At 36.0% G+C, this 72,089-nt stretch overlaps 3 protein-coding genes and 1 pseudogene across 3 annotated transcripts; 2 read left to right on the forward strand and 2 right to left on the reverse strand.

The window, feature by feature from the left end:
* LOC129792343 (NADH dehydrogenase [ubiquinone] flavoprotein 1, mitochondrial-like) overlaps nt 1-3,889 on the reverse strand; it is a 10,513-nt pseudogene extending 6,624 nt beyond the window's left edge.
* A 7,351-nt stretch (nt 3,890-11,240) lies between these two features.
* LOC129793617 (homeobox protein araucan) lies at nt 11,241-60,537 on the reverse strand. Its single transcript, XM_055833767.1, has 7 exons — nt 59,339-60,537; nt 48,439-48,852; nt 38,936-39,054; nt 21,382-21,701; nt 15,599-16,667; nt 15,465-15,533; nt 11,241-11,905 (listed from the first exon to the last, which is right to left on the reverse strand). Exons 1-6 carry the CDS (start codon nt 59,384-59,386, stop codon nt 15,494-15,496), a joined length of 2,010 nt encoding a protein of 669 aa, XP_055689742.1. The 5' UTR covers nt 59,387-60,537; the 3' UTR covers nt 11,241-11,905; nt 15,465-15,493.
* A 7,791-nt stretch (nt 60,538-68,328) lies between these two features.
* LOC129793634 (uncharacterized) lies at nt 68,329-68,942 on the forward strand. Its single transcript, XM_055833796.1, has 3 exons — nt 68,329-68,380; nt 68,453-68,575; nt 68,655-68,942. The coding sequence occupies exons 1-3, from the start codon at nt 68,339-68,341 to the stop codon at nt 68,835-68,837; spliced, it is 348 nt and encodes a 115-aa protein (XP_055689771.1). The 5' UTR covers nt 68,329-68,338; the 3' UTR covers nt 68,838-68,942.
* Nucleotides 68,943-69,695: 753 nt separating this feature from the next.
* On the forward strand, nt 69,696-70,309 carry LOC129793635 (uncharacterized). The gene is made up of 3 exons (XM_055833797.1): nt 69,696-69,766; nt 69,860-69,973; nt 70,064-70,309. Exons 1-3 carry the CDS (start codon nt 69,722-69,724, stop codon nt 70,232-70,234), a joined length of 330 nt encoding a protein of 109 aa, XP_055689772.1. The 5' UTR covers nt 69,696-69,721; the 3' UTR covers nt 70,235-70,309.
* The last annotated feature ends 1,780 nt before the right edge of the window (nt 70,310-72,089 follow it).

A 72,089-nucleotide genomic window follows, 5' to 3' on the forward strand; every position in this document is an offset into this window, starting at 1 on the left:
CATGCTATTAACATTGGGCTATATAGCAATAAGTATTTAATAAATGACAAGAGAGAATACTCGGCGGTCCCATTCATATGCCCATAAATCGCACATCTTCTATTCATGCCTCGCGCTTTGTCGATTTGTGCGCAACTTTTACCTTCTTTTGAAGACTCTTTATCTTGTTTTCTATTAATTTGTTTATTTTATTTATTTCAAAGTTTTTAAATCAATAAGACTGGAAAAATTCTTTATAAATTGATAGAGAAAATAATTTTTCTTACCCAGAAAACAATTTTTCTACAAGATGACGCGTTTTTTACAAACCAGCGACGCTCTGGAAAAATTTAAATTACCTAAAATCTCTAAAATTTCTTTTCAAAATCCATCAATGACCCAAATATACCAAAAAAACATTAGGCTACAGCCGAGAAAAGGTCAGTTTTTTTCCACAAAATCTAACCACAAAATAGAATCATTAATAAAGTTAATTTGAAAAAGGAATAACCAGAAGCTAAAACATCTATTTGAGTGCTAAATGATTAAGAGGGCGATATTTGTGTGTAATCCCATAATTTTCAACCTTTCTGAGAGACCACAAAATGAAAAGCCCATCATTCGGTAAGAGGGAGGAGAAACAAGCAAACAGAATGTTGATAAATCACTCCGATTTTTTTTCTTTGACCATCAAAAAAGAAAAAATTTTATGAATGAACTCCCGGACCGAGCTAATATGTGATTGAAATAATATTTTTTTTCTCTGAGTTTGGAACGAGATATCGTCTTTAAGTAATTGGCAGAGTTTCTTTTGCGGGGCATGGGGAAAAATGGAACAGGGAGAGGTAGAAATTTTTGTCGAATGTATGACGCCTCACACTCCTAAATTATCTCATTTTTGTATCTTCATCTTGTCTAGACAAAAGGAGAGAAGGCACAGGATCTATTTTTATTCTCACAGGAGGAAAGATTGAGACGAAGAAATAAATAATATTGCAACAAAATGCAAAAGGGGAAATAAATTAGATGAAGAGGCGTCCACTGTGGCGACCATGGCTAAGAACTTGCAGGTATAAGGAGATTCTTCAGTCCATAAAGTCAAACTCATGGCGCCCCAGTATTATGAACGATTTTTTCACCTTCTTGGTGAAGAGCTGGAAAAAAATGAAGGAGAAAAGACAAGAAGAAAATGAGCCAAAAGAGACACGATTTATCCATTAAATTGTCCTCAAGATCTCCAAAGATATGGACCGCGCCATCTTCCGCTTGGGTGGATCCTCGAAGACGTGATCGAATAAATGAGGGATGAATTTGATGACGCTATCGAATAATTGACGATCATTAATGGGGGCTCATTGTGTGTGCTGTATTATGTTGAATATCCTCATCCCTGTGGCAATTTGTTGTCACTCCAGCAGGTTGTCCGTTGTGTCCACCTTCACATCCCCTAACTGACACAACTGTGAGACCCACGATTAGGGATCTCTCATTCAACCATTTTTATCCTCTTTGTATCCAACGAACAACATATAAAATATTTTACCGAAAAAGACATGAGAATAGTCCTTTATCTCGACTTTCAGTGTCTCATATTTTAGCTACATACAAGGATCACTTTCATATCTATTGTGCTGAATTTATTTCAAGAGATATCTTCACGAAAAATGTTATTTTTCTGACACTTTGTCAACTGTCAGGATTGTTTCACGAATTGAGGGAATGTTAAAATGTTTTTTTTATTACACATTGATTGATTTTGGAGCCAAAAGGAGTTGGGAAAAAATTGTCCAAGTCTGGATTTGAACTCATTGTTCTTCCCTTGCGTGTACTACGTCTCTACCACTGCACTACTTATTTGCTTATTATATTATGCGTTCTTCGAAAATAAAAATATCACATTTTGAGCAATAATTTAGGATTATTCTTCGCGTTATTTTTCTAACAACATTGAGGGAATATTCTGATCCTTCCAGCACCTCCTGGGACTCCATTCATGCGAGCTATTCTGGGTACATTCCCTATGTTAGATAATTTTAATATTCATCCCTACAGGATGTGTGTGTGTGCAGAATTTCCAGACTCATCCATCAAAGGATGGAATGAATCTCTATTTAACGCCGAATGCGCATTTGCATCAATCATTGTATAATTCCAGAGGAGATTCACTTTCATACACAATGTCGAGAAGTACTCGCAGGAAGACATTGGAGGGAAAAAAACAACCTCAAGGAATGCGCGCAAATGGAACGAAATAAGGATAAAAAGCACCCAAAGGGGAAGATTTTTTTTGCACATTTACCTACCCTTTGCAGTTCTTTCCCTTCAAATTAACACGGGCCAAAAGATGCGACAGAAATTTCCATCAGTCAGAGAAGGAAATTTCATGCATATCCTGGCAAAGCGGGCATAGCTGATCAATGTAGAATTAGCACAGTCCGCGCTGTTTAATGACTTTTTGATTGTCCTTGTGGGGTGCAGTGTCACATCCACACAGTCGAGAGAATCCTTTCGCTTCGCTATCTCCTGGCAAGTGGATGATAATTTGTCAGGCACACAAGTCACTTTCATTCTGTACCCCCTTGCCTCCGTGTGAGGCAATGTCAATGGCATTTTTGCGTCTGACGCACCCCTGGTTGCCCCTTTTTTTATCAAAAAGCCACCCCAAGGAGGCTCGATATGATTAATTTCGCATTCTTACCCTCCCTATATTTGCATACAAGTCAATAAGGATTTCGGGGACATTGTTGGGTGTCATCAATCAATTTCCTTTTGCAACTCTTTAAGGGAAAACTAATATTCTGTTTATTAATATTTTTTGTACAGAAATAAATTCTTTCTTTAAAATGATTTTTTTTCTAGTTTTATTTTTAAGAATAAAATAGGGAAGCATGGGTTACAAATCAAGAATTTGTTTTTAATTCTAAATCTACCATTTTTCAACAATTAAAACGCTAAAATGGATAAAAAAATCTTTCTGGAAGTTTATTTCCCAACCTTCCCAGCAGAACTTCCAATATTAGTATCTCGGATCTAACGCAACAAATTCAATATGAAGGAAAAACCAATATGTAACATACCTACAATATATTATTATGTACCTACATAATGTGTTTATGTGCCCTTCCCATTGCTCTCGCATAAACAATCTTCACGCGATTATCGCGAAACGCCAAATGACACGCCGATCATTTTTTTCCGGTGAAAAAGAAGTCGAAGGAGATCATAAATTTGTACCACCATTATTTACTTTATTGCTCCACAACGTAGAACATTTCCTTTTTCTCTCTGTCTTTTTTTTTATTTTTATTGCTGTTGCCCCCAACCCCGCAAAAGGTCTCCTTTCTCGCACATTGTTGGTGTATTTGCACCTCCCGCGTCCACCGCGCGATTTGTTTAGCACGCGCATTCACCTCGCGATCGATATGTTGGTAACATTTTGAATTACATTATTTATAAATTTTCATGTTGATATAATAATAATATTATATGACACCAATAAATTTATCCCATCGCATCTAAACATTGGCGCGAAGTATGTTGGAACATTGGTGAGAATAATGCGCGGCATATAGTCCGTGTTTGGGGGCAAAAGAGGCCACTGTGGCGTTGTTTTTTGTCACGCATGCAAAACATTTTCTCTTCTCTTTAGTTTTTACGCCAGTGGAGCCATCCCATCTGGGGCCTCAGGTGCTGCTCAGTCAGAGGAATAAATATTGCACCGGGCAGTCTCCTTGGCGTGCTGCAGCCACATAAATCCCCAACATCGATTGAGAGCTCCAGGTGGCTCCTACCATGGCCTTTCCCCCCGTAGGGAGGGTTTGTCACCCCCCATTGCAAAAAACAAGAGAGAGAAAAAAATTATCCCGGGTCGTGCGAATTGAATCACAACAAAATTACCTTTGCCATTCATCATTGATGGGGTGCCCATTAAAAATTAACGAAACACAATATTTGAATTGCAAAAATTGCCAACATGCAGAGAACAAATCAATGGGGTGGTGGATAATGGATGTCCCTCTGGGGAGCTTCACACGCCCTGCATCCTCTTCCCACATCTTCATTGCTGTCCCAAACACAGAGCTCCCTCCCCCCCAATAGAGCCCTAAAATGCAATAATAAAGTTCATCAGTTACATTTTGGAGCATTTTTTGGTGGAATTATTTAAACTTAAAAGATGTAGGAGAAGAAAAGGAGATTATTCACTTTTGTTCATTGCTCTAAATATCCCTTAAAATTTGCAAAAAGCCAAAAAATAAATCATAAAGCCAAGATTCTTGAGGAAAAATCCCTGAGATGATTCTTGGTCTCCCACAGGGCCATCCGCACCCTTATTTGATGATGAAATCCACCCTCTTTGTCAATGCGCGCGAACTCCATCATTTATTACAGATACACACAATAAATACACACTCACATGCATTCTAATCCACAGAAATATGACATAATTCGCCAAGATATATGACTCTGCGTATGAGGTCAATGGTCTTAACTGAGAGAGTCTTTTCGGGTTTTTCAGTGCGAAAAATATTAATTTCCCACCCCCCGGCAATGTGTTGTACACAAGAAGAGGAATCAATTGGAACACATATTCAAGGGCCAACGCGCAGCTAATCCCATTGTCAAACAGACGAAGAATTCTTTTTTTTCTTCTTTTGTGCACACGAGGGTGGAAAAGTGCGAGAAAGTAAGATCATCCGATTAGAGTGGAAATTAATTGACGCAGACCCGAGCATATGCTGCATCACTCACAATTTTTCTTCCTCCTTCCTCAATGGCTTGCTCTAGCTAGAGACGATCTAATGGGGTTTTCATGAAATTCACTTGAGTTGTTCTCTGACATACTCTCTGGTAATTGTTTGTTGTGTCTGTGGGGGTGGAAAAATGAGCAGTGAGTACTTCTTGAGAATTTCTTTATCATTTAAGTTTTAATTGAGATTTTTTTAAATGAAATTTTAACTTATTTTCTAACTTAAAAAAATGTTTTATTTATAATTAGGAAAATAATGAGTTAGCATATGAAAAATTTTTCTCACCTTCTTTCTGTCTTCTCTTACTCTCAACGTCTTTATCATCCCAAAAATTAAAATAAATAATAAATTTTCCTGCTCCAAAATTCCCTCGAGCCCCTCAATAGAAGTTTTTCCTCCCATCTGCGGCCTTTCTTGGACCATTTTCTCTCAAAATATTCTTTTTGTTTTAATAAATTCCGTGACCTTCGCTTGAGGTTCTTCTGCGGCGTGGACAATGTGAATTTCGGGGTCTCTCCTATATAAATTTCTTTCACCGCTTGGGGTCTCACGGACCTGCTCACGGAGCAACAGATGGGATAAGAAGAATTCCCCGTGGCATGCAGAGACACTCTCTCTTCCTCTTCTAAAACAATTCTTTAGCCATTTGGTCACTATGGCGCGAGCAAAAGTGAATTTTGCAAAATTGGCGCGCAAAATTCTCTTTTTTTTACCCTTCGAGGCCGCGCGCGCACGTTTTGCATCCTGTGTGTGAGAAATCCCCGCTCATAGGGCCCAATCTACTTTGCACACAATGGTCCTCCTTTAGAATTTTCTATGTGGTTCCCATGCAGCGAACTTTACCCACATAGTTCTGCTTCTGAGAGAATTCCCTTTGCCCTGGTATCACCCACTAAATAAGAAATTCCCATTAAAATTGTCTCACGATGAATTTATTTGCCCCCTAAGAGACGAAGCGAGAAGAGAAGAAGAGGATCCCTCTCTAGGATGACCACAAATTAGATGGTGGACGTCCCAAGAGAAAACAATCCATCTTCTGGGGCTATATCTTGGGCCAAAGAAAGTGGACCCCAAAGAAATTCAAATGAAGATGATACAAGCAGCACAGAAGAAAATCTATTAATAAATCATCAAAAACTAATTCATAATCCACCTGTACAATAAATTTTCGTCCCCACGGGAGAGATTTATCGATGAAATATTGTAATTTGCTCTTCATATTGAAATGAAGTGCGCGCCCCGCATGAAGATTCTTTTGCCTTCATTCCGCTGTTTTTTCTTCATTTCTTTTATTTTTCAGCACACAGAAATGCCAGACACGCGGGAGATTTCCTCCTTCCCACTGTCAGTCTGTCAAATGAAATAATTTATTTTCAATGGCTTTTCAAATACTTAATATTTGGGGATAAACAACATAATTACAGAAAAATGCCAAACGAGTCAAATTTGTAAATTCAAAAAGAGAATTTTATATGTATTTAACTCCTTTAGTTCGAAGGAGAAAGAATTTTTTAACATTTCTTGTGTCTCGCACGCTTCTGATTCTATCATGAGGATAGAAAAGAAATTTCTCATTGAATAATTGGAAAATTTCGAAATATTTCAAGGAAAATTTCATAAAAGAATTTTGTTTGAATATTTTTTGCAAGAATTTTTATGAAAAACCAAAAATACGTTAAAAGCTATTAAAATACACGGAAAGTAGAGAAAAAGTTTACCCAGCAGGACACTGATAATTCTCTTAAATCAGAAAGAAAATCTCAATTAACTATGAAAAGTTAGCCGAAGACTCTTGAAGAAAAATTGAGTTTTCTTTTATGGATTTCGGGATGAAAGATGAAAATTTGCTACTTACGAAGTCCGGAGAATGAAAGAGTTAACAAACCACGACAAAAAATATTTAATTTAACTTTTCTAAAAGTTTCTAGATGTTTTTTTTTTATGTTTCGTGAGGCCGAAGTTTTTTTCTCTATACCTAATAGATTATTTTTGTGTTTTCTAAGTCGGTTTTGGTTTTTTTTACGTTCTACAAATTTTTTTCTAGTTTCCTTAAAAAAAAACATAAATTTTTCGAATTCTGCCATTTGTTTTTTCTGGTTTTCTTTTTTTTTATAGATTCCATATAATTAATTTCGAATTATTTATGGACCATTCATTTCTTAATTGTATGATTATAAAAACTAATATTCTTAAGAAAAAAAGTAATTCAAAACACTTTGAAAAAATTTAATTTAATACCGGCACATTAATGCAATTTTTTTGAACTATTCATTGTTCTCATAATTTTCTTATCTTTAAACTCTTTTGCTAATTTTATTCTTTTTGTTTAATATAATTTAAAAAAACATGTGCCAAGAAATTGCCCGTCTGGGCTAAATAAATAAAATGATCCATTGTCTTTTACTTATAAAAAAGTCCAAGTCTTATCTTCTAGACTTAAAAGATTTTTTTTTAAACTACTGTAGGTATGACACATTTTTTTTTAGTATAAAAAGAGGTATATTCCTACAGTGAGAAATCATAAGAAAGTTTCCATTCTACCACAGAAGAACTTAAGAAAAAAAATCTTTTGGAACCATGAAGTTTTCTCTGACATTCCTGACTTTGGCCTGCATCGCCTTTGGAGGACTTCATGCCGAAGAATTGGATCTAACATCTTGTCTAACTGCCCTAGCCAACACCTCAACCTGTTTCATGGTGGTGACGGTGGCAGATCTCTTTAGCTGTGCAACTGATCCGAATCCTCCTTGCTGCGGATTAGTATCCTTTGAGTGCTGCATGAAGGGTAAAAATACACAACATTGTTTTGACAATGAATATGCAAATATGTGTTGAAAATCTCTCTTCAGAATTCTTCTGCAAGAGCAGCTTTGTAATCAATCATGCAAGACATTAAATGTTTATTGTAAAAATCTTGTAACAAAAAAATTGAAGTAAATAAAAATTATTTTTTGAAAATTTTTCTTTGTTTTTTGCATTGATTTTGTTAACACGTTAATAAATTACGTGGAAAGTAAAAAAAAAATAATATAGGAATGAAATACTGGGAAAGTGAATTATACGCGAAGTGTAAAAAAATTATTTTATTCTCTGAATTTGAATTTTCTTTACGATGCTCCGGTTCACATAACGAACCAATAAATTTCTAGAGTTTACGTACTGTAGAATATATTATGAATGGTATGTGTTTTGACTTATTATGTATCGTAATTCGATGTGTCTCAACTTCACGATTTTTCCCTAAAATCTCAACATTTTCTCAAAATCAAATTAATTGCTTTAGCAAAATTCATATCGAGGTCGGATTAAAGCCATCTTTCCCTACATTTCCTTCATTAAAAAATTCATCTAATATATTTTTCAAATTTTCTTAAATTCAATGTGAATTTGTTCCCTAATTTTTTTTTAACCCTGCTCATTTCTCCCACCTCTCCTCCTCCGCTGTTCCTTTGCCTGAAGCAAAAATCCATGACGATGAAATAAAATAAAATAAAAAAGTGAGTCGTGCGACTAGAAAAATGCTGTCAAAGGTGAATTTATGAGTCCATTTCCGACGACACTCGCGCAACGGTTCAAATTGTCCTCTGCCAGGCATCACATAATTCATGTTTCGGGGGTTGTCTTCACGTCCCCTTAAAAAAATACAAAAAAATAAATTCGTTGAATCAATTAGGTGTGTATAGGAGATGATTTTGTGGATAGAGGAGGTCATGCAAAAAAATCATTCAAAAAAAAATGTTTCGCGGAGATTCACGCGGAGGAATCAATAAAATAAAATAAAAATTCTCTTCTATCCGATTTTTTTTGTAAATTTTAAAGGCCAAAAGACAAAAACCTTAATGGCAACGAATAAATTTCAATCCCCACGTGGGGGCAAACGGCGCGCGAGGGCCGCGGGATGATAAATGTGGTCATATTTGTGATGAATTGCAGCCGGGTGAGGCACAGTTTGGGGGCACAGAGCGCCTCTCGCGTGGAGGGAACCCACGGGGCGAATGTCGTCCCCTTCAGTGCGAGTTCTATAATGTCTCAATGAGCTCCGCAGGGGAGGGAAATTCTTCCAAATCCAATTAATTTATTCATGAGGAATGTCTCTCTCTCTCTCTGGATGCCCCAAGACGACGATTCTTAATCCTTTTCTTTCCGTCCGAAAATTCGAGCAAAAACAAATCTCCCAAATTCGAACAAAAAAAAATAATTCTTCGTGTTTTTTTTTAAATCTAATAATCCGTCTATTTTCATGATTGTGAATTTTATACATAGATTTGATTTCTCTTTATATACCTTTTACGAATTATTTTTTTTATTAAGTATAATGCAAATTGTTTTCTCTCAACTAACCACCCTCACTCGGAACCCTTTAAAACTCAATGCATTGCACGTTATTTTCAACCCTTTTAGTTGAATTTCTATTCTCCCTCAAAATAAATTTTTAAAAAATTAATACAAAATGAAACAATAAAATTTTAGATAAAAAAAACAATTCAATTAGAATTTTATTTCTGCAAATTCTCAAGGGCAGAGCGGGGGTGGTGGAGTGAGAAATTTTAAGTAAATATTTTTTTTTCTTTAAGTAAAATTGATACGAGTGTTGTTCACACTTACGTCAAAAAACATTCATTGCTATTTACAAAGTTTTACATTCAATTTGTGTTCAAAGTTGATGTTCTTTTCTTTAGCAAAAGAACTTTCTCTCTTCATAAATTTCATATGATTTCTCTCAATTGAATTTTCTTTAACTGATTAGTTGGTTTTCTTGTACACTGTGCAACATATTTTTGTTTATTTCTTTCAAGTTTTTTTTTTTTCATTTTATTAATTTGCCTTGATTTTTTTATTTTGGCAAATCGTCTTGATGATGATTGAACCACAATCAAGAAAGCAAGATCTTGAATTTTAACACCAGAATACGGATCAAAAATTAGGATTCTTTCAATTACCAACTAAAACCTTCTGAGAATCATTTTGACGTCAAATAATTTGTAGAAAAGAAAGATATTATTAAAATATCTTTTAAGTTTTATTTTTAAAAAAATCTGTAAATGGTTCGAAGTCTTTTAATTTGGAAGGCATGAAAGGATTAAAAATTTTGAATTTTATTAAACGGCTCTGAGTGGACGGAGGTTAATTTTGGTTGACGTCTTCGCGAGGAGCATTTTTTGACAATTGGGGGAGGATTTTTCACGCCAACATAACCTCAAAGTAAATTTTTCTGTGTAAAAAAGTGAAAATTATGTGAAAAAATGCATTGCAATGCCCCCAGGGGCTTCTTTTATACTTCTAAATGCATTTTCCAGTCGAAAATCCGCACAATTCTGTTTTTTTTGTCACAAATGTATGTTAAGGTTATGTTAGGTGAAGGATTTACTTTACATTTCTCCCTTTTTTTCTACATAAAAAAATTACTTTGAGGTTATACTGGCGCGAAAAATCCTCCCCCAATTGTCAAAAAATGCTCCTCGCGAAGACGTCAACCAAAATTCACCTATGTCTGTTCAGATGCTATTAAGTTAAAGGCTTGAAAATTTTATTCGTTTGTTCCCTCAAATTGTGTATGATCATTGAATAATGACATTTTAAAAAAATCATTTTATTGAAAATCCAATGTTTTTTTTTTTTGAAATTTATTGTTATTTTTTTCAGAAATATAAGATTTTCTTCAAAGTTTGAGAAATCTTGGAAAACAAAATTTAACTCATTTTGCTCTATAAGCTTTGAGCTTTTCCTTTTAAATCGTAGCGGGCCAGCAAATTTGAGCTTTTTTTTCCTTAAAGGATTCTAATTGAAAAATTATCAGGAAAAAATTGTTGGGTAACCAAAATGCCCAATTTTCGTAAAAGGGTTAACGATTTCTTTTAGCGGCTTCTTCAAACAATTTAAAATTATTAGAACACGAAAGGAAGACCGATAAAAACAGTTTCAAACTTATCAAAAGACAAATAGTCTTTTTCACGTAGAGTTTTTCAAGAAATTCAGAAATAAAAATTAATTTTTATTTTATTTATCTTCTTCTGAATAAAAATATATCAATTTTTTTTCAATATTTATCTTTATTTTCTTATTTTAAAATTGACTTTCAGTTTTTTTGTGGGTTATAAATTAAGATCTTGAAATCTCGATCTCGAAATCTTAATTCCAGAATACAATACATTTATTTTTTTATTTCTTTAAAACATCTTTTTTTAAAACTGAAGGGGGAAACTTACAAAACTTGTCGCACAGTGTATTTAATTTCTCTGTGATTTTATCTACTGAAAAAAAAGCTCCTCCCGGCGGGGCCTGGAGCTTTTAAAAATTTGCTCTTGATCGCTCCTTGAAATCTATCTCGCGTATTTTTTTCATTTAAATTACTCTCATTTATTTTAAAATATTTTAATTAGTATTTATCATTTAGTAGTAGTCATTTTATCACAGATTACAAATGCTTAAACATACAATTTGTGAAGTTCTTCATTTTTTTTATTTTTTTATTTTTTTATATATACTTTTTTCATTTACATTCATTCTCCTCTCTTTTCTCTTTCTCTCGAATACTTATGTGTGTGTGTTTTGTGCTTCTACGGATTCTCACATTGAAAAGAAAATTCTCTTTTAGTTAATTTCAAGGAAAATTTTGAAAATACTATTTTTAGTGCTGAACATTTTTTAATTAAATTAATTAATTTACTAAAAAATAAATCATTTTCCACGGAGAATCGCATGAAAAGTCTTGGGAAAAAGGACAAGACATTTGAAATTCATATAGAAAAGAGATAATTAATTCTTATATAATTTATTCATCCACTATTGATTAGCTATCGTAAAGAATTTTTCTTCTGTGTGAGTTTTCTTTTTTATCTATTTGATGATGTGTTGAGCTATTTTGAGATTTTTCTTCTTTCCCTTCTTCTCCACGTATATTTTTTTTTGTTAATCATTGATGAGTAAAATGAACAAAAAAATTGTTTTAATACAAGATCCCTTCTATTGTGAGATTTATGCGCTTGCACTTTGCCCTTTTATCCTGTTCATCCTCCACATGGCGGCTGTTCCACAAATGTGTGCAGGGAGCCACCAAATCCCCGCGAAAAACGCGAAAATAAGAACCAAAAAGAAGTCGCCAATTTCGTATACATTTTGAGTGTTGATTTCATTCAGTACTTCGCTCCATTGTGGGGTCACCAATGTCCACCGGAAATCTGCAGAGAAAAAGAGAACAAGTCGTGTGAGAGATAGAGCGCGAACGGTGTGAGGATTTAGCGTAAGAAAAAAATTAATTTAATTCGCGCCCACGCTGCTTTTGGGTCCGGAATGCGAACGGCAAACCCTCTGCTTTCATTTCTTTATTCTTCACTTTTTTTCCACTTCTTGCCAGAAATTTATTCTAGAGCGAAACAGTACAGGAAGGTTTCAACTTATGAATGTTTTGATTTTGAAGGTTTTTTCTTGGTGCTTAGGGTGTTTGTAACATTTAAATTTTTTATTTGAATTTATCAAAAAATTCTGAGAAAAATTGGGGGAAAGTTTGTTGATCAGAAAATTAGTCATTTTGGTCAGAAAAATCTTTCATTAGGCCAATAAAATCTTTGTTGATCAAATAAAACGTTCTCTAGGCCAAAAAGAACGTTTTTCATTTATTTTTCTTTTACAAAATTGATATTTTATATTCTTTCACAAAATATTTAATTTACTTTTAATTTATTCTATTTCAAATTAACAAAGTTAATAAAGTTCTTTAATTGAAATTCAATAAGATTAATAAATGGGGCTTTTAACTGAAGCCCCAGTGTGGTAAAAACGTGAGTATTTGGCGGATTATGTTGATCATTTGCCAACAAAGTTTCTCAAATGGAGTTAGTGAATGAAATACTTGAGGGAGAAAAGGCCGGTTTGTGCGTATCAATCAGTCTCAGCGTGAATGATATTTTGCTACATGTTTAGCATTCATAAAAATTCAACACGATACGAATTCGTTGAGCAGACGAAAGAGATTTTTTTTTCTATTAAACTCCGTAAAATTTATTTTAAAATTAATTCTTTAGTTAAAATGAAAATGAAGAAAAATTGACTAAAACTTGGGGAATATTTACAATAAAATAATAGTTTAGAAAGAAAAATTTCAATAGAATAACATTTACAATCTTGCAGAAGGAATAAGAAAAAAACTGCTCACAGAATAAAAAAGTTTTAAAATTGAGAAATTGAATTTGCTAACAGAATGGATCATTTCTCTTCATAAAAAATATTTATTGATTCTCGTTTATAGAATGCTGACAGAATGCAACAATTTTGCTGTTAGAATAGGTAATTTTGCTTACAGAATATATGAATTTGCTGACAGAATACAACAATCCGCTGAAAGGAATAAAATTATTCTCTTCTAAAATAAGAATTTTTAAACAGAATAAGATATTATGTGAACAGAATAAAATGAAATTTCTTACAGAACAAATCATTTTGATTAATTCAAATTATTCTATTCAATTTATCATCAATTCTAAAGGTCTCTCTAATGAATTCTTCTATCCCGAATTTTTAACTTTTGTAATTAAATTCATCCCTTGAAGACTCTTTAAATTCTCTCCCCTCTTTTTAATACAAAACCACCTTCATTCACCCTTAAACGGGAGTGTGGAAAAATGTGCTGTGAGTGAAATTATCTAGCCCAGAGGATGAGCACACATGGGGGATCTATTTTGAAGGGTTGAAAAGAAGAGGGAGAGTAAAAAAATGGCAAAAGGGATGATTTTCCACTCAATTTCCACCAAAAAGGAGTGGGTGGTGCTCGGAATTCATCAATTTGATTGACCAAGAGGGTATTTCGGAGGCATCCCGGAATATTTGGGGGCCCATTTAGGTTCTTTTGTCTCTCCTCCTGTTTGGAGATAAATAATTAAAATCTCGTGCTGTTGATGTTATCAATTGGGCGGAAAATGGGATTCACGAATTGTTGATATTTTGGGTGTTTTATGAAAAATTTCACGCTTCTTTATAACGTCTTGAACGACAAGTTGTTGAGAGAGTAGAAGAAGAGGAAAAGAAGAGAAGAAGAAGAAAGACAGAGAAGAAATGCGGGCAGATGAAAAGCGTCAAGAATTGATTTTATGGGGATATATAATAATTATTGATTTAATTGATGAGATGACAGTGTTGAGTGCTATTAAATATCATGCAGCTCACATGAGAAAGAAATAAATACAGCATATAAATGAGAATTGGTAAATTGAATAAGAAAAAAAAAGATTGAAAGAGAATAAAATCAGAGGAGGAGTTAATAAATGACGACTGAAGAAATAAAATTAATAAAAAAAAACAACGAAGAATTGAGAAAGAATGGGCATGAAGAATAAGACAAAAATACAAAAATTAGGAGCGTCGTACCTTTTATTGGAAGGAGTTGGGGTTTTAAAAAAATCGTTTTTAAAAAGCTTTTGAAGTTCACGCGCGCGGGTATTTTTTGTCTTCCAACGAACCCCTTTGCGTGGTTTTTTGGTGGACTGGACACCTCCACCTGTGTTTGTTCTTCTCGATGTCACACCAAATGAAAAATTGAGTGAAATTAAGGAGGGAGATTTGTTGCTGCGTCTCTTTGGCCCCGAAAAGAGCAGAGACAGGTTTCTTCTGCCACGACATTTCTTTCCTCCTTTTGCTCTTCATTGAGAAGAGTGGAGGAAGGTCAAAAAGGAGGCAACAACAACAACAAAAAAGCAGAAGTTTGTGGTCTCCTCTTGCGTGGATTTATTGAGCCGCACCTCATGGTTTATTCTCCAAAAAAAAAAAAAACAGAACTCTCCCAACGAGGTCGTTTCTTCAGGTTTATTTCCCGGGTCCATGAATGGTGATGCTGCTGCACACACACACACAGTCCGCGCCCCATCGAGAGAACCACCCGCGTTTTCATTGAGAGAAGGCCCCCAAAAGATAGAAATCTCCACTCGTCCATCAATGTCTCACTTTGCCCCAGCCAAGAGCGGCCGCATCGGAGGTGCCGATAGCGAAATTGTGTTTAACACCATCCAAATTGTAACCAAACGTCTGCATGGCCATTCAATAAAAACCTCATCGCACGGGGACTTGAGTCTCTTAGTCAGCTACGCAGCCAGACATTCCCAAACCATCAATCCTCAAGAGCAGCTGTATATTTCTAGGAAACTATACCTACATTTATACAAGAGAATATTCCCAAAAGAACTTTCAAAGAATCAATGGACAAGGAGGGAGAAAGTCTGCAAGAATTAAATGGGAAAAATTAATAATTCCTTTTGTAAGAATAATTTAAGGGAATTTAAAAAATATTTCAGTAGGAAAGAAATTGTTCTGTCATTCCATTAAATGAAATCTTTAAAGATTTTGAAGGTAAATGGAATTTTTGGTAGCAATTTTTTTATTCAGTTGGTCAATAATTTCGATTCTGTAAGCAGAATGTATTATTCGGTAAAATTCTCTTTATTCTGTAAGCAAATTCTTCTAATATGGAATGGTAGGTTATTGTATTCTGTTAGCATAATTATTTATTCTGTCAGCAAATTGATTTATTCTGTCAGAAAAATTATCGTATCGTCAGCATTATATTTTTCGTTCATAAATAAATATTCTCTGAAAGAAAAATGTTTTATTCTTCACAATCTCCGATTATTCTGTAAGGAAATTCTTCTTTTCTGCCAAAACTTTCATAGTCAAGAAATCAAACTAATTCTAACGTAATATTTTCTAACGTTATTCTCTCTAAATATTTTTAAAGAATTAATCTCTACTCACTGCGGGTAGTTGCCATTCCAGGCTTCATCTCAGACAGGCGACACGAACCCATTACCAACTTGGTGTGGACTAAAACAGGAAGAAAGGAATCTTCAATAAAGAAAAACCCAAAGAAGTGTTGAATTAAAACAAACCTCTTGTAGAAGGGCTTAAAGGCCGCCATGTCGGCACTAATCATCTGCTGGGCGAAATCCTTGTGATGATGGAGGGTGTTATTGTTGATTGGGCTGCCCTGCATGCGTGCAAAATTCCCCAGGAAGGCATTCTGCTGCATCTCACCGGGTGATGCACCGCCGTAGGGTGCATTGGATGGCGCCGATGCACCAGTGGGGCCATTACTGTAGCAGGTACCGGTCGTAGGGGTTGCCGAATGGGTGAGGAGGTTCCCTGCCACGCTGGGTAGCTTCATACTCGGCGGCGTCTGGGGTGGTGTATCGGTCTGGACCTCGGGAAACCCCATCGCCGGCGGGGTATTCGTGTTGCTGCTGCTGCTGCTGCTGGACATCTGGGGGCCCAGCGTAGTGGTGGTGTCCCCCGCTAGGTGGCTGCTCGGGGTTGTGCACGGGTTGGGGTATTGGTGGGCCGATGCCGGTGGGGCCGGTGGCCCACTGAGAAACCCCCCGTACCGGCCATAGTTGCCTGTGTAGGAAGTCGGCGTCATGGGGCCGGTGCCATGCATCTGCTGCACTTGGTGGTGGTGGTGGGAAGGGGGCGGCGGCTGCCCGGTCGGGTGCATGGTGCCATGCGGCGGTGGTCCGCCGGAGCCCATCATCATGCCGCCGCCACTCGTCTGCTGGTAGCCGTGTGTCATCCACGGGCCCGAGTGGGGTGGCAGTGGGGGAGGCGTCTTGCACGCGGCTGTGTCGGCCAGACTCCAGATTTTGGGCTTGGTGGCCGGAATCGGCACGCCACAGTCGCTGCTTGTTTGGTTTTTTGACGCCGTCAATTGTCCTGCCTCCTCCTGCTTCACACCCCCATACCCGCCGCCCAGCATCGCATGTGGGTGGTGCGGATGATACGGATGATGCGGGTGATGGTGATGATGATGATGGAGGTGATGGTGATGCGCCAAACTACCCCCAGCTCCAGCACCCCCCGTAGCCGCTAGCATGGCGGCTGCCTCCGTTTTGCGGTCATCGTCGGTCAGATCGTCATCCTCCTCGTCCTTCACGTGCTGCTCCGACTTCACATGATGGATGGATTCTACGAAAAACGAATGAGGAAATTTCATTTCAGCTCACACCTTCGTATCTCTGATGCTGTTGCCGAAATCATTTAAAAGCATAAATACAGAATTTATGTAATAGACGAGCATTATGTTTTGTACATAAAAGTCTGATGGAAATATTGAATTTTATTATGGTGAAAAAATCATAAAAATTATTGAAAAATTTTGATATTTTTTAGAATATTTATTTAGAAGATTTGATATTTAATTTTGTTTTAACAAAAATGATTCGTCTAGTTCTAATAAAATATTTTGTGAAATTTAATAAATATTAGATAAATTCATAGCTTTCGGCTACTTGAATGACGTTTAAATTTGACAATTTAAAGTTTGACATGAAAATGACAGGCACACATTTACTGTCATTGAAAAAGATTAAAAAGAAAAATTAAATATTCAAATTCCGTATGCGATGTTAAATTTCTGTCAACGTTTGAAAAACAAATTTCCTGTCTAACTGACATTTATCCACTTTATCTGTCAAATTTAAATCTAACTGAACTAGCGGAAAGTAAGAAATGTTGGGCAACCTTTGGCAAAATTTCAATCATTTTCCTTTTATTTAAAATAATGTCTGATGTATAATGTTCCGTATTTCAGAGCAACTTCCGGGATTCACGGCATGAAGCACACACCCCGCAAAAACACATGGTGGCCCCAGACAGTGAAAAAGCATCCCCCCGATGAGCATCTCACAACCCCACACAAGTGAAAAGCGGAAAACGTGAACTACAACCGAGCATTGCACCGAAAATGTGTTTCAAACTTCACCGGAGTGAAATGTGCGGAAGAGGGAAGAGCACCACCACCCTCCAGGTTTTGCGCACCCACATAGTTGAATTTTGGGGGTTGTATTTGCGTGGTACGGAGGGGGTGGTACGGCTGAATTTCCGCCGGAATAAACATGAATCCAATGAATGGGCTTCACTTTAAATTATAATGTTTGAAATTTAACCGAATGAGGGTTGAAATTTTCTCAAGCGCAGTGTTGGAAATCACCCCCGAGACGAGGGGGGGCGTGGCGGGATGGATTGGCTACCCGCAGGAGGGAAACCAACCAAAAGGGGTGTACGAAGAGATTTTCATCTTTTGAGCTGAGTAGTGGGGTTTTAATGGCTTCGCAAAGGGGGACAACGTGAGGGTTGGCAACGGGCTCATTCATATTCAACCACCCCCCCAAAATGCTGTTTGTGTGTGTGTTTGTGCTCACATTTGATGTATTTATGATGGTGGAAAATCGATCTGAAGGGTGTCACAGCATGTGTTTGTTTTTCCTCCAACCACCCCCACAGAGCCAACCACCCGGTGCTAGTACAAACAGTATTGCCAATGAGATCTTTAAAATTGCAACACAACTTCAATGAGGAGCGTCAAGTGGTGGAGGATTAAGTTATTTTGGCTTCTTCGTGGATTGGAGTGAGGATTTAATTGATTTTGTTGCTGAAGAAGAATTTGCGGAGAATGTGGAGCAAATTGTGAACTTTCTTTGAGCTTTTTTAGGTCAAGGGAAGATGTCAAAGCCGGGAAATTTATCTCGGCGCCAAGAGAAAGGATTCTGGAAATTTTTATTGGGAATTTTTTTTGGGAGTGAAGAATTTTTATTTTTAAACAGGAATTATTTAAATCCCTTTAAGGGTAATTCAGATTATTTCTTAATTCTTATAAAATATAATAGTTTTTCTTTCCTACATTTTTTCCTCTAAGAAATATTTATTTTATTCTTTAGATTTGTCTTCAAGACAATATTTAAATCCTCCGAATAAAATTTATTAACTTAGGTTCCTCAGAAAATTTATTTTTCATAAAATTGTTTCTAAAATGCCAAAAAAAATCTTTTAAATCAATTTATTTAATGAAATTGTTGAAAAAATCTTTAATTTTTCATTTTATTTTTTTCCTCTTTATCTATTTTCTTTTTCATTTTCATCACTTCTAGACTTGCAAAAAAAATTCCACAACTCTGCTCCCCCTGAAGTGGATGTTCTTCAAATTTAAAATAATTTCCTCTAATCCTCTCGCTCTCTTATGTGGCGCACAGAGTGGCTTTCCACCCCCACATAGAGTTGACAGAGAATAAGGAAAATGTTGAATTTGCCCTTCATGCAAATTAACCAACACATTTCGTATGAAAATCTCTCTTGGAAAAACTTCTCCGAGATTTGAAAAGTTTTTTTTTCACATTCCCTAAAACCACTGAAAAAGTTTTTTTTATTCAACGGAATGTGGGGAAGAAGCTCGCGGAGAAAGTTTGTGCAGGAAGTTAATGAGGGAGGAAAAAAAAAGAAGAGAGAAATTGGGGAGGTGTGGGTGGTTCACGAGGCAAATAATTGCCACTTTGCCATCACATAAATTGTCTAAATCTGCGTTTGATTAAATAAGCCACTGACTCGATTGATTTATTTCCTGCCATCCCTCTTCTGTGTGGCGAAGGAGGGTTGTGCAGTAACTAGTGGGTGGTGACGCGGAAACCAAAATACGGATCGTTTGGCGTCTTGTTTGTTCCCTCAGAGGGTTCCATCTCACAGTCATTATTCCCTCATCTCATGGGGTTGTGAGCGCCAAGCCAAGGAGGAGAGGCAGGGGGGGGGGTGGAAAAAAAGTAAAAGAGAAAGTTGGATAGACAGAGGAAATGTGCCAAAAGCAAGGAAGAGGAAAAAAGGGGCAAAAGCCACCCCCTTTTTCCGAGAGATCCTCGTGGAGAAAGGCAAATAAAATTAAGCAGAGAGTGCGAAAGAAAAACCACCAACAATGAGGGTTTGATTCCATTATATCCTCCGCTTTCATGAAACAGTCTCACCCACCCTCTAGAACTCATGGCTCGCCACTCTAATGAATAACAGGACGCTCCGTCGATGGGAGTAGATGGACTATTAATGGAAGTGTTTTATCCCTTTTTCCACCACCCCTCCTTGCCTATATATAGCATACTTATATATGTACATATGTATGTTTGAAATAAACGACATATATACAATTAATTTTATCCCTCTTTCCCAGCCAGAGCACACACAAAGTACGTAGAATCCGCTGCTGCTGAGAAAAGGGGGATGCGAGCGAACGCCACCCCATCCCTTTGGTGCGTCTTTTTCCTTTTTGCGTGTAACAAGTGGCAGTTTCACTTTGCCTAATCGGATAATGGAAAGATATTATCACGGAGGCGCTTTTAGCTACTTTTCCCAATATCACTGACCCCATTTCCCATCAAATAACTCAGACATTATTAGACGAAGGGTGCTCGTTGTCGTGAGAAGTAACCCCGCGCCAAACTCACGCCTTCATCTCGCAAACTCTGTGGAAGAGGGTTGGTGCTGAAAGTCACCCCCTCACGTTTAAATGCACTTTTTATTTTACTTTTAATTCTAAAACATCCCTCCGTGCAGAAATAATGGGAATATTTTATTTATGATAATTATCGGGGGTTGTTTAGAAAAGTATCATATCTCGTAAAAAGATACATAAATGCGCTTAGTGCTGGACCAATGTTTTTTTTGTAAGAAGGAACTAATGGTTGCATTATAAATTATAAAAATAAATAAAAAATGAATTTTTATTTAGCAAAATAGCAGGAGAAGATGAAAGGATTTAAGGAGATATTTTACAGCCTTCAACTTATTAAAAATTACTGAATTTCGTTTTGAATTGAAAAAATTCATTAAAAATAATTAAAAGAAACTGAAAAGTCAATTTTAAAAATTTATCTTCTCAGATTTTAAATAAATCATTCGATTAAAAATTATTTAATTAAAATAACTATATATAATTCTTTTAATATGTTTTTCTCTGACTTACAAAAGTTTATGAAAAAGCATTTAATTGGTAAAATACTGCTCATAAAATTAATAAAGAGCTCCATATAGTTGCTGTGTAATTGAAGTTTTTCCGCGCAAGTGTTTTATTAAAACTTTTATTAGTTTTTCTTACAACTCTAATTAAGTTATTAAAACTTTCAAAGAATGTTTTAAAAATAATGGTAAATTATTTTATTTCACAACTTTAAGATAAATTTCAAAAATAGAAATTCTATTGGGTCAAAAATGACTCAAAATTGAAATAAATTTTTTTTATTCATTTCATTATTAATTCTTTAATATGTTCAGAACAAAGTAAGAATATTTTAAATGTTTCCATGCTTCTCATGGGTCGTAAAAGGACCAAAAAAATCTCCAAAAAACCCTATTAAATTAACCAAAATCTCCAGAAATTCATAAAATTTCCGGAAAATGTCTTTAAATTGTAAAAGGAGGACACGAAACTCTTCTAAATTCCCTTCAGTTCTTCTCATTGAAATTGCTGGGATGTCTTCTTCTCCCCTCCTAAATCTTTGCCCATAAGTTTTCCTGGGGGTGAAAATTTGCCATCACTCCTCGAAGGAGATTTTCCTCGAAAAAGAGGGGTGTGTGTGGAAAAGTTTTGTATACGGAGGGTTGCAAAATGAACATCTCACGAAGTGATGAAGTTGATATTATTATTAAGTGAGAGAGACTTTTCGGGGGCCCTTTTGTCGCAACCATTCTTCACCATACAAAAGGGGGTGGTTTTGGGTTGGAGGGTTCACTACGAGGGTGGATTTGGTTTGTGCAAACAGCTCTTCATCAATTTTCCACAAGGAGGTGTGGGGGTGGAAAATAAACTGCAAAAGGGGGTAGGTATGATGAACAGCTGTTATCACCTGGCTGTATATTATTTTACCTTTGTGATCACGACTCTTGTCCCCATCCAGGTCGTCCTTGTCCTTCTCATCATCCGACACCATGGCATCGTCATCGTCATCGGTCTTATTCTTCGGCTCCCACGTCATTTTGTTCTCCTTCTTCAGCCGCCGGCGTGCATTGGCAAACCACGTCGACACCTGCGTCAGCGTCATCTTCGTTATAATTGCCAGCATGATTTTCTCCCCTTTCGTGGGGTACGGGTTCTTTTTGTGCTCATTCAGCCACGCTTTGAGGGTGGCCGTTGATTCGCGTGTTGCATTTTTCCTTCTAGCCGCGAGATCATACCCAGCGCCGTAGCTGCAATGAATTCCCCAAAAAATAAGAAAAAAATTCGTTAGAAGAAAAATTAGTTTAAAAATATTCTTTTAAGGAATTTGATAAACTTTCTATTTTGCACAGGTTCCCACAGGTGATTGAGTCTTATACTGCCCATTTTTTTACACCTTCTTTTGCAAAACATCTCACGAAAAGTCGAGGAAGAATTTCCACAATCTCTCCGCCACAATATTTGCTTGGAAAGAGTGTAAATTAGAATATATATTGGCAATAGGATGGAAGGCGCGCATTGAAATGATAAATACGATTCGATAATTGCAAATCCACTTGAAATGCAGCATGGTGTGCAAATCTTCCCCCCCATTCCCACCACATTGGTGCACAAGAATGGGTTTTCTCGGAGGCAGAAGCATGTTGTCTTGTGGGGTCAGGTCGTGACTAATAAATTCATCATCGTCATTTTCTCCATTCGAGCGATTTATAATCCCAAATAACCATCTCTCCCCGCACATTTTATATACATAAACCTGCCAACCATTTTGAGCTCTCATTTTTCTCACTCTTTTTCCCTCCTCCTCTCTTCTCTCTTTGAGAAAAATTAAAAGAAAAAAATCCCACATGGTTCAGACATTCAGGTGGATTTTCTATATGATTTGAGATTAAAGAATATCACATTGAATCTCTCTTAAATATTTTATTCCCCACACAGCCATTTTGAGAAATTGAATACTCCGCTCCAAAAATCACCCTTTCCGCCGTTTTTTTATGCTGGAATTGATTTTCACAGCAAAAAGGCTTCAATTATCGATAGAAGGCAGTAAAAAACCGACCCCATCCCCTTCGTGGGTAAAAAAGCAAGAGTACACTGTCAGAAATCATCTGAGACATTTTATCCGTTAATGCTGTACTTAATCTTCCCGCACGACTCAACGAGGCAGTCAGTTTATTTTATTGAGCTACAAAATTACTCAATGTCTCTCTTCCAGCTCAACAAAAAGGGTGGCAAAAGGATGGGGGGAGGGCTTTTTATGAGGGAAAATATCCAAGGTCAAGGACCATTTAGTTTTTACACAGAGAAGCTTTGAAAATTCACTGGAAATTAATTACCCTAAATGGAACCAAGAAAAATAACTCTTGGGCAATTTTTTGGGAAAATTATTCAATTTATTTAGAAAAAAAAGTTTTTAAATTTTAATTAAAGAAGAATTAAGAATAAATTAAAGAAATCGAGTTAGTAGTCAAAGTTCATGTAAAATGGGATTTTCAAAGCATTTTCCCGTCCATGGGAAACATACGCTTTTTTATCAAGATTTTTATTACTTGAGGACATTTCTCAGGCAAAACTATTTTCTGCTTAAATCTAATGAATTGTTAGATTTGAAAAATAATTAAATTCATAAATATTTGGAAAAATAAAATATTTCACTTTTAGGACCCAAACAACGCGAAAGGGTTAAGGGTTTTTTCATTTGAATTTGAAGCTCTTGATAATTTTTTTTTTTTAATATTTGACGTTTCTTTTTTAAAACTGTGACATTTATTTTCTTACGTTTGATATTTACGTTGATTTTTGTAACGATCAATGTTTGTTTTCTAATGTTTGACGTTTCTTTTTTTTACTAGATCTTCCTGTTATAACTGATTATTTTTTTCTAACGTTTGACGTTCTTTTTAAACTTTGATATGTCTTTTTCAATGTATTTTTCTTCTCTAACGTTCGACATTTACTTTCAAGATTTGATATTTATTTTTTAATGAATTTTTTTTGCCCTACGTTCAACGTTTCTTTTCAATCTTTGACCTTCCTTTTTAACTGAAAATTCCTGTCTTACGTTCAAAGCTTTTTTCTTCACATTTGACGTTTCCTTTCAAACTTTGACATTTCTTTTCCAACAGAAGTTTCTTGTCTAATCCTTAACATATTTTTTAACGGTTATTTTTATTCAAGCTCAAAATTTTTTTTTTCTAAAGATTGACTCATAATATTTGAAAATTTTCTGTTCCACAGACAGAAACCCAAAATGTAGTCAACAGCCTCAACCCTTTTTCTATCAGTGCATTCAAATCCAAATGCCTCCGTGGGGTAAACCACCCACATAAAGTTTTCTCTGCAAAAATTCTCGCCGTCTGCAGCCCACCCTTTTCGTTCCCATATAGCTGCTTCTTTTCATTTTCTTTTTTTTTTTTGCACAAAAGCACTTTCCGGTGTTATCGGAAACGACTGTCTCGGGGGTGCAAGTTGTCACTTTGGCTTGCTCCTAGTCATGACAATCGGTCGCTTGGGGGTTGAAGTGGAATTCCTCTATATTGGGAAAGCCGCCAGGGCAGGAAAAAAATGAGGTGTTTTATACGCAAATTTCATGCGATTCTCCAGCCAAACATCTTAGGGGATATTTTATACATAATAGCACATATGTACATATATGTACGTAGTACAGGAGGATGGTAAAGTGAATCACGGTGTGTGTGTGAATTTCTCCCAGAAGAATAAATCACAGACGATGTAATTCAACTTCTTCTTCTTGTACCAACAATGGTTAAACTTTTTTTAGCTGTGATTCTTTCTTCAAAGAAGCACAGCTTCTGTGTACACTCAAAAATGCAAAGTCGTCAGATCGGGCTCAAACTTGGGATGAGCACGAATTAGGGTCCCTACATTTCAAAAAACGGTGGCGCCCAAAATCTTTCCGTCCGTCCGTCCGTCCGTCCGTCCGTCCGTCCGTCCGTCCGTCCGTCCGGCCGGAATATAACGGTATATTTCAAGAGAACGGTAATAGATAGAGACTTGCGGTCAACGGCAAAGTTCATATATCGGGTGGAAGACATCCAATTATGAAGTCAGATCCGACCCCCCACCCCCCCGTCCGCCATTTTGAATAACCTCAAAATTTTGTTTTCGCTATATCTCAGCCCCTGTAATAGCTAAAAATCTGAAATTTTTATATGTTGTAGGGGCCATCAAGACCTTTCCAACGATACCTCATTTTCGAAAATCGGCCAAGCCGTTTAGCCAATATGGCCGCCACAATTTTTAATCGAAAATCGGCCATAACTGGAGAACGGCTTGACCAATTTTGATCAACTCGGGCTCAAATGAAAGATATTAACGAGCCCTACAATTGCTTGGAACATCGCAAGTTGAAAAAATGACCGCAAGTGGCGCTAAAATCGAAAAAAAAAATTTCGATGAGTTTTCGATGAATATCTTGAGCACCGCTTTATAGAATTGCTTCAAATTTTGATATGTTATAGCTGGCTATAATATCTTTCATCATGCCAAAAATGAAGAAAATCTATGTAGCCGTTCCGGAGATATCGCGTTTTAAAGTTAACATGTCATATCTTGAATTGCATAAGTCCAACGCCCCGCGAAGCGGGGCGTTTTATTTATACATATATAAAAGTAAAGTAAAATATATATAAATGCATAGATAAATATATATAAACTGCAAAGATAAATAATAAATATAACATGGATGGAACAGTATAAAGCGAAAGAACGGTAAGTAAAACTTACGGGCTGTGATTCTTTCTTTGTCAGTGAAATGTGAAATTGACGGAAAATTGGGGATAGGCAAATTTTGAGGAAGGCTTTCTCGCGTACCGAATCACAGCCAACGCTCACGATTAAGGCTTTTCACAAATTATCTGCGCGTTGGCTGTGATTCGGTGCGCGAGAAAGCCTTCCTCAAAATTTGCCTATCCCCAATTTTCCGTCAATTTCACATTTCACTGACAAAGAAAGAATCACAGCCCGTAAGTTTTACTTACCGTTCTTTCGCTTTATACTGTTCCATCCATGTTATATTTATTATTTATCTTTGCAGTTTATATATATTTATCTATGCATTTATATATATTTTACTTTACTTTTTCCTTCTTCATTCCCCATATCTGCATGCATTTTCTCCACACGGCAGTTTTTCTCGCGGAGGTTGCTCTCCTAAATTGTCGATTTAGCACGTTGTTTGAATTTTCTCCCCATTGCGGCGGGTGATTTACACACCGAGATCCATTCACGATTGCCGCGCGAAATTTTCATCATCATCGAGCTCAATTGGCGTCCCCATTTTTCTTTTTTTTTTTCCTTTTCATTTTCATTTTAAATGGAGGCGGTCACTGATCGGCATCACGGTGCGCGATCGATCTATATGGGGTCTATACGCCAATATATGGTAACAAATTGCAAAGTATATACGAAAAGTGTTTTGTTTGATCAATTTAGCAAACAAGACTACCGCAAGTCTGCAATTTAAAATTGATTGCGAACTTTTCGTTCACTTTTTTGCTTAATTTTCCATTTTAATGCAGTCAGAAGTGAGGCGAAAGTATCTCATTTTGATGTGTGGAAATAAATTTTTAGAAGCATAAATTCCCATTAATGTATGGACCGTGTTTTGTAAATTTTATATTACATACAATCATATCGAGGGTTGGAAAATACACTATACTAAGTCGAGTTAGTATAGTATATTTTTAACGCATTTTTCGATAGCTTTTGATGTCCTTCATCTTCCCTCAAAAGGACAAATTCGAATATTTGTTCCCTACAAAGTTACAGCGAAAACTGTAAAAAATTTTACATAAGAGGCAATGTAAATCTCAAACTTCAAATCGCTCTCCTGAAAATCAACAAAAATGAGTTAGTATAGTATATTTTCCAACCCTCGATATTGACAATAATTTATAATATTACAGCAATCCCCCCAACATTATAATGTTGCCCCGTGGAAGCTTTTCGCATTGTGAGAAATGCACACATTGGCAATGCACAGAAGGAGGGAAAGAGAAGAGATGAGAATGAGAAACTTGGTAAGTTAGAGACGACCACAAGATACTCCAGACACGTGGTTTTGTTTACATTTTCCTAATTTATTTATTTTTATGGAAAATAATTTAATTTGTGGGTTTTTTACGTGATAAACGGAGGGATTTGTATTGAACAGTTTGAATTTTATAATTGTCTCTTGAAAGAAATTAAAATATTTTTGCTGTCAGTTTTTAGACACGCTGTCAGTTGCTATAACTCAAGTTTGAGAGATTTAAAAAGCCAAATTTCATTTATTTTACATATACAACGTTCTTAAAAATATTTTGTACGCGCCCTTGCGCAATCCTTTTACTGACCTTGAATTATACAAGCAGATAATTAGCAATGTGGCCTCTTCCGGCCGAAGGAACAAAATTTTTGATCCCTTCGCGGGTAGAATCTTCTGGCCAGCGAATATTGTGGGTGTGAGGCAGCAGATAGAGATAAACACGTGGGTTTTCTGACTTTCCCTTCACCAACTTTATTGTCCCAGAATTCACTTTATAAACTTTCTTTCCTTCACTAATTCACGTAATATATTCTCCCTCGTAACTCACAATCAATTTCTAGTCTCTTTGTCCTGTAAATAAGCAGATAAAGGACACTTTACTTCGAGAGCCAAATTCGCACACGCCTTTTCTTGCTCACGTCAAAAACGGAAGTGACTCTGACACCCGAGGTGAAGTTTCACCTCAATTGACAGCGTCAATTTTAGGCTGCGTATCAAAATATGCTCCAGCATCGCCAACATTCTCCCCGGTGGGGTCCATTCGGTCTTCCGACCGATAGGAGCACAGAAAGTCATCCTCTGGAAGCTGAAGAATGTCTGTGTAATGCGGAAGATTCTCCTTTCTCATGCAGTAGATTGGTTGGAGTTGCCGGAAGTGTTCTTGCCAAATGATGAACTTCAGGCGATTGAGCTTTGGCAAGACGATGGGATGATTATCTTGGTGTAGCATGTGACCTGCTTGATAGCTCAATGTCCGGGGATCGAGGGGAAATGGCAGAGTATTCAGCCACTTCCAATTGCGCGGCTGAATGCTCCCCGGCTGCGCAATGTTCTCTGCAGCTCTTTCGAGGATTCTCAGCTGATGCACACACGAGATGCAATGTGAAACGTTCCTGAATCCTGACACTGGCATGATGTTCTGAACCTGGTACTTCCTTTGTGTCAGAATTCTGAAGTAGTGAGCGATAGTGGACTGTATATCGGGCAAAGATGAATGAGTCAACCAAGTTGACCCCGACGACTCAGGCTGAGACTGAATGCAGTTTTCTTGAAGAGATTTTTGAAGCATGATTCGAATCAGATGGATGAGCGCTCTGTGATGATGCACGCATTGAATAGGACTCCTCTTGGAGTCGTCACAGAGGGGCTTCACCCACTGAACACATTGTAGATCAACAAGAGCCTTGCAGTGAAGCATTTGCAAGGCAAAGTTGTTGTGGAATTTGCGTTCCAATGCGCGGAGTTGTGGGATGACGAACTCGCGCGACTCACCAAGAATGCATGGAGGGTGATGAAGGAGAAGCAGAGGCAGAAGATTTTCACCCCCAATGCACTGATGAGCCGAAGCTGAATGAGATGGTGATGCAAGTTGATCCTCCAGTTGTAAAGAGTTCACAGGCACATCCTCAAATTCCCTGAATTGATGCAAAGAGGTTTCCGGAGTTGTGGCAGTGAACGTTAAGCAATATGAGGCAGACATAACCTCATTCTCTCCCACTACCACATGGCCAACCACTGAAGCTGTTAACATGGGAAGTCCTGGGCCCAGTGAGATGGAATCGTTCAGGAAACAGTCCCAGAAATGGTTGCCAGAGATGAGAATGTCCACAGGGCGTTGCACCGCCCAATCCGGGTCCGCCAGAAGGATATGCTGAGGTATGTGCATCTTGGAGGAGTCTACAGGCCAGTTGGGAAACATGCCTGGGATTTGAGGCATGACGAAACATTTCAGTGTGATGCGGATGCCGTTAGTCCTGGAGACTACAGTCGCGTTCACAAAGAATCTAGCGCGAGAAGTCGTGGCGCGCAGGCCACTGACAGAGAAGCAAGCAGGATGTCTCGGTAGATTCGGCTGCCTCGCCATGTCTGAAGCAATGACGTTAACTTGAGCTCCACAGTCAAGTAGTATGCGGCAGGAAAGCATCTGCCCAGTTGCTGTTAGAAGATTCACCAAAGCCGTCGCAAGAGAGACTCTTGGAGGTGGATAGGAGTGGTGAATCTCAGAAGCAGAACAGACAGCAACAATGGCAGAAGAATCCGTAGGACTGGTGGAACCTTGGACGTCTGAAGCATTGTCTGAGGATGCTGAAGCTTGGCTGAAGATGCATTGATCCACAGAGCTGGATTTGTCATGAAGCAGGACATTGTGCCAGCCCTGGCACTTGTGGTACGGATGAGATGACTTCCTACAGCACCGATATGGATCGGTACTGACAGTGTTGACGAGAGCAGAAGCGTGAAAGGTAGGCAAATGCAATTGAGGAGGTTTGACGGCTGTCACAGGGAGTGCAGAGCCGCTGGTGGCACCCAACGGAACATCTTTCAATGCATTGACGAGATTTTCCATGTTCTCATGATGCTGCATCTCCGACGTGTGATAGCGATTTTCGGATTGTTGCATGAAGGTAAGAAATTGTTGCGTTAAATCCCCAGAAGCAATGGAGGTAGGCTTCATGTCTGTGGCGGAATATCCGGGAGCGTCATCAAGAAGATCTTTGATTTTGGCCATAAGCAAATCGCATCGCTGAATGAAATCTTTGAGGCTGGCAACCTCAGCAGTTTGATGAAGCTCAAGCGTTTTGCTAGCGATGATTTCTGCCTGGACGTCGATGTATTGTTTTCTAAGTGCCCCCACTGTGTCCAACTGACTGGCTAAGTTTGCAGAATAGTCAGCTAGTTGTTTGTCAATGTCAGCGAGGCCATCAACGAAGGTTTGAATTCGAGAAATTCCGGTCAAAATTGCTCCCCGGATTTCGAGAGACATGACTGCGCTTGCGGTGTATGCAATGGGATGAAGCTGAAGCTCTAGAAGCACTTGAAGCTACGCTGATTCAAGCAAAAGGGTCGATGGACCAAATGTACGCGCCCTTGCGCAATCCTTTTACTGACCTTGAATTATACAAGCAGATAATTAGCAATGTGGCCTCTTCCGGCCGAAGGAACAAATGTACGCGCCCTTGCGCAATCCTTTTACTGACCTTGAATTATACAAGCAGATAATTAGCAATGTGGCCTCTTCCGGCCGAAGGAACAAAATTTTTGATCCCTTCGCGGGTAGAATCTTCTGGCCAGCGAATATTGTGGGTGTGAGGCAGCAGATAGAGATAAACACGTGGGTTTTCTGACTTTCCCTTCACCAACTTTATTGTCCCAGAATTCACTTTATAAACTTTCTTTCCTTCACTAATTCACGTAATATATTCTCCCTCGTAACTCACAATCAATTTCTAGTCTCTTTGTCCTGTAAATAAGCAGATAAAGGACACTTTACTTCGAGAGCCAAATTCGCACACGCCTTTTCTTGCTCACGTCAAAAACGGAAGTGACTCTGACACCCGAGGTGAAGTTTCACCTCAATTGACAGCGTCAATTTTAGGCTGCGTATCAAAATATGCTCCAGCATCGCCAACATATTTTTAAAACTCATATTTGCTTTTTATTTTCTAAATTAAAGCAGAGAAAAACTAGCTGTAAGTGCTGTCAGTTGGATGGAATTTAATTTCAAACCCTTCAAACTATCTTTCAGAAATAAAGTATCAATTCGATTATTTTTTTGAAAGATTTTAAAGCTTCAAAATAATTTTCTTTGTTCCTAAAACCCCTAAAACACTTTAAAGTACTTTGCCTTCAATTCATGTACAATGCAGCCCTCGATAAATGAAAATATAAACACTCTGAGTGTCTGGAGCATCTTGGCGGTTTGCAAGAGATCAAGTTGGTTGACTACCAACTTCAGCGCAAAGTATATTATCTCGATAATTTCTCACATTTCTAACATTCACAAGTCCGCCACGACGTCTTATCTTAGAATTCAATCACTCTGGTGATTTGGCATATTTGTTATAGAGATAGAAGCTGTTTGCACTTTTCTGCATAACACCATAACACCCCTGCCTTCCCTTTTTAAAAGGTTTTCTCTTAACTTAAAAAAAAATGATTTTCTCAGCCTTAAATTTTGCATGAGGTGCGGCATCGCATAAATTTTTCTTAGAGGAGATTTTTTTTTAAATTCAGCATCGCGCAATTTATGGGCAATAGATCCCTTCCCACGGCAAAAAGAGAGGGTTGTTTGGCGGCGGGTGTAATTAATGCTCCGGAATGCAGATCTGAGCAGCTGCTTTATCAAAACCACTCTTGACTGATTTGTTTTTGCTATAATGTGTTGGTCTTGTGTGTGCAAAATCTCCGCGAGAGCAATTTTCTGTTTGGTCAGACAGATACATATCTCACGAGCCAATAAGAAACTCATGCGCAAACTTGATAATTGGCCGACAAAATTAAACAATTTTCCCGTCATTTCCTTTAGCAAGTAGATCCGTTAGAGGAGTCTTGATAAGTTTGTGGGGAAAATGCAAAATGTGGGAAAGAGAATGCAGAAAATTAATTTTCTCGAAAAGATTAGATTAATTTTTAATATTTCAACTTAAAATGCAGAAATTATATTTGTTTTCCAAAGCTATCGGATGAGCTTTTGGATCCATGTGTTAGAGCTTTAAAAAATAAAACAAATATATTTTAATTAAATGCTAAAAACCTTTTAAAACAATCCAGAAATTTGTCTTTCCTTCCTCTTTTCATCCCCTTCAAAGTTTTTTTTCGCATCGAAAAAATCAAACAAATTGCTTTGCAAAATATTTACCGAGCAAAAGAACGTCAAGTATCACTTTCAGTCGATTTTTCACACGATTTTCGTGCATAAATTACGTGAATTTGTGGGTGTGTTGATTCTGCAAAGAGAGAAAGGTGTACACAGTGTATGTACATGGAGATTTGGGGAATGGAATGTGAGATAGCGCAAGAATGCTCCACAATCGATTTTCCTCTATATACACCCCAAGTGGAGCCGCCTGGTGCCACATGGCGCCTCCACTGCTTCACATAAATTCACACATATATTTTGAGAATATTTTTCCTCTGCATGTGGACGAATCATAAGAGATTTTCACACAGAAAAAAAAAACTTAATAAGGGCGTGATGGAATTTTTCGGCAGACGATGGGGGTGAAAATAAATCGGAATTTGGATTGTGTTTCCTCCCCTCGCCCCATCAACGAACTTCTAATAAAATGTTCACTTATATGGATTTTAATCGTGCGGGATGAATATCAATATGCTGCGGAGAGACGAATATTTTCCACTATGGCCCTCTGTGAAAATTGCGATGGCATGCGATGTGGAATGCCAATTGCTAACCCCCATTTTCGACCGCACTTCCGGGGCCAGGAGGGAGGGAGGTGGTGGTTGGTGATTTAGGATGCGGAGCACAATCGATAGACGGGGCGCCATTTTGCGTTATAAAATCACACACCGAAACGCTTTGATATGCTCCTCGTCGGCAGGAGGAGGGGAAAGCTTTAATGTTTTTGGGGTGAAAATGCTGATAAAGCTCGAGAGCGCATGTTTCACGCACACACACCCACCTCGCTATGTTTTCGGGGGTTGCTCTACTACAACACATCAACACAGTGCAAATGATGGAGCTCCGACAGACAGAGATAATCCAATTTTCCCTCATGGGAGAGTGTGTTGTGTATATATAGACTGGCTGCTGTGGCAACAGCATCCCTTAAACTCTCTCATTTTGTACCCTCTTGTGGCATTCATGGAGCTTTTTTTCTTTGCCTTTCCGACTTCTTGCCGCAGGAACTTTACACAGGCTACAAAGGAAAGTTTCTGTTGATGAATTTAATGTGAAATTCCCGGTAAAAGTTAATGGAGAGTTTGTTTTTGTTTGACATTTAACCGATTTTATTTGAATTTAATTTTTTGCTGTCAGAATTTCAATTTTTTGTCATATTATGTTTGAATTAATTTAATAGAAAACAAGCTGATATCAGAGAAATTAATAGAATATTTTCTCTCAAGAAGATAATAAAATTTCTTTGAATTTAGATTCATAAAATTAAAATTTGTTGACATTTGCTGTCACTTATGTCAATGTTAGATGAGAAAATAAATAAAGAATAACTTCACTATCAGTTCAATATATTTTAATATTATAGTAAATTATTTACAAAAATTCAACTTTAATTTATTAACAGATGTAATTTAAATTTGACATTTACATTTTCTGTCAAAACAACAATGTCAAATATACTTAAAATACAAAAAGTATTAATTTCAAACAATTTCAGCTCGATAGATCCCTATTTTTCCATAAAATTTAATTCCATAATAATTTCAAAAAAATCTTAATTAAAATGTTAAATCAGTATTTTAAAATTAAATTTGACATTGTGTCAAAACATGGAAAACAGAATTAAAATTAGAAGTTTTTAAGTAATTTGCATTATTCAATTTATATAAATTAAGTACCTATCAAATGTTTTAAACAATATTCATTTAATTTATTATTTATGTATTTGAAAATATTGACATTAAGCTGTGAAAGAACTTGCTGTCAATAATTAATTGTCAAATTTGAATTGCCAACTGACAAATTTTTTTTTCATTCAATAAATATTTTGAAAAAAAAAGAATTTCCCATAAAATCTTAAAATATATTTTTAAATAATTTGAAAAAAAAATGGAAACTAAAGCTATATGAGGAAAATCCATGAAGCATAAATTATCCACACAGGTGTTGCCATTCACTTGAGATTCACCAACTGTGAGTGATTTCTTCGTCTTTTTTTTTGGAGGGAGCATAGAATCCACCATGCAAAGTGAATGAAGCACAAAAGTCACACCATTCTCCACCCCACACATGAGTGCCACCCCCCACCCACTGAGGGGGGTCCACGGAAAATTGTGTGACACGCTGGGTAAGGTGAGTTTTTAGTATACATAAGTTGTGTGTGCCCTGTGTGAGATGCGAGTGACTGATTGGACGCTGTCACGAAGGATTGCATGTCTCCCCAGATTTCCGATGTCACATACGCGCGCTCCACACTACTTATATATGTAGCTCCCCATGCCATGTTGATATGCTTTTATGTGACCATATATGGGGGCTTCGACTCCGGGGCATATTCACAGGGTGATGATTTCTCACAGTGATTTATGACATTGGCCAGCGCCACCATTTTGCCTCCCAATGCCCCCAAGGGAAGAATTTCTCACGCATCTCCTCACGAATTCTCTTTCTCTCTCCGTTTTTTCTCCCCGCCCTCGCATTTTTTTTGCTTCTTACTCACAGAACATTATTCCAAAATTTGATTGACTTCTGCCATCCCTTTTCCATTCCATCCACATTCCCCAAGAGGAATTTCCATATATTAAAAAATCCTCTCATGTGGGGATACCCTTTTACTTCTTGAGGGGGAGAGCAGCTATTTTTGGAACATCCCGCATGATGGATTTTTCTTTAATATGAATTTTCCTTTCTTTCTCAACACTTCCATGGGAGAAATTTTTTTTCAACTGAGCAGAAAAAAATTCAAGGTGTGTGTACTTTCTAATAAAGTTCAAGATGGAGAGATAAAGAGGGAGAGAATTAAATAATTGCATGTTTTGTTGTTTCCGTAACATTTACTTTCAACTTAGAATTCCACATCTGTGCCAATTTAGGGCAGTGTGTGGTGAGATTTAGCATTAAAATTAAATTGAATTAATTATAAAAATGTATTGTATGTGTTTGATTGATTCACATTTAAATTTAAAATAACGAATTATGTTATGTCATTTTGACAGAAGCTTAGGATGACAGAAGATAATTGACATATTTTTTAAACAATTTGTCATTCAAAATAATTCCGTTAAATATTTGTATGATTGCAATTGTTTGACATTTCTGAGAATTTAAATTTGACACTCATTGTTTGACAGAAGTTTAAAGTCAACAGACGTTTATTTAAATTATCTGTCACCTCTCTTTGCGCAGCTAGGAAGCTATTGCAGGGCCACACAACACCTCTATCGCAATCTTTTAAAATATTTAAATTTTAATTCTAAATGACATTTCTCAACGTCTAACTTTGACAGCAATATAATTGACAGAAGCTCAGGGTGACAGAACTTTCATGACATTTATTTTTCAAAGCTCTTTCCCTCCCAAAGAAAGCTCTCTTTGCACATTATCTTAGGCTGCATTTTCTTCTTCAGAGAGAAAGCAACAAGTTTCAACAGCTTAAAGTACTTTTCCACCCCCAACAGCACCTGCTTTTAATTTTTTTCTCCATGACAATTTAGCAATGAAGAAACAGGGTGGAGAAATTTATTAATCCCGTCAATGTGAGGAGTGCAATAAAAAGGCACACAGCTATTTTGGGAGATTATATTGAATCAGCTGAGCCATCCACCCACATAGAAGGCACTTGGCCCACCCCCACACACATGTCCTATTCTCGAGAGAGAGAGTGCGGCTTTTTTTTCGACATCAACCCTCTGCGTGGGGCAAAAAAAAAAAAAAGAAGTGCGTGCAACACAGGAAAGGCGGTTTCCCATTGAAACTCCGATAGCCATAAAAGTTGGTGTGCGATATATACCTACTTCTCAGTATGTTGGGGGGTGCTATGCTAGCGTGGGGGTGGAGGTGGCAAATGGAAGTGCACAATTGCGGGGAGAAAGTGATAAAAAGAGAGAGGCAGAAAAAATTCCAGGGGTGGAGGAAATTCAATGGGATTTTTTTGTGCCTCAGGGGATGAAGCGGAGGGAAAAAAGGCGGCATTGAGGGGACACCCTGGAGAAAATGTGTGAGAGAAAACGGCAGAAAATTTATCGCAAAGGAGGAAAAAAGACGGTGTGACTCAAGGGGCGAAGGGGGCTAAGAACTTCTGGGTTTCTGGGCTAAAACTAAGGTTCTTAAGGGTTAAAAGTTTTACGAAGATTTACTGATGAATTTCTCGAAAAATTAGTTAGATTTTTACAATTTGTTTTGCAAGAGAGTTTTCTAGTTTAAGATTTAGTTTATCTTAAAGAGATTTAAAATATTATAGCTTCTAGCTAGAAAGGAGGATCATCAAGAATTCTGATTTTTAACCAAATGTTTCGAAAATTAATTAACCAGTAATTATGATTTGAAGCCAAAATTTCGTTAGAAACATTAAAAGTTTTGAATTTTAGGAGATATTTAAAACAAGAATAAGAATTATTCTGACCCGCTTGCTAGAAGTTCGGGACATTAAAAAAATCCAGAATTCTAGCTAAAAAAACTTTAAAAAAATGATTCTAACATCTAGCCAGAATTGAACGAATAAAAAATTCAAAATTCTTGCCCGGATCAAGAACATCGAGAATTCCATTTTGTAGCCTGGAAATTCTAGAGTAGAATTTTAAAATTCAATAATAAAAATATCGAACCTTGAAGATGAAAAAGCATCCGATGATCTAAAGATGATCTAAAGCATCCGTTGAAGAATAAAAAATTCTGAAAGAAGGCTACAACTCTTTAAAAAAAATTCTCAGTGCACTAAAACACCCCATTTATCATCCTCTTGTATTGAATATTTTCCTTCGACAAGGCAGTACATAAAAAAGGGAATAACGTACCTCCAATCCACCCGAGTTATAATAAATCGATGACTATGGGAATAAAAGAGAGAAAGAAGTGATCTGTTTATACGATGAACTTGATGAATTTCCCATTTCCCCATATCGCTGGCTCCCTTGAGGGAAAATTGATGACACTGAGGGGCATATTTTTAGGGGCGGAGTGGGTGAAATGAAAGACATATTGAATAGGCAATGGAAGAATTATTGTTGGGGGTGGTGTGAGAAAAATTTTCTATGTGTTGTTTTAACGCAGATTTTGTACGTGAAACGAGCATCAATTCCTCCTGTGAGTCCCCATCAAATTCACATTTCGCCCATTCTTCTTCTAACCATATATACTATTATTTGGGGTTACAGATTGTTGGTAATAATTTTCCCATATCTCAATATTTATAGGGCTAATATTTGGTTTGAATCTAACATGGTTTGAGGATTGGGGGTGGGAAAATATTCCTTGGGGATGAATAGTTTGGAAGGATTCAAGTCAATCTTTTATGTTCCCAAAGATTATGGAATGCGTTGTTCTTAAATTAGATCTATTAGATTTTTTTTTTCAAAGACTTCCCAATAGTTTGGTATGTGTCTTGGATAATAATTCAGCAAATACCCACACTATTTTAATTTATCGTGCAAATTCCATCAGATAAAAACTTGTAAAGCATTAATAAAAAAAAGCTTTTAAAAGAAACCAACTGCAAATATATGGATGAAATAGGGTAGATATTTGTTTATTTATCCTTTTACACCTCCAACGTGTTTTTAATATACTCAAAAAGCAATTAAAAAACACAGTGGCGCCCCCTCTTTCTCGCTCCAAACCATCGTTAACAAGCCATTAAGCGGAGCAACTCTTTTTCACCATATCAAATGCATCTATCTTGCGTATAAGAGAAAATAAATTATTTTTTAAAATATATCATTTACACTGGGTGCATCAAAAAACATGTCAGCTACAGCAGGTCAGTCGGCATGGCTCTTATGCCGAGTCATAAAAAATGCAAATAAATATGCACCACACGAAAAAAAAAAGAGCCAAAAGGAGATGGAATGAAACAAGAAAAGAGACATGAACACTACACATGTTCACGCATTGCAATTTTAATAACATTTAATTATTGAGATCGCGTCATACGCTCACAATCCATCGGACTATGCTAGCCACCATACACATAACTTTTTTGTTGTTGTTGTTACTGCCTCTTCTAAATTTAGTGTATGTAGTACTTCATTGTTAAGTTATGTGTTTGTATTTCAAACAAGCTATTAACTCACTTTTTTTTATTCACTCTCCCCGCATTTTATTCCCCCTCCGCCTCCTCTCACAGCACGTATTATATATTATTTTGTCTATATGTTTATTTTGTATTTTAGCATTGGGTTTGCGTGATAGTGGAGTTAATAAATACTTTCTGTGTATACTAACAAAATTAATGCAATAAAAAAGATTCAGTTTTTCACCACAAAATTGTTCATAATGCTGTGAGCTATGTACAATAGCAGTGGGGGAGGCAAACTATTTCTCTATTGGCGGTGCAAATGGAAAAGGGGCTAAGCAGTGATGAGAATTTTTCCTTCATATTGAAATTAATTTTGAGTAAAGAATCGTTAATTCTTTTAACGGATGATTTGTTTATCTTAGCTGATAATTAAATTCTTTGAGCAAAGAGCTAATTCTGAATGTAAATAATATTTTTTTGTCAGCAAATAATTCAAATTTAGTCGGTAGATAATTTATTTTATATGTGGAAACCAATTTTTTCTAAGCGAATACTTAAATTCTAATTAGTGAAATAATTAAGTTCTTTAGCCAAAAAATCAAATTATTTAACCGAATATTTAAAATTCTGTCCTTAAATTATATATGTCTTTAACCGAATCTTTCAAATTTATCAGCAAATTATTTAATTCTTTAACCGAATATTTAAAATTCTGTCAGCAAATTATCTAATTCTTTAACCGAAATATTAAATTCTCAATTAAATATTTGAATTCCCGTCAAGAAATATTTTAATTTTGTCAGCATTGCAATTTATTCTGTAAGCAACCGAAATCAATGTTTTATTCTGTCAGCAAATACTTTTATTCTGCAATTAAGTTCTCTTATTCTGTCAGCAGTATCTATTTATTCTGTCTGCATTTTTTCTATTTAATCATAAAACTTTTCTATGCCCTCAACAACCCCTTCTGATTTATGAGGAAATTCCTCTATTTTATCAGCTAATCCTTTTTTGTCAGCTAATTTTAAAATTCTGTCAGCAAAGAAATTCTTTTCTAAAAAAAAAATATTTTCATTACTTTGAAGCTCTTCAATGCTCGCATCTCTTTCGCAAGCAGGAAGTTCAGTAAACTCTTGCAATCTGATTGGGGGTCCCATTGATTACAATCTCGCCTCACCGGCATGCCGGAAGAGTAGTGACGTAGGCACGGAGAGAGACGTTATGAATGAACTTCATCTTTGGCAATCAATTATCAAGCTGCGGGGGGCGCCAACGGGAGAGCCCTGCTGGTGCACAACAAAACTCCGAAGCAGAGGCGAAAAGCAGTCAAAATTGGCGGAGGTCACGCCATGGTCATTGGTATAAAACGTGCTGAATTCATTCACTGCACTTCAGCACACCTTTACACGATCACCTCCGCCCCATTTTTGCATAATTACACCAATTGGGCATCACTTATTGCTATGAGATCCCGAAGGGGTTGGGCGTTTTCTTATTATTCTTTTCTTTTTTTTAACCCAAAATACCTTGAGAAAGTTTTTTTTTTAATTTCATTTAGAGGACTTACCCATAGGCCGCAAGTGTGGGATCATAGGGGTAGTAGCCGGTGGTTGGTTGGAGCCCAGCTGAGGTCCATGCTGACATATCTCCCGTGGGTCCACTCTCCTTCAGCCCATACGGATTACTCTGCAAAAAAAAGATGAAGCAAACGAATGTTGTAAAGCGATAAAAAATACAACAAACATCAAACGCCACAAATTAAAATAATTAATTAATTTTAACCGCCACCTCCAGAGTTGATATCGTTAGATTACATGTTTAACAAATGTTTTTTTATGGCATTATATCCAACTTTTATTGTGTACGTGAATTGGTTTCATGTTTTATGTGATGTCTGAGTGTTTCCTCGGCACCCATTGACTGGGGCTCACTCTCTCTCTCTATCTCTCGCGCCGGCCCTCTTTTCCCCCCCTCCGAAAAAATATATAAAATAAACGCGATGGGTAATACTACTAAAGAGTAAAGTTTTTTTTTAACAGCCACTTCTTATTAACTTTTATCTCTGTCATAATTTTCCTTCCTTGCGCTTGAATTCGCGTCCACCCCACGTGGGAGCCAAAAAACGCGACGGGAAGATTTTAATTGCACAATCAACAGCAAGTCTTTTGTGTATTACTCTGTTGCAAATGAAGAGATCATTTGGGAATCATTATTATATACATACAAGTAAGATGCTAAGGAGCGACAAAATCTTCATCAAGATATCCGAGACAATCGATTCTTGTTTACAGAAAATAAATAAAGATAGAAAAGATTGTATTTTGGCCAATTAACACACCTTGAAGCCCAGAAAGGTAAGAAAAAATTAAATAAATAAAAGAAAAATTGAGAAAACAAAAATGTAAGAAGATATGGGATAATCAAACGTTAGGAAATCTAGGATATTTTATCACATGGATAGAAAAATAAAATTTCAAGTAATTTGTAAGCAAAAATAATATTGAAACGCTTCAAAGTACGAGATTACTTTGAAAATTAAAACCACAGCTTGGATAAAATGTCTAAAGCTGGAAAATCTTGGATAATATTTCATCATTGTTTGGAATAGACTAAAATCATTATAAATTCAAGAATAAGGTTTAAAACTGAAATTAAAATGATTAAACATTTAAAAATTTATCTTGGATAAATTGTTAAATTTTAGAAATCTAGGATAATTTCAAAAAAAATCCCTAGAATTCAAAAAGAATATCTAAAACAAAGAATACAGTTAAACTTAGAAAATAATTATAAACTTGAACATTAAAAACTATATTTAAAAAATTCAAACGTTGGAAAATCTTGGATAAAATGTGGAATGGATAAAATTTCAAACACTACAAAATAAGATATAAAATTTAAAAATATTAAAAATTACAAAAAATACACATAGAACATTCAAAATTCAAAGACAAATAAAACATTTAAAAAAATCTCGTATAATCAACGTTGTTTGTTAAAGCGTTAAAAATTCCCACTGAATGTTTGTAAACAAATGGTGTGTGTGTCTGAAATACCTTGAGTTGTTTTGCATCAATTTCAAGCACCTTATCGCCCTACTTAAAGACTATTTTTAAATATTAACAGAAGCATGGAAATTGCTGTATTGTCGTACATGGAGGAACTTAAGCAGACATTGCATGACTCCCAGTCCTTCGGGCACCCCTTTCCTTATTTTTCTTGCGCGCAGAACGATGGGTCGCGATCTTTCCGCATTTTGCAGTTTCACTATCTCTGGGTGTCGGTGTTTAGTGCTCCAAAAACAAAATGCACACTACTCAACACTAATTAGGGAGTCACATCACGGACTTCTCTCAACCAATATTATATAACTTTGTCAGATGATGAATATGCAAGTACGGCTACCGGGGCGACACGCCGAGAGGGTGCAAAAGGGGGAAAAAATAAAAAGCAAAAGAGCTGCGACTGGGAAATTAATGCAAATTGTATTAATATGGTAAGAGGTAGGTTTTCTTGAGGTGGGTTAGCACAGAAAGGCAGAGGAAAAAAAACTACAGTTCCTCTATACAAGTCCCCGCGATTCATGGCGGGAATTTTGCAAATAATTTGCGATGAATAAAGTCAAAGTTCTTTATCAAAAACTCCCATACAGTGTGATAATTCCACGCGGACGTTCCTCACGAGGGGCTATTAATGAGTTTGCAAATGGAAATTTAACTCGTCGTTGATAAATGTTTGCATTTCAATTTTCAACATAAATTCCTCTGCTTAAATAAATTCGCGCATAAAGCTCATCAAGTTGATTTTTGTGGACTTATTTGGTTCTCTCGCATGGAAGCATTTAGCAATTAATATAAATCTTAGAAATTTATTGGTTGGCTTTTTTTTCTGGGATATTAGTGAGGTAATTTGTTTGTTTTCTGGATCAAAAATCGAATTTAATTTCATTAAATAGAACTTTGTGGCTAAATTAGAGTTTTTTTTATCGTGTTAAAGACATTTAAATGATTAGAATTTATTATTTCTGACCAGAATTGTTAACGAATAAAAATTCAAATAAAGTGGAGCGAGTCTTGACTAATTAACGGATATTTTTTGAATGTTTTTTTTTTGTTTGTTTTATAGCAAATAATTTTATTTTCTTTTGCAATTAGAAGTTTTTAAGCTTGCTCCATATTTTATGAAATAGAATTAAAATGTAAAACGCTTAGCATATCGTCATTTCCCATAGCCGAGACAAATTTCATGCTATAAAAAATATTTTGTCATGAAATTATGGGACAGAAAAAATATTTTTCCTCTAACTTAGAACTTCTCTTAGCTATGAAATGTTCTATAACATGTTATTTTAAAAAGAGTTTGAATAGATAATTGCGAAATTGTAAACGACCTGAAATTAGCTGAGACTCAGTGCATGCTATAAAAAATAATTCTTTGCTGTTATTTGATTTTTTATTTTAAAAAATTCAAAAGTATCAATTCTCTTAACTTTGTAAGAATTCTAAGAAGCTGCAGAAATCTTTCAACCTTACTATTTATTAAAAAAAAGGGCAAATAAAATATTAAAGTAGTGTCTTGGGTGCTATAAAAATTTTTCATTAGCCATAATTCAAAATTTTCCAAGAATCTTTCAAAAAACATAAAAATAATTCAAAACAGTCAAATCAATCACAAATATCAATAAATAATTTGAAAAACAATCCCTTTGCGCCCTTGCAAAGCAAAAATAAATAAATAAAAATTTTAAATCTTTAATTATTAAACTATAAAATGCGCAACTCTGCAGTTGAATCTTCAACGGCAATTTGTCTGCATGTCTGTTGTGGTGCATTTAAGTCATTCGTGACAAAGTCCGCGTGGTTTTGATCGCAAAATCTCGCGAGCGTATAGAAAATTTTAATGAACAGTAATTGTGGGCATTGGTGACAAAATTATTGTCATTATTCCAACCCCATTATCCCCGGCATTGTGTCGGGCAATTCCACGGCCGTTTTGCCGGTTGAAAATTCAAACCGCGCGTTTGTGGTATTTTCCATCTGGGCAGCAAATCACGCTGCTGCTGTAAATCATCACATCCTACTGCCCTTTCACTCACGACGAATTGCGAAGGTGGGGGTGGTGAACCAACAGACCAACAGTTGTGGTGGTGTGGCCCACGATGTGGGCATCGTGTGGCAGCAGAATGGTCATCCCAAGAAGGGCGAATTGATGTGTGAAAATGTTTGGTGTTTGCATTCATTCATCTCAATTAATTCTCTCCATTGTCCATCTGCCTCCCTCTATGAGGCTTTCTCTCATTCTGTCTCACACTGCCCTAACAGGGGGAAAATCCATTGAGGAAGAATAGCTTCAAACCCTCTGAAATGGAATTCAGAAGCAGAATGTTCTGAATGTTTTCAAAGCTTTTAAATTCAATTTCTTTTCATCCTCTGATAACCCTTTGAAGATCATAAAAAATCATTTTCGGGTAATTTTTAATCCTTATTCTAGAAAAAAAAAGAAAAACTTCAACTCTCTTTATCGATTGAAACGTTTGAAAGGCTCGAGAAAGGCTTCAGAAAAAAAACAAGAACTCCACGAAAAGAGAAAAATTGCATGGAAAAAAGGTAAAACGCGTATTTAGCACAGCACAAAGATTATGTAAGAAAAATGAAGAGACATGTGGTTGGTACACCACACGAAAAAAAAGAAGTTTTAAACTAAAGCAAAATCGTGTTTTGCAGAAAAACACACAAAAAATTAATAAATTACATGAGTTGGACGAGGCCGTGCGGAATCTTTGGGGCATAGCTAAAGAAGGAAAATTGCAATTAATTCGATAAAAATGTGCCCAGACATGCGACTCAAAAACTTGAGTTTCATCGGAGGGAAAAGCTAATATTTTTAAATAAAAGCAAATTACTCTCAATTTCTTTTAATAAGCACCCCGCTGCCATTGCAATGGAGTTCTCACATCATATCGTATTTTGTCTATCAAACCTAGCGTGATTGTTCTTAACTATAATTTTAATTGTTGTGTTTCATATTAGTTATTATTTTTTTAAGAGAATATTATATCGTTTGGAAGATATAGAGAATTTATTTTAAAAGAACTTTTTGAAATTAATTATTCAAATTAATTTAAATTTTTTTTCAATTTCAAACGCAATGTCAAAACCATGAATAAAAAATGAAAAATCTTTAAGAAATTTTAATGAAAAATTAATTATTTCCATTTTAGTGACATCATTGATTTTTTTTGTAAATGTTTATGAAGAGAATATCAACATTCCCATGTCAAAGCAATAAAACGCATCAACCACGGAGAGCTGCTAGTTGTGGGAAAAGATCAATTGGGCTAATGAAAGGCACCTGTCAATCAATATAAGCAAAACTGCTCTCTTCGCGATAGTTGAGTCAGCAATTTACCTCGTAGATTGTGCCTCGTAATGAGCCCTCACACACACATGGTGGGGTCCTCAAGTGGGGGAGACCTGATAAGGTACGCGCGCGGGGAGCTGCCGATAAGACCCCTAATTAGTGCATATGAATTGCCTTTTAATCACAACACCACGCGAAGCACCTGATTGTGCGGATGACATGGACTGTGTTCAATGAAGGGGCCCCCAAATGAAAGGAAAAAAAATCTCGATGAAGCCTTTCAAGGGGACTTTATCTGGACGAAATTATTCGGATCTTCGGAAATGTTCGGATTATTAAATAATATTTAAATGATTTGCCAAAGAAATCTAAATATTGGATTTTAGCCTCTAAATGGCTGTTTGAGAAGCAAAAGCCTAAAAAATATTTAATTCAAGCCTCAAAAGAACTAAATTCAAACCTAATAGTAATTTTACACCTTCATGCTAAATTAAAGCATAAAAATATTTTTTTAGTCCTAAAATAGCAGAGATTGAGGAACAAAAGCTTACGTAAAATATTCAATTTAGACCTAGAAAGAACAAAAAATAGTAAATTTAAGCCAAAAAGTAATTAATTCAAGTTAAAAAGTAGTAAATTCAACCCAAATTTTGCTTTATTCAAGCCTAAAAGTATTTGGTTTTCAACCCCAAAAAGGTAGTCTTCAAAAATACTAATTAAAGTCTGAAATGATTAAAATTGAAGCCTAAAAAGTAGTTGATTTAAGCCCAAGAGTTCTAAATTCAATTCTAAAAGTAGTAAATTTACCCAAAAAAAATTTAAGCCGATAAATATTTGGTTTTCAGTCCAAAAAGAGCACAGATTGAGGAACAAAACTTTAATAAATATCATTAAAGCCTAAAAAAGTGCTAAATTCAAACCGAAAAGTAGTAAATTAATGCTAAAAAGTAGTAAATTCAATCCAAAAAAAAATCTAAATTTAAACCATAAATTCCGAAATATTTTTTTTTTTTTTAGTTTTTTTTAGGTTTTGAGTTCTTTGATTTGAGCAAGAGATGTTCATTGTGAAGTCAAATATTGAGATCTTCAGAAATATTCGGATGATTCTCTTAAAATATGTACCTACCAAAATAATCGCCAGATAAACACCCCTTGTAACTTTTTTCTTAAATTATTTTATAACGCATCAGACCACAAATTCTCTTAAGATTCCCCCAAAAACCATTCATTTAAGATTTTTTTTTTGTCTCCATGCGCGAGATTTATTTTATTCCCCCGCGAGAAATCACTCCAAAAACGTTCTCCTATCGCTCCATTGTATCTCCCCGTGTGTATGTGGATTGTATTTGGATATTTTAGCTGTCTTCTCCAACCTCTTATCCCCACACATCCCAGAAGAAGTTAAGAAAGAATAAGAAAAAAAAGTCAATCCACGGATGATGATGGAGTGAGACACGGTGCGGGAACCAGTTGGTTCGCCTATCTTAGCCATAGTATCAATTTTGTTCTTCTTTTGGACCTCTTCCTGCCGAGCACCACCTTCGGAATGGACTGATTTTTTTTACATTTGTTTGTTTTTCATCTCATTTTATTCCTCCAACGACGACAGGCTGAGAGATAAAATTTCTTCTTCTCCTCCGGAGGAGAGATAAAAATTGGAAGAGGGCACAAGTTGGTCGAAGAATCCCGCATCGTAAAGCATCCGTTTTGGGGATTTCTTCACGGGAATCTTATGAATGGACCCTCTTGCCCCAAAGATGGATGGATTGATGTGAAGAGTGCGTCCCATGTGGAGCAGCGAAGACCACAAAACACATTATGAATGATAAAAATTTACTCAATCATCATCCACACCATAAATTCCCAACATGATGCTGTAGCTCCCGGAGTATGCGACGAAGAGCGACATTTATCAGCAAAATATGCCCCAAAGTGCGATGAAAAAGATGGAGAATCTCAATTGCAATGAAGAAATTTTTCAGTGGCACTAAAATGGCCATGAGGAATTGATGCTGCAATTTGCTCTCTTGACTTTTCCATCTTCATCGCGTATTGGCAGGTCCCCGTGTATGCTGCACGAGGAGACCAACGCAAAAGGAGCACGAGATTGGAGTTGATTAAATGGTCCAATTCGCATTCTTTGGGTAATTGAGAGCACAGAGTTGTGAAAGAATCTTGTTGATTTATTTTCTTAATTATAAGATTTATTTACTCCCACAATTCGCCTAAAGTTATACATTTTATCAGGAGAACGAAAGATATAATCTGAAAAATATTGTATGAAAATATATTGATAATAAAAAGGTATGTTCTCTTCATAATAATTGAATATTTATTTCAATATTCCGCTTAAAATTGATAGAATTCAGGTAATTCAGAATATTTACAACCAAAACTCGCCTAAAGGTATGCAATTTTTGGTTTGTATTTAGAACTCTTATTCGGCTTGAATTTACTACTTTTCGGTTTGATTTAAATATTTTTAAGCTTGAATTTAATATTTTAAGCTTATTTGAATTTCCTTGGCGAATAACCCGAATATGTCTGAAGATCCGAATAATTGAGTCCAGATAAATTCCCCTTGAAAAAAGATTAAAAATCATAATTCCAACAGTTCTTGTGTGTAGAAAAATAATTCAGGAATTAATTGCAATTGAAATCAATTTAAATTCTCTATCATCAATCATCTAAAAGTATGCAAATCCTTATCAATTTAGAAGTTAATTGAATAGCAAAAATCATCGTAATATCTTTTTAAGATATTCACAATTTTTCTTAGAAATAGTTTCTCCTTCTCTCAAGAAAAAAAACTAATCCATTTTCCCGCTAATCCTTCCAAAAATTTCCCTTTCGCCTTAATGCACGCACATCTCCTAATCTCATTTGATTGTATAAACTTTTAACTATCGAATTTCCTATTTGATTTTAAATTAGAGACCAAATCTCCTCAACTCGTCATCCCTATTTAGCTCGCATTTCATATTAAATGTTTCTCTTTTTTTTTTTCAACGATGAGCTGAAGCAGAAATTTTTATCTGGGTGAGACGCTCTAACACGGGCACCGACATTTAATGGATTCGTAAGCCTTCCGAATGAGATTCTCTCTTTTCACAATTAGGAATTATAATCGCACCACCTAAAAAGGGGCCTTATCGAGAGACACACATTTGGACCCAATTTTATTATTGTTGTGTGTCACATATGTTTTCTGATACCATGCCCCAAGTTCAGGCTGTGTAAACAAGCAGATTTTATATTCCCTGGGATTTTGCAGATAATGCCGCGCGCGTACTTCAGGTGCAAAATCGATCTGGGGAGCTTTTTGAAAAATTAAGTGTCTAGCTTTCCAGAGCGGGGGCGTCGTTCATGCCTCTCTTGCCTAATGCAGAAGCCTCTCATGGGGTGGATGGGATAGATTTGTGCGCGCTGAAGGTTGAAGGATTCAGAGATGAATGGCTGGAAGTGGAGGAATTTTAGAGGAGAACATTTGCGAGCTTCTCCCGCTTCGCAAAGTGAGGTGTTCAGAGGCGACGTCATGAATATTAAGTGAACGAATGGCTGAAAAGGCACCCAAAGGCACAAACAGGAAGGTTACGTGAAGTTAAAAGCAAAGGAAGAATTTTTCGTTTGAAATTTAAGATTTTTTCTGAATGATAAATTGACCAGAAAATGGGGTGAATAGAATTCGAATTTAGTGAATTGGTTTAGGATTCTTTAATGGAAAAGAAAGTATAAAGAGACAAAGAAGAAAATAGGGAGAAAAAAAACATATTTTGGGGAGAAAAATTAAAAGAAAATGTAGGAAAATGGCAAAATCAATCGTTCTGAGTGCTACAGAACACGAGATATCGTGTGAAAAATTAAAGATAAAATATGGAAGTTCTAGGATCGAAAACTTCTAGAACCAAGCTCGCCAAAACCATTAGAATATAGAATAAAATCAGAAGCATTCATATCTTTTTTTTATTTTTTTAATTGTAAAACAATAAGTTACGGTTCAACCAGGCGCCTCCATCGTCAAACGTTTTTAAATTGTTTTCAATGCAATTTAGACCAAAACTATGTACTCTATGAAGAACTAGGCGCCTCCATCTTCATTCTTATTAATGTTTGATCAGAATTTTCATTTCTTTCTATTTTTGAACTAAAATTGAGACTCAGAAGTTAACTAGGCGCCTCCATTTTCAAGTCTTTTCACTTTTAAGCTTAAATTACGATTCAAAATTTAACCAGGCGCCTCCATCTTCATTCTTATTAATTTTGGAGCTAAATTTTTGAATGAACTTTTTACCAGGCGCCTCCATCTACAATTCTTTTTAATTTTAAGCTTAAATTGTGACTCAGAATTAAACCAGGCGCCTCCATATTCATTTTCTCTCCTCTTCTGAACTAAATATAAATTTTCTCACTTTTTAAACCACTTCTACACCAAATCCTCAAAATATAATCCCCATAAATAAAACAACTGCGCGTAATACTCCACCCAGGGACTGTAAGTGTAAATTTTTCACTCTGTCGTGCTATTTCTTGGTCTCAAGTGGTGAAAGGATTCCACTGGAGGGCTTGAAATATTCAAAAATGTTTATCAGGGAGCATATCTCTGGGAGGCTGAGATTTTAGCACAAACACAAGGAAAGTCTCTGGAGGGGATTTTCATTTTTTTTGCTAAAAAATTTAAATTTAAATTTGAAAAGTAAAAGAAAAACTTACCAGTGGTGAGTAGAAGGCGGAACTGTCGACGCCGATGCTGGGATAGGGATTCTGATCTGTGGACGGATAGGGGGTACCGTAGACCCCTACACCAGCTGCCGGGAGGCGTGAGTAGCTGGAGAGGGCGAGTCTAGCTGAATCGTACTGGCATGAGCAGACGGTTTGCCCCGAAACGGGATCCGTCATAATTGGGCGTCCATTCTCGCAGCACGATGTCGCCGATGCAGCTGGAGCATTTGTGGATGTTTGCGACAGCGAGCCAGGACTTAGGGCTCCTGGCCCGGCACCCGTGGCAGAGCCAACAGGACTCAGAGAGGGGGCATTTGTGGCCGAGATGGGTGACTGTGCTGTCCCCGTGGTGGTACCCGTTGCTGGCTGCCCACCGCTCGTACTGCCGCCGCCGCCGACAAGGAGCTGAAAGAACACACAGACGAAGAGTTGAGGTCAATTTATCTTCCCTAATGATTTCCATATCAGTTTCCACGTCGACGGACCCAGAGATATGGGAGAGGTTTGTCTAATCTCCATTTTTTCTTTTCTTTTTTCATCCACGCGGATCTCACAGCTAAATCTCAACAGTATCGCATTTCAAGTGGCTTCTCTGCCCCCCAAATCTTCCTTACCAATCTTCACTTTTAAAGCATTTTCGTGGTGATTCAGTAAAAAATAAGGTGTGAGATGGCCGACATGTCGGACTTCCCAATGATTCTTCTTATACTTAAAATTATTCTTTAGCATGAGAATCATATGGGAAAGGTAAAAAATGTATATATTGAGACAAAGAGAATAATAAAGTTGATAAAAATTGCTCATAGATTGTAGAATAATTTGTCACAAGACGTGTTTTGATAAGAGATGGCGGCATTGTTGAGAATCACAAATTTGAACATTTTATATTCTTAATTATTCAAATTAAATTATTTTGTAATTTTAACCTGCTTTTAAACAAGTAAAAAGTAGAAGAATAAGTTTAAAAAAAATCAAGTAAAGGAAAATTGTAGATTTTTTAAATAATTTTCTAGGCGCCATCTATTGGCATTTTCAATTACAGCCTATTGACAAATAATCTAATCCTTTAACTAAGAATTCTTTTTTATTCATTAAGGAATCATTTAAAAAATCCTCACCCTTCAATTTCAGCGACAAATCACAACAACAACCTCTCAAGGAAATAAATCTCCAACTTTTTTATTTAACCTCTTCTTCTCAATTATTCCAAATCAATCCCAAATCACTTCCCGATTAATTTTCAAACAAGCCAAAAATCTTTTTTTTTTCCTCTTCTCCACCATCTCCCTTTCAATTTAAATACCAAAGAGCTTTGGTAAATAAAAAATGTCGCCATAGTGCTCGCAAAGAGCGTATACAACAACGACGATGAGGAGGAAAAAAGCTCGATCCACTCGTGAGCTCAACAATGCATTGAGTGCAAATAGATTTGCTCGCGTTCTGCCATCATCACTTTGTCATCCTCCGTGCGCAATGAGATGCAGAACATAATGAGACAAATCCCATCGTAATGTCATTTAGATGCAAAATCGTTCCATTTGCTCACTTTTGTTCAACCACAATAGCGCGCCATTGACAATGTCGTTGGTCTTTGAAATTGTGTTACGCGCGAGTTTTAGTGGTTGTTGTGGCGCGGGTTGGAGCGGTAAGGGGGGTAGTGCGGGAGTGGTGCATTGTCATGGAAACGCGTGGATTTTCCTCTTCCGTGAGAGCACTGCAACGATGGCGTGCGACGTGCTTTTTTTGGGAGCTTTCACAGAGAAGCTTTACCAATTTGGTGAAAGTTTACCAATTTCTGCGAGATGATTTTTGCGAAAAAAAATCCTAAGACTGCGATGGACGCAAAAAGGTGTAAAATGCAAGTTTTATGTTTCTTTTTCTTTAGAGTTAAAGTTTTTATTACAAGGGGTGTTTATCTGAATTATTCGTTAATAATTCGGATTATTCGTTAAGAATCGAATAATTCACACAGAAAATTCGGACTTTTCACCAATGTTCGGATTAGTCGTTGAGAAGATTAGAACCATCCGTAAATATTCTGAATATTCGTCAAGTTTTGGATTATTCTTCATGATTCTTCTCTTCGGATGATTCGACAAAATAATCGAAATATTCGGCATATAAAAACACCCTTTATTTTATCTGTTATTTTTATCTTATTTTGTGGATGACAAAATCAAGACAAAAATGTTGAAAAAAAATATGAAAACTTAATTTTAGCTTGTCGGAAGGACTAATTATGTAGCTAAAATAATTTTTAAGAAATTGAATAATGGTTGTACTTCAGAGCACTACTGTACGTACACACACAATGTATTTTGCTCTTGTTAATTAATTTCCATTTTCTTCTCCGTCATCTCAACTTTTCAACTTTGTGTGAATTTTTTCCACAAAAACCCTCAGGCAAGAGACGGTCTATTCTTTAAGAAATCTGCCCACAAGCTACCAATTATTATTATTTATTTATTCATGCGGCAATTGAATAATTTGCTCGGTGTGCACAAATTAATTTGCAAATATTTCCCACCCACGCACAGAAATGTCTCTGTCCGACACTCCCACCCAAAAGTCCGTCGTCTTCCCAGGAGCTCCACCGCACGCCCTGGCTGGTCAAGGCAGATCCCAGGAGGAGAAGCTCGTAGCATTTTGCTATTAATCACAAAATTATTCACATGCGCCTGACAGTCGTCTTGGGAGCGCACACATGAAGAGAATTATGACGTCGGGCCGCCGTTAAAGACATGAGAGAAAATCCTCAGAGTCCAATTTTTGCCTCTAATTGACTCTCAATACTTCTTGTAGGTACATTACCTGTGCCAATGAGACTCTGTGTGAATTTCTTCTCAAAGGGAAAAATTTTACTTTTTTTCTTGAAAAGTCAAATAGCACCTTGTTTCAGGTAAAAACTCAGCAAATGCCAGCAAAGGCCTTAAGGAGGGGCCTCTGTGTATGACTCCAGGTCATGAGGTTGTTAATTATTTAATTTTCAAGAACAATTTAGTGACGTCGTTTGTTCGAGACTAATTCGTTACATCTGTATTTTTGGGTTTTGTAATTCAATTAGCACATTTTTGGGCCGAAAGGAAAATAAACATTTTTGTGTGCGCGAGACAGGCGGAAGCTTCCACAGCAGGGGGTGAGCCCTCATTGCTAAATTTTATGGGCATTCTCAACTCATCATTCTCAGGGGGCTTTATCACCACTTCAATGACTTCCCTAATTGCCTCCCCTGCGCTAATTGCACGAGCACGCAAATTGATTTGCATAATTAAGTGTTTATGATCATTTTTGGGGCATCTTTCAGCCGAGACGAAATCACCCAATTTAGGGCCATTGATTTTCTCCTTTGCCTACCCCTGAAAATGAGCTCATTTGAATTTTAAAGATGCGCGCGGGAAATTTCTTCGTAACGTTCCCACGCAAATTGCGCCAGATCAATTGATTTCCAACGTTGTTGGCAGCATAGAGATCGCATCAATGCGCCTTCCATGTGGGGTCTCTGTATTGGCCAAATTTGGCCTTATATTGTGCATACACAGAGGGAAAATAATAAGGCTGAGAGCCACTGGCGACAAACGCTTTTTGGCGTCTCTAGTTTGGAAAATGTTTGCTCATCTATAAACTTTTTTTTTGCTTTCGTCCGTTAAACGGTCGCGCGCAATTCCCATGGCCGCGCACATTGTAGAAAGAAAAAGCCTCAAAGTCTCGAGGACCTCGCAATCTTATTTACCTTCTTCATATGAACATTTGGCGGCTGTTAATGCGGAAAAACTCACTACTCAACAAATTTCTCTCAATCTTTCCCCCCAACAAAAAATAAAACATCAAAAACAATCCCCAAAAAGAGCGCTTTATTTGCTAAACTAAACTCTTTTCTCTCTCTGTGTGTAGTCTCTCACTATTGGAACAATGCTATTAAAATATGCTTTTTTGGATCTCTTTTTTCATCCATATTTGTTGTAAAGAAAGGTAAATTGAATGGGCATTGAGACATCACTTGAGGATGTTGCTGTCGTTGTTATATTGATCGAGCGGTTAATTAAATAATCGTCCAACATTAAAGTATTACACAATGTTTAACTGCCAATAATAATATTATTTGACAGGATTAATGTGTATTTGACTTAAGAAAAAAATAATATTCTGTTTGTTCTCTCAATTCTGTCTCAAATACTTCGCATTTTGGGTATTGGAAGTTTAAAGAACGCTGAAGAATTTGGAAAATTCATCAAGATATTAAATTCTTAGTAGATTTGTTAGATAAGATACTTTTAGGCCTCCCGTTGAGTGCCAGATAGTGAGGAAAAATTCAGATGATTAGTTTTTTTCTAACGTCCTGTAAGGATCGAAAAGTTAAACAAAAATTTATTTAAAAGCCCTACACGAGATTAATTTCGCAATTTTTACGACATTTTGTGAATTTATTAATTAAGAATAACCAAATTTTCAATAAAAACAATGATTTTTTTAGAACTTGGCCTAAACTCTTTAAGCTAAGCCTAAGTTTTTTTTTCTTTTATCAAATCCTGACATTTTAAACAGAACTTAAGTTTTTCAATTCAGCCAAAGTTCCTTAACCAAGACCTAGATTTGTTTTAACTAAACCAAAGTTTCTTATTCTAAGCCTCAGTTTTAAAACAAAGCCTAAGTGTTTTAAGATGTGTCTTACTTTTTTTGTTTAACTAGAGATAAAGTATTTAAAAAGCTAGTTAGTTTTAAGTTTATTTAAACTAGGCTTAGGCTCCTAATTTAGATTTTAGGTTTTTTAAGGAAGGCCTAAATGTTTTTGTAAGCTATTTGAGTCTAAGTTTTTTAACTAGGCCTAAACGTTTAAAGGCTCCAACAGATGGACGAGAAATTCCTCGTGCGGTGCGGTGCGGCGAGGTTTTCGGCCAATCAGAAGCAAGAGATGGCTCACACACTCTCACCGCACCGTACGAGAGCGTTTTTCGGCCAATCCGAAGCGACGAAGGGCCACGAAATCCTCGCCGCACCGCACCGCACGAGGAATTTCTCGTCCATCTGTTGGAGCCTAGGCTTAAAAATTTTAATAGTAAATCAGGTCAATCTAAAACACAGCTCAATGTATTTTTGAATGATTTAGAAAGAAATACAGGAAATAATTCAATCTCATCCACCACGGGCCTAGCTTAAAAAATTTATTCGCAAAGTGTCAAAAGATCGTCAAGGTTGATCCTCTCTTAAAGCACCAAACTCAAAGGATTTGAAGAAGATCTCAAGGAAGATAATCTCTTCCCAGCTAGCCTCGTGTGGCTGTGGCTCCTGTGGCTGCTACGGGGATCCACAGTAGCGCCACCAGACAGTCCCAATTCGTGGCTCTTTCAGTTTTTGCCGTGACCGAAATTGGCGGCCACAGGGGACCCACGAATGGTTGCAAATTGTGACCATGCAGAATTCAATGAATCTTGAAAATCGTATTTCACGTATTTAACACCAATTTAATGTAACAGAAACTTTATAATTTCAAATAGAGATTACTTAAAAATCGATATCAATCGGAAAAGTATAGAATTTTAAGAGAATTAAACATTTTTGTAAAAACGGCCACGAGAGGGTCCCAGAGCAGCCACAGCGGGGACGAGACGTTTACAATTTATGTGGAATATTAGCAGTTTTTTTAGCTTTTTCTTGAAAATAAAATATCTGGGCATCTTTAGTATGTTGATAACAACTGATAAATATCATTTTATCTAAAATATAAAGAAAACAATTTTTTTTTAATCAGCCACAAATGTATAGTCACAGGGGGTCCCCTTTTTTTTTGGTTCGTGGCCGCCCTGTGGCTCCTACTTTGGGAAATTTCCCAAAATAATTTTTTGAGCCACCACCGCGGCGCTAGTTATGTTGAGATATTTCTGTGTGAAAGAGAAGCACGTAAACGTCATATTCCTATACTCTTCATACACATTAGCGTAGATTACTTGGTGACAGACCCAAAACGCATTAGGGAGACAAGGATAGAAAAGTGAAACAAATATATATCCGCAAGCGATGCGCGAACCACGTGGACGGCCACTACGCGGTCACCACACGGCCACAGCGATCCTAAGAAGTGCATGACGTCACAGCGATGCTTCTCACTCACAAGATCAATGATTCTCCGGGAGATCAATGCCAAATGAGTTTAAAATAAAAATATTAGAAAAAAATATTTTTATATTTTTGAATTAAAATATGCTTTTACATTAATTTAAATAATTAAAAATTATCCGAAGATACTTTATTAAATTTTTCGCGTTTTTAATTCCATTTTATCAATGCTCTCTTTAATTACTAATTATATTTTTTGTGATCGTTCAAACCAAAAATCATAGTTATTCATTTTTTAATCAGAAAATAAATTATCTTTAAAATAAAAACCACTCAATCGATATTTAAGTACGTTCAAGAGAGAAAAAAATATGTTTTACCGCACCTACTAAATAACAGGTTAAACGTAATTTTCAATCTTAATCTTAGGTATGAATATAGGTAAAAATTTTAACACAAATATTACTGTAAGTATTTTCCTTTAGTTGAGACAATTGCAGGTAATAAATTGGTTTTATGGTATTGTACTGCCGAAAGGCTTAGTAGGGAAAACTAAAAGATTATGCTCCAGGTAGCAATTCGAGCAGCACTTGGGCATCAATGCATATGTTAATATTGGAAATACCCAAATGTTTTGCAAAAAAACTCTTAAACTTTCCAGACGCACAGTAAAATATATGAATTCATTTTGTTTGCAGAAAATTCATATTATTTAAAGTCTCGAAAACAGCGTATTTTCAGTTTTTAGTCTTTGCAATAGCTATCTATTTTACGTAAACCTACGAGAATAATGTTTGCAATGGTTCCCTATTTAGCCCATATGAAGCACGTGGAAAAATATCATTACAAATAATCTTATTTTCTTTATAATCCTGGACATTTATTGGCATAAAACAATGTCAGGACCCTTCTAAAAGGGTTTAGTTTAGGTTTTGATCAATATTTTGCAATTTTATTATTTTACCCTGAAAATCGTCAATTTTAAATCATTTAATTAATAAAATTGCATTAAGGACCCGCATTTTGAGATTATTCATTAAATTTCAAGACGTAAAGTGGATATCGCATTTATTTCTGAATGGTTGATACCCCGAAAATCTGATTACAAAGTTATGATAATTCTTTGACATATTATTGTATATTTCATGAGGGAATATACCATCGCCATGCCCTCTATGTATGTTGTAGAAATATGTATATTTTGAAAGAATATTTTTGGGATATTTTTGTGGGAAATTTTTCTGGATGCTTGCGCCGTAGCCACGAGCCATCCACAGAGGGGACGTCACAGTGACCGGTCACGATTTATTCCCCATTTGTATGTCACCTGACCGTGTGGTGGCTGTCTGGTGGCGCCACAGGGGCCACCCATGACCGCCACGGACCGCGTGGTGGCTGCTGAAGGTGTGCTGGGTTAAGGAAAAATTGCCCCATAATCTGCATGATTTTCTTCTCCAATTTGTCACATTTAGTCCACAACAACTGCGAGAGGTTGTAAAAATATACATATAATAAATTTATCCCTCACGTAGGCATCGATGGACGGTGTTGGGCAATAAAATGTCAAGAAGATGATCAAATCGATCTCTCACCCCGGGGCCATCAACCCGATGTGGATGCGCGCGGTGCTTAATTGGGCAACGGAGCGACTTTTTCGCGTTTCCTCTTCTAGTAAAGCAGGAGAATTCCTTTTTACTTTGAACCTGCGAGAGTCAATTTAAATCATTAGGGGCCATTTAGCGTCAACGGCGGGCGAAAAATGCCGGAGGTCAGGACGCAATAATATTATTTATAGTGGTATCGACACACCGAATCACCATGCGGCGCCCCCAAGCTCAATGCAACTTGCAGAAGTCTCGCCATTCGCCTTTATATGCTCCCCGTCAGCCCCTTTTGGTTGCGCGTTTTTGAGTTTTTGCATCGCGCACACACTGCTCTGAAGGGAGTGGAGCTCCTTTTGATGCGATAGCATCGCAAGAAAAACCCGGATGGTGGCCCCCGCGAGCCAAAGGGTGCTCTCTGCTTATGCAGCAAATGTGGACCCAAAAGTCCCACAAAAACCCCCCAAAACATAAGACGGAAAAGAGCATTAATATGCGAAGGGAATAAGGCTCAAGGGAGGAGATGGAGCAAGCCACAAAGAAAAAAACTCGCGCAGAAAGCTTGATAAGCGTCTCCCGAATATTATTATTTTATAAATATTTACAGGTATCCCCCTGTTTTTTGTACGCCCTATGCTTATTAGTAATCTTGCAGTCATTATTGTTATTATCTCGTTGCTTTTGTGCGAACGCAAGAAGCGATCACTTAACATTTTTATCCACACGGCGTCTCCAAACTGTGATCATCTCTCTGTTGCTGCTGCTGCTGTGAGAAGTAAACCCTACGACAGGACTTTTTTTGTGTGTGATACACGCCCCAAGTCCCCATATCTTCATCTGTCTGCCCTGGACATCTCGCGGGATCGTTAGACTCTCTCATGTGCGCCAAGAAGTCAATTTTGTCTTGTTATTCCCATTTTTGCACACAACATTTAATATGAGACCCTTCAACGAACAAATTCTTCAGGTTTTAGTTTTTTTCCCCCAGTTTCCTCCCATGTGCGCGGGAGATCGTAAATCAAAAATCTGCCAAAGCTGGGAGACATTTATGCCATAAAAGGGATTCCAACATATTTTTAAAAACAGAAGTCAATTGATTTTGTGGCGCGGAAAAAAAATGGGCAAACGGTGAACGAGTCTAAAGGGAGGCACGGGGAAGTTTTCGCAGGTAGAACGTGGAATATTTGGCAACAAAATGCGAAAAATCTTTCAACGATAGAAGAGCAATAAATCAAAAATCATCTCGTGAAGTTACTAAATAAAAATTCAATGCCGAATTGACTTTCAACACACTCCATCATCTTGCAGGATGGATTTATTTATTCTATAACATTTTATAAATTAGGTGGATTCGGCGGTTAACCAAGGAGGATTTTGTCGAAAAAAAGAATAAGGGAGAAGATGTACTTAAGGAGATCTTGTAAAGACAGTTGTAGTAAAATTCTTTTCTTGTCTAAAAGATTTTTCTTTGGTATTCTGTAAACAAGAATTGCAGAGATTGTAAGATCAGACAAACCTAAAAATTTAGTACACTTTTAGTACTTTTAGCTGAGATACATACATTCCGTTCTAAAAAAAAAGAAAGAAAGCTTTGACAAATTGTCATTCCAATAACAGAAATGAAAGAAAATATTTTGCTTAAATTAGACATAGAAAAATTAATTTAATTAATTAAAAATCCCGTAAAACTCATTTTATTTGATTTAATTTTTCTTTCAGTTTTCCTGACAAAAATCCTGCTGGATTTTTTAAAAAAAATCTTTTTATGATTTATTTTCTGTTTTCTTATCGTTAAATTTATTTATTTTAATTGTATTCAATTTCATGTTTCTTAATTATCTTGTTCGTCTTTCAAGCTCAAATCAGAAAATTGATAAACTTTTTCTTGTAAGAATTCTTACAAAATTTCTTAAGCGGTCAAGTCCCTTAGTTAAAAAAATTAAAGGATCTGTATTTAATACATATTTTCCCGGCTTTCCCTAAAATTGTTTTCTCTGTCTGACCTATTTAATCCTGTTCCCTTTTAAAGTTTCTTTAATTTTATCAATTTAATTTTGAAAGTCATAAATTAATTAACCCTTTTCTGCTTCATCCTCTCACAGTTATCCCTTTTAAATAACCCTCTTTGCAATCAATCTTATTCTCCCCACGAACTATTCGTTCATCCATCTCTTCCCACAAATCTCCTTTGAGAAAATAAAAAGATTTCGTAGAAGATAAGAAAAAGAAAAAAGATCCCAAAAGCGCCAAATTGTTTTATGAAATATTAAATATTTGAGAATTCGACAAGGTGAATCAATGAATTATTTATCGGTCCTGAAACCGCAGCTCTTCTCTCTTCATTAGTTCACGCCGAATCGGGGGTCGCGCTCTTTTTTTTGTGTGCGAGAAGACTTTCCCCAGTTCCCCCTCGTCGTGGAATTTTCCGCGAAACTTCTGCGCATCGTGAGATTCCCACAAAACGGGCAACCAAGGAGATCTGATGGAAAAATTCTCCCACGACAGTCCCATGGAGGAATTCCAATGGTGACGAGTTGTCTTGCAAGCTGCTCTACGCGGAATATTTGCAAGTTAATTTGTACGTCGAGCGATGGGATTTGATTGATTCTTTTTTTGAAAAGATAAACCGCCGATTTGCCGTTAGAAATTAAATAATCTCAACGCTTTCCCGCGCGGCCATCTTGAGAAGATTGTCTTCTTTGGAAAAAGTTACTTTTTTTTTTGAACTGACGCGCGTTTTCCCCGCCGACAGTTTGTGCGAATTCCCACCATGCGGTGTAAATTCAATTTATCAATCATTCCTTAATTGCTCGGAGTGTCAGAAAATCACCATTTTTGCCGCGAAATGCAAGAAGATTGTGAAAATCTCGCGAAATGACGTAGAATCCCGACAGACCACCCATCGTGGGGGTCTCCTTATGAACCTAAATTGCTGCAAATGCCGCGAGCAATTAAAGCTCTCCGCCGTGAATTTAGAAGAAAAACCACGCATGTGAGCAAATGGGAAAAACTCTAATCACTCAAGCACGCATTGAAGAAATTTATGTAAATTAAATAAATAAATGAATAAGAAATAAATTTTGTACACTACATCTCACACGTTGGTGATGCGTATGCGAAAAGATTGTAATTAAATTTCACTTCTTATATCCAATTAATTGGGGTCTCTTTTTGCATAATGCACATCAAGGTGAATTCCAAGAGAGTTTTAGTTCTATTTATTTATTTATTTATTTTACCTGACTTGCCGACGGGTAGCTGTAGCCAAATTGCGCATATGCTGCCATTATTTAGGGCACTTTTCGTTGCACCTGCACTTTTATTGCGTGAGGGTTGAGTTTTCACACTAAACACTGATTTTTCTTAAAGAATTCTTTTCTTTTCTTTAAAAATTATCCATTTAAAGTAAAAAATAAATTAAATTGTCCAACACATAGGAATGGGGGTTGTGTAGCTAACTACATTGAGGAGAATTTCTTCTTCGTCCTCTCGACATCCCAGAAGGATGCTGATAAACTGGAGCCATGATTCTCAATGAAATCCATTCAACGGAAAAGTTTTTTTTTTCTCTTTTAAAAAGTCTTTAAGAAGGTCTATTTTGTAAAATTCCTTCAGGTTTGCTCCAGGGTGTCAAGGTCAGATTTCGTTGTAATTAAAATTTATTTAAATTACCCCATCCGGCATCTTTGACAACGTAAAATACACACAACCCAGCTGACCCAACAAGGATTGATTTATGTCGTGAAAAAATGGCAAATTTGCAAATTAAATCAATTTATTGTGATTTTATCAACAGATGCGCATTAAAGAAGCCAAAAAAAAGGTAAACTCAAGGAACTGAATGGATGCTGTCTGTAGTCCTTGACACAGTCTTGTCACACTTCTCGATCAAATAATAAGAGATATAATAACGAAAAGAAATGGGGTTTGTTTATGCGGGGGTGGTTGTTGCTATTCTTTCCACTTTTGTGTTGCACTTATAGCACCACACTTTATCACACAATAAAACACCGGGCTACAGCTTCATCCACTTGTGGTGGTGAAGGGCCATCATACCCATCGGGCGGGGGTTGTAGGTTCTCACGCACAACTTCTCCAACCAACCCCTACATGAGGGGACCCGTATGCGGGGGGTGGGGGGTTGGATTGTCTTCAACACAACCTTCGGAAGGAATATTCTTCTAACGTTGATTTCTAACGGCGGCGCACACAGACACAGAATAGGGGAGAGTCTCACGTATATTGTCTCTCTCACGGGTATCTTATTGAAAGGGGCAGCACCGTCGCGTAGGGTGCTCAAACGTGAGCAAAATGAAGCAATAACAACAATGAGAAAAAAAACTCCACCGCGAAGAAATGCCGTCAGAGTGGTCTCACTCTCTGCATGCGTAGGACCCGATGCGCACAGTGTAACGCTTTTGCACCGACTGCCTGTGCTGTGCCGCGGAAGATGGTCAACACTGGAAAGTCTTGTGCGTGTGTATCGTAGCGCCGCCACTGACACTCAGCTCCGCCCATTCGAGGGGATCGACGCGCCACCACCAACCAATCACGTGGCATTGGAATTCAATGCTGCAGGAAGGGGAACGTCAAAACTCATGCTTCACTCGGCTTTTTGGCATGCAAAGTGGGCGCCTGAGGGGCGGTACAGCGCTTAGCCACACCCCTTTCGAAATTCGAAACCATTCCGCACGGGGAAGTTAGGATAGCTATCCTCCGTTCGAGTTAGGATACCTAGATCCTTACGGCGCAGGACTTGTATCCCCCCGTATCTCCTAATACACTCTAAACACACGTCCTGCGCACTACTACTCCAATCCATTCATCCCTTTTGCACAAACAGCCCAACCCATTTTGCCATCCCACTTCCTCATAGATCCTACCGGGTTTCCCACCAGGATCTTCCATCCTTACCGGGCAGAAAAGGTACAACAACTCCATCTCTTCCGAAAAAAGGGGTTCTTTTTTTTCTGTGAAATATCCTCTCCTCTTCAGTGCTCCCCACCCCCGCGAGTTATGTGTTGGAGATTGTGACAGGACGTCTCGGTTTTACACGAAATAAAATTGTTCGTACATGACCCTCTCTCAGCGACAACCCTCCAAGCGAAAGCCACCCCCTCCCGTTGGGGTAGTTATACTTTCTCCCACCGTTGACTGCGGACAAATCCTCGGGAAAAAGTGGCTATTGGCTCACAAAGCTCCACGACAAGCTGTTTTCATTATGTTTGAACTTGTGTCAACTATATAGAGATTTTTTTTCCTCTCTCCCTCCACACCCTCCTGACCCACACCCCCCTTTTGACAACAATGAGCTTCTGTACTCGTGTTTTTCCCCATTTTCACGACATGGTCGCTATTTTGGTCTGTTTTTTCCCATCTTTTTTCTTCTACAATCGTTCCTGGGATTTTTGTTGTTCTCATTTTCTTCTCTCAGTTTTTGGCTTGTTTAAATTCTTCTTCTTCATTAATTGGCCTAGAGAGAGTCACCCCCAAATGTCTAATTGAATTGCCAAGTACAGATCCGTCGTTATATAGGGCCTGTACTGTATATGCTGAAGGTTATAAGAAGAATTTTTGGTCGATTCCCATGCATTTTAATGTTAAAAGAAATCACTTTGGGATTAATTAATTAACTTTTAAAGGGGCAAATTAGTCTATTAACGGATTCATTTTAAATTGTTTGCTTTCATTGGTGTTTTATTGATTTTACTTTGAAGATTAGGGGTTGTTAGGAATTTAATCTTTGGGATTAAATATCTTTAAGGGTTGTTTTTGTATTTTATTTTAATGAGGAAAAAATTGGTTAAATTTGGTTAACAAAGAAAAATCATAAAAATAAATTAGACAAATTTTCCTGTAAAATTTATAAATTTTTAATATTCTTATTATTTTATTTTCTTAATAAGCCAGTCAATCAAACATTACAATGGAAATTCTAGCAACTATTTACAATTACTTCAATGCACATAATTATTTTTAAAGTATAATTTTAAATGACATTGTAACTTTTTTTGGTTAAACTTTGCTCGCTTTGCTCTTTTAATTTATTTCCAAATGTTAATTATCAAGGAAAATTAACTAGAATTAATTAATTGATTTTTTTTAAGTACAAAGTCTCTAAAATAATTAACTTGTTTATTTGTATGACATGGCATCTAATCTGTAAGATAATGAATTAAGAGTTTTCCGAGTTTTTGTTATTTTTTGAAAAAAAGATTTGAACATAAAAATAAACAAAAAAACGTATATTTCGTGTCGTTCGTCTCAATTTGTTGGGAAAATTTTAATTTTTAAGAAAGAAAAGGACAATCTTTCAGCGTGGCGCGTGTTTTAAACTTTGTATTAAAAATTAAAGAAAAAGAAAATGAAATCCTCCCTCTTAAATCATAAATTGAAGAGGACTCAAGGAAGGTGATAAATGATGCATAAATTTGTCAGGTGATTTCTTCTATTGTACAAAATGCTCTATTTTGTAATCACATCCCGCACCCTCGAAGTTCCCATCTATCCCCCATCCATCTCACCCAGGAGGCTCCCTGATCTCTGGGTGATGTAAAGTGCTTCATGGGGGGATTGTATGTTACTTATAGAGATGAATGGAGAGAGGAAAGCTCCTTCAGACAGAGAGTCTTGTCCAAATTGTTTCAGGTGACATGAAACAACACTTAAAGCACCTCTTCACTGCATCCTCCCCGACCCAGGACCACCCTCCCCCACCACCCCAGTTGCTGTTGGAATGGGGATTGAGATGGAATCGAAAGCGTGCGGCACAAGTGTGTCTTTTCGCACTGAATCTCACATCTTACACAGCGAGAGAGAGGCCTCAGGGGGTGGCCATAGGGTGAGAAAAGTTTCAAGGGGTGTGTGTGAAGAGGAGGCCCTCCGGAAAATGTATAGTTTCTCTGCATGAGATGGTAAGTAGCACATGAGACAATTGAGTGTGATAAATGAAGAAAAGGAACTTGAATTTACAGAATATTCACAGAGGGGTTGCAAAGTGAGACAACGGAATGTCTTATTCTCAAGAATCCCTAAAAATTCTCTCCATGAGAATTTATTTATTTAGAGAATCAAATAAAATTAATTTTCAAATTAAAAAATATTCTTTCAAAAACAAAAAAAAATATGTATAAAATATTAATAAATTTTTTTTGCATTAATGAGTTAAATAAGCATTCAATTTAAATTTCTTCAGCACCTCGTAGATATTAAAAATTTTTACAAGAAAAATGGAATATTTTGAATTTTTAAAATTAATATCAACGCTGAAAAATATTTTCGTGAGAAACTTTTTTTCTCTCTTTAATTAATTGATTTAACAATAATATTTCTCATTAAGAATTCTGCAAGAATTGCTAGAAAATTGTACGAGAAAATTTAAAAATATCCCGACGGAAGTGATAAAACAACGATTATTGAATCTATTTTATTTTCACAGAATGTTCCATTTGAAATGAGTAATGCACAAAAATTTTAATGTTCAAAGAAACTCTCAAATTGAAACTGCTAGAATTTTTTATAAGACTCCTTTATTGTTTCCCTGTGTGCTACACAATACAACTTCTTATGACATTACAAAAATGTGACATGGAGAGTAAGAGCGAAAACTGCTTGAAAAAAAACTGAAACTGCTAGAATATGTATTTATTTGTAAAATTATACTTTAAAATTTAGTTCTAACATGATTTTACTTTAAGGACTTAAACAGATTTATTGCAATATTTATCATTACACATAAGTTTGAGTATAAATCTTCTTAAAATAACTGCTAGAATGAGTTGCTAGAAAAAAAGAAACAATTACCATGATCCCCTATTAATCAGCTTGTTTGTAATATAGTACAAAATTTGCAACTATAGAGAAATGTGTACGACTGGAAATTAAATACTGAAATTAAATGCAACGTACTGCTAGAAACTGCCATAAAGCGTTTAAAAAAGTGTTTCAAATTTCCACAAAATCACCTTCAGTAGCATGTTCTGTGGCAAATAAATAACTCTAAGCTGGAATTAAGCTTGTATTCTTCAGCTTGCAGAATTCCTCAGGAAAATCCTTTTAAGCCTTTCGTTGCATTTTCAAATTATTCTTTGTAATTTTGCTACTGGTTGCACCGATAAATTCACCTATTTGTATTGAATTGTAAAAAACAATAAAAGTTTATAACTTTTAGGTGTGCCCAAGACCTTCGGCGTGCCATCGAAATACCAACGAGAGCGATATTGCACAAAATGGAATTTCTGTTTCTTTCTTTTTCTCTGCTTAATTCCAATCTCAAAGAGCTATATTTAAATTCGCGCTAAGAAACACCGGAGGATGGAATTCGGGAATGCTCTCCTGGGCAATGGTCGTGCAGACAACAATGGTGGCTATGGGTGGGAGAAAGGTGTCCGATTTATGTAATGCAATCAGACTGTCTTAAGCTGTGAAACGTGTTTGTGGGTTCCCTGTGCAATCCACCCTTTTTGTCAGCCCCAATGGGGGATGCTTTTGCTTACAGAACAGGCACGAAGGTTGTGCTGCTGTACGTGCAGGAAACCCCCAGTGCACCACACACCATTCCTCTTTACTGTGGCATTACACAACACCCCCACACACAACGGAAAATGTGCAACTTGGGAAAAGCTCTTCATAGCACGTTGTGGTGAAAATTTCCGGGAAACTATTTTCCTGTGAAGGAGGGAAATTTGTGCCAAAATGTGCAATAAAAATATTCTAAAGTGCATTAGGGGACGTAGAAAAAAATTCTGTGGCGGTTGGGATTTAAATTTTAACTGTTTTAGCTCTAAAGAGTTGGCCACCAGAGGCGCTGATGGCATCGAATTAAGCGTTTGACGCGTCTAACGTAAATTCCGCCATTTGTAATTCGAAGGAAAATTTATTTTTACTTCAAGCTCCATTTTCATTCGTTTAAAGCTCGAGAAATGCTGAAAATTTGTCTGAGGAGTGGACTTTATGTCTCCACAAGCAGCTCATCCTAAATTAATTATCTCTCACAGCCTGCCAACTGCTTTAAACGCTTCAAACGCTCTCAGATGATTTTAACTTAAAAAAAAACTATTTCCATTGACAAGGAAATCAATTAAGAATAAATATTCTATCTCTCGTGCTAAGGGGCTAAAAAAACCCGAGCTGTGAAGATCTAAAGACTTGAGCTCCCTGTCGAGTTGAGAAGTCTCAGAGTGTCTAAAAAAAAAGAACTGAATCTTTGATGATAAGAAAGTTACTGTCAATAATAGAAACTTTTTACATGGGTCACAGACAAAAACGAGTGACGGCGGAAAAATCAAATCGGAAACTCACAATCCGTCAACGATCGATTAAAAAATTGTCACCCATCACACATGAAAAAGGCCGCTCGTGACACGATAACACATCAATTTTAAAGGAACCCTCTTTTTTTGTGCGCGCGGCTACTCATTCTAATAAATCGACGGCAAACGGAGAAAAATATTAATTAGAAATGTTTCTCATCGATGCCGCAAAAGGAGTTTCCATTATACACACAAAAAGGGTGTTGATGAGACGGAAATGCCGCGCTTCTGCACTTTTTTTTACACACCCTGCCCACAGAAAATTTTTTTTTTATTTTCACAAGAAAATTGCGATAATGTCACGCGGTTAGAAATTTGTATTTTATAATTTTTATCGCACACCCAAAAAGCGTTAAGAAAAGGTGTGTGGAGTGAGTCACATGAATCTCGCGCTCTTGGTGCATTCTTGGGTATATACCTTTTGTGGTATTGTTTTGATTTGGGAATTTATCAAAATGTAAGCTCATTTCGTTTTTTATCACAAAACACTAAATATATTCAATTAAAGGTGTTGAAAACTTGATATGGAAATCAACTTCTAACTTCCTCTTGCCATGGCTCTCGCAGAGAGTTCTCGTACAGTCCCATGGCTGAAATTGTGGAGCAGATATTGTACCTCTTGCGGTATTTAATTCAGAGATGTTAAATTGCTAGAAAAATTAATATTTTTATTATGTGGTTTGCAGAAAAGTTGTCAATATTATTGGCAGAACTTAACGAAGTGCTATAGAAAAAAAATAATAACAATTTTAGTAAATTAATTTTTTTTTAAACTGCTAGAATTTATTAGTCTGCAACAGTTTAATTTAATGATGACGAACTATTAAAAAAATATTATTGGAGAAATTTAAACAATTAAACACACTTTAAAGTATTTTTGGACATAATTATTTCAAAATTCTAGCAGTTTTTATTTCATTCAAGAATTTGATATAATATTTTAATTCATTTCACTAGATGAAAATTCGTTATGAACTAAAACAATTTCTTTAACAATTATTCAGATTAAAAAATATTCAACTAACAGTGTTAGAATTTACGTGAAAGTAATAACAATAACGTTAAAACGAGAGAAATTCTAATATTTCGAAAAAAAATTCTAAAAGTTATTGAATATTTATATAATTATTTCTTTTACATAAATTTCTTGGCAGATAAACACGTTTAAAATAATTAGGTATGTATTGATATTAAAATGGTTGAAATGATTTACAAAGACTATGATCTATTTTAGTAAATTCTAGCACTTTTTTCATAAGAGATTCTGAAAAACTTTGCAGTTTTGAATTGAATTCATTTTAGAAGAATAAAATGATCATGATGATTTAGCATAATAAGTTAAATTTTGCAAATTGAACTGCTAGAAAACTCCTAAAATTTCAAGTGCTTCACTATTTTCAGCACAGCTCTGTCTGTCTTTCTCTCCCAAGCAGAATTACGAAGGCAAAAAAAATAACCACGTTCTATGTGAGAAGAAGTTGAAGATGGTTGTGAGTCCACTTTCGATAGTGAACCAATTTGGTTCAATATCCCCACAGAGCATAAATTTCCCAAAATACAAAACTGGAAGATCGCGGTGCAAGAAGAAACCGTGTGGAAGAGTGGTCCCCATGAGAATTGAGAATGAGAATGAAAAGCGAGTACCACGACACTATCTAAAATGTTGTCTATTGAAGCTAAAAAAAAACCTGCGAGGTCCCTCCTTTTTTGCTTATCAATGACAATAATTTATTGTTCAATTCCTCTGATCATTCACAAACAGCCAGCACCGCATACAACGAGTGCTATGGGGAGAGAATTTTTCGAAGGTGGAGGCGCACCGAATGTCTCCTCGTGAACAGTTTGAGATAATGCGGGGAGACGTGTGTGTGCAGCACCTTCCACAAAGCTCCACAAATAAATGGTTTTTGTGAATGAAAAAAATAAAAGAAAGGAACAGCATGGAGATTGCCAATTCAATTGATGGATTATTAATCTCCCACCTAATCTGTCCAATTAATTCCCACCTCATTCATCTAAATTGTGAACACTGCCGGAGATGAAAGATTGTGCTTGAGAATCAATTGTAAAAATATTTTCTTTTCCTCCTCCTTTTTTTGTCTTCTTCTTTTTTCTTGCCTTATGCGGAGAGCTTTGGGAAAATAGATGGTACCAGCTGAGAGCTGCGCGCGAAATGGCATTCCTATGCTCATGTCAGAGAATTCTCGCATCAACAAACACCTCCCGTTTGGTGGGAATATGTTGGGCGATTTATTAGAAAGATTCTTAAGTGCTGATTGATTGAGGACTTATAGGGAGATCACTGAGAGTTACCACGCCGAAGAGAGAGATCACTGGGAACTGCTAGAATTTTTCTGAAGATGAAAAGCTTGATTTTCATTCATTTGAAGTTGTTAGGAACCACTGCGAATTTTCTTTGACAGATTTTCCTTTATAAATCTGATAGGAAAAAATTGGTAGAATTGATGATTTTTCTGGTTTAAAATACTCTCCTCAAACTACTAGAATATCTACTAAATAATATTTTAATCTATTTAAAAAGAAAATTATTCCATTAAAGAGCAGAAAATTCTAGCAGTTTGAATTTCTATAACGATTTTACAATAGAGAACTGTTTGGATAGTGTTTTAACGGTTTTAACCCTTCGAGGATATTGCTGTTACCCATATATTTAAAAAAAAAATTATATAAAAAAAGATATATAGAAATTAGCTATTTATAGAAATTTACTCGATATTTTCAATCAAAAACAAATAAATTTAATCGTCTTGCAGCATTTTCATTGCAACAAATTAATAAATAAAATTAAAAGAGAAAAATAAACACAGATTTAGCAAATAATCTGCAATACAATTTGCATTGCTTCCAATAAAAATTTAGTATAAAACAGGGAATAATTCTCGCTTCAAATTAGTTTTAATTTTCATCATGAAGTTCTTCTACTTGATTTTCTCTGCAATTTTCTTTCTGGTAAATTTTTATAGAGTTGAAATAATTCAAAATCTAAATCTATTGCTTTTAATTTATATTTATTTTTAACAGGCTGATCCTGCTTTGGTCAAGTGTTCAGAGGATTGTGAGAATATTTTTCATGACAATGCGTACCTCCTTAAATTGGATTGTGAAGCAGGAAGGGTTGATCCTGTTGAATACGACGATATTTCGGTAAGAATAAAATAAGAATCAGACGTATTTTTATGCTCTTATTAAACTCTAAATAATTTTTTTTTATTTAAAAAAATAGGATGAAGAAATATATGAAATAACGGTCGATGTTGGAGTTTCATCTGAGGACCAGGAGAAAGTTGCGAAAATAATAAGGGAGTGCATTGCACAAGTTTCAACGCAAGATTGCACGAAATTTTCAAAAATTTATGATTGTTACATGAAGAAGAAAATCTGTAATTATTATCCTGAAAATATGTAAAAAAAAAAATTTATTTATATAAAAATAATATAAAGATTAAAATCTCTTATTGATTGTAAAAATGGCCTAATATTGAAGCAAAAATTAAAGCATGAAACAAGATTATTTTTAGAGTTTTATTAAACGTTCTAAACCCATTTATGATACTAACCCAACTAAGGTACACTTCGACTTCTCTAATTCTTAGACAGATTTTATTTAATATTAGAAGATTTGAACGGAGCGATTTTAATAAAAGATTTTTAAGGAAAAACCAAGAATTTTCAAAATTATCTCTTAAAGCCTTTAAAAATGTACTTATTCTTATTACTATATATTAAAAGGTAATGTAATATAGGTAGGTAGGTCTATTAGAAGACCTAGAGTAAGTAAAAGTTTTTCGTTTAAATTTTTATGCAATGGAGAATCTTGAAACGTTCCTTTTAATTTTATTTCATTTATTTGTTACAACAATATTTTTTAATTTAATCTAGCCTCAGACTTTTTCTGATTTTTTTTAATTCGTTTGTTTGGAATTTTTTAACGGAAAAAATTACAAATAATTCATTGAAGACTTTCAACATTTCCCTCTTCCTTTATAACATTATTTTAAAAAATATTTAATGAAATTTCATTATTTTAAAATCAGGAAAAAATCTTCAATTAAAAAGAAAAAATATTTATTATTCCTTGAAAGTATTTGCTCAGAATTTTCTCTGTTGACTGAATTATTTTCTTTTTAATTTATTAATATTTGCACAGATTGCAACCATTCTAAAATTCTAGTAAGAATAAATACACACTCGGCAAATAATCTGGCTTAATTAAACATTATTTTGTTCAAATAAAATTGAATTATAAAACCGAGAAAACGTCGTGGACTAATCAATATCAATTTTATCATCATGGTGAAGTACTCGTGTCTTGTTCTTGTTGCAATTTTTCTTCTGGTGAGTTTTTCTTCATAGCTTTGTGGAAATTCTTTTCAAGTCTAAATTTTTTTCTTTTCAAGGGTGTTAATTTTCTTTGATTTTCTTTCACAGGCCGGACCCTACGGCGTTGTAGGTTCTTGTGAGAATGACCTGACAGAAGCCGCCAAGTATCTTCAAGATGAATGCAATGCAGGTGAAATTGCAGATGAATTTCTACCCTTCTCTGTAAGTTTAAAGGCAAAATAATTGTAGAAAGTTTCATGAAATTCCTCTAAATATTTTTTATATTTTTAATTTTTTTTATCGAAATAAAAGGAAGAAGAAGTGGGTGAAGCATTGAGCGACAAACCAGAAAATGTGCAAGAAGTCACCAACATCGTGAAAGGATGCTTTGAAGCTGAACAAGCCAAAGAGCATGGAAAATGTGAAAGATTTTCCGCTTTGAGTGAATGCTACATTGAAAAGAATTTATGTAAATTCTTCTAAAATATTTTGAAGAAAAGTTATGAATGAAAATTTTCTGAAATTTTGTTGCAAAAATATATAAATTGCCCAAATAAATCAAGTTCTTTTTTTATAGAATTTCCTCTTATTTCTGGACTTTATAGATCATTTTCATTACGGAAAAGCTTCGTTGTATTTAATTCTGATTCTTTTTCTTACTCAATCTTCCCTTCACTTTTTTAATGAATTCTTAAATAACAATTCAACAAAATATTTCTTTCAAAAGACAAGCTCTTCAGTTCTCTCAATAAATTAATTAAAGTCTTGTCCAATTTATCTTACAACACCTTAATGCAAAATAAAAGTAAATCAATCCTCAACAATGACAAATAAAACTTCAGGGGAATCATCAGCTATGATGGCACCCCCTTTATTAATTAAATAAATAAATAATAATAAATAAATAAAACTTCATTGAGCAATTAAAGAAGTTTTTCAGAGTTTTCTTTCTTTGAAATGAATAAAAACAAGAAGATGACTCAGAGGATCCCAGCCAGAAGTTCTCTCACCTTTAGTGGACAATTAGGATCAATTCTATGGCTCATTTGGACAATATGTGCCCACAGAGGACAAGCAGAGAAGCTCGAGGAAGCTCCTGAGGGGTGTTTTGTGTGTCACGGAAAGAAAAATTTGTTAAAATGTTGTTAAAAGTTGTTACTGCTGCTGCTTTGCTTCCATGTAAATTTCAACAAAATGTAGTTGAAATGAGGTTCTCACTAAAAAGTTGTTAAAATTTGGTCAAATGTAGATATAATTTGTTGTTAAAAATTGCATTTATCTACAAATGTTGGTTCGGATAACCAAATTTTATCTCCTTTTACCCTCTCTGTATTTCAACGTACATTTGGGTTTCATGAATAAATTTGTGTTATTTTGGTAAACTTTTATGTAATTTCTCACCGCTAAAATATTTTTGTATAAAGACTTAATGATTTTTTATTCAAGAAATTAAATTTAAAAAAAATTGGACAACTTTTCTCAAACAAAATATAATTTATTGAGAAAAAAAGCCAAATTAAAAGTTTAAAAAAAGTCTCTTTATAAGCTTTTTTGCTATTTTTATGGCGCTGCCGATGTGAAAGATCATGAATTTGGCAGAAATTATTCTCTTATTAAAATTATCAAATTGATATAATTTTTCAGAAAAGTATTTTATTAAATTATAATTCCATACTTAATCATTTTTTTAAATATGTATTAAAATAATATTTATTAAGGATAATCGCTAAATTCTTTGGTTTTTCCGAAAAAGTAATAAAGTAGTGACAGATTTCAACTAAATAGGACGATATGCAATTCGTATGGATCTTACATTCTTTGCCCATACTCTGCCCATTTTCTTTTGTAGAATAGATCTGATTTACTAACACACTCGATAAATTCTAGGGGAGACGGGGCAAAAAGTCAGTGAAAAATTTTCAATTGCCAATTTCTCCCTGCTGATAAGAATTTATACAACTTGACTGTTTTTGTCCCGGTCGTCTCCTTTACACAATTTTGTGGGTAGTTTTTGGTAACAATTTCATGGAAATTATCCACTTAAAAAATGAGAATATTTGCTTTCAAAAATCGGTATTCAGCGTAAAATACAATTTTATAACAACTTTTGAGGTGCGACGTAGTTAAATGCTGTTTTGAGAAGATTAGCGCGCTGATTCTCTTTTTCTTAGCAACTTATAACAACTTTTCAGCAAAATATAGTTAAAATGAGATAAATTCGTGAATTTATACACATTTGTGGTTAAAAATGACCAAAAGTTATCAACAATGATATATTTTTAGAAATTTAACTACATTTTGTAAAATACCTGACAATGAGATACCAATTGTCATAGCC

Source organism: Lutzomyia longipalpis, chromosome 3 (genome assembly GCF_024334085.1).
Source record: "Lutzomyia longipalpis isolate SR_M1_2022 chromosome 3, ASM2433408v1".
NCBI lineage: Eukaryota > Metazoa > Arthropoda > Insecta > Diptera > Psychodidae > Lutzomyia > Lutzomyia longipalpis.

Bases quoted from the DNA above. Each gene is read 5' to 3' on its own strand.
- LOC129793617 (XM_055833767.1), bottom strand. From the start codon at position 59,386: ATGGCAGCATATGCGCAATTTGGCTACAGCTACCCGTCGGCAAGTCAG. The intron at 21,702-38,935 runs GTAAGTCCTCTA...AATTCATTGCAG, and splicing joins CCCACACTTGCGGCCTATGG to CTACGGCGCTGGGTATGATC. The intron at 15,534-15,598 runs GTTTGTTTTAAT...TTCCTGTTTTAG, and splicing joins TTTAAGCCCTTCTACAAGAG to TCCACACCAAGTTGGTAATG.
- LOC129793634 (XM_055833796.1), top strand. From the start codon at position 68,339: ATGAAGTTCTTCTACTTGATTTTCTCTGCAATTTTCTTTCTG. The intron at 68,381-68,452 runs GTAAATTTTTAT...TATTTTTAACAG, and splicing joins TCTCTGCAATTTTCTTTCTG to GCTGATCCTGCTTTGGTCAA. The intron at 68,576-68,654 runs GTAAGAATAAAA...TTAAAAAAATAG, and splicing joins TTGAATACGACGATATTTCG to GATGAAGAAATATATGAAAT.
- LOC129793635 (XM_055833797.1), top strand. From the start codon at position 69,722: ATGGTGAAGTACTCGTGTCTTGTTCTTGTTGCAATTTTTCTTCTG. The intron at 69,767-69,859 runs GTGAGTTTTTCT...TTTCTTTCACAG, and splicing joins TTGTTGCAATTTTTCTTCTG to GCCGGACCCTACGGCGTTGT. The intron at 69,974-70,063 runs GTAAGTTTAAAG...TCGAAATAAAAG, and splicing joins ATGAATTTCTACCCTTCTCT to GAAGAAGAAGTGGGTGAAGC.